The sequence below is a fragment of the Heterocephalus glaber genome, unplaced genomic scaffold, assembly GCF_053883595.1.
Source record: "Heterocephalus glaber isolate CG9 unplaced genomic scaffold, H.glaber_assembly_v1.0 deba00001504, whole genome shotgun sequence".
Taxonomy (NCBI): domain Eukaryota; kingdom Metazoa; phylum Chordata; class Mammalia; order Rodentia; family Bathyergidae; genus Heterocephalus; species Heterocephalus glaber.
The window spans coordinates 20,844,641-20,916,729 of NW_028258324.1; the positions used below are offsets into that span (position 1 = coordinate 20,844,641).

The following is a 72,089-nucleotide window of genomic DNA, read 5'->3' on the forward strand; positions in this document are numbered from 1 at the left end:
CTACAATCAAGACAATGAACATGTGCATTATACTCAAAAGTTTTGTCATCATGTTTGTAATCTTTTGCTCCCTGCTGTCACCTCTTTGGTCCTATCACCAGGCAAATCTTTATATGGTCTCATCATTTTCTATAATTTTATATAAGTAGAATCACACTATATCAATTGTTTGTCAGCTATCGCTGGATTCAGTTTACTAACATTTTGTGTTTTTTTTTTTTTGTATCAGGGATTGAACTTGGGACCCTGTGCCTGCAAGGCAGGCACCAGAACCACTGAGCTAAATCCCAGGCCCTTTACTAACATTTTGTTGAGGATATTTTAAAATATTGAAAATAAAAACAACTAACTAGCCAAAAATAGATATAGACAAATAAATATAGATATCAACAAAATCAGGCATCTGGACATATTTCTGAATACCACCACTAAGGAGATGTGAAAATTCAAAGGTGGAGAGTTTGAGAATTTTATTCATAAGATGAAATGTTTGTGGCCCTGTATTAGAGGTAATGAGCTTTTAGATACTGTACTGAAAGTATAGTGCCAAAAAAGAAAAGATAAATGCAGCTTCATCAAAATTAAGAGCAGCTGATCTTTGAGAGATATTATAAAGAGTAATAAAATATAAGCCTGATAGTAGGTTAAAATATTCGCAAATCATGAATGAGATAAAAACATGAGTGCAGATAATATAAAGAATTCTCAAAATTCAATAATATATATTATGGGGCAATTATAATGGGAATGAAAAACTATCAAATGCTACAGTTGAGTGACTCTTACAAACATGAAATATTAATGAAAAATAATTCATAACCTTTTTGCTTGTTGAATAATTTACTCACCACTGATTCCGTATGGCTGTGACACTCAGGAGTCTTATCTTATATCAAGGTACACTAGAATTGTCAAGTTTTTGCATTGGGATACTTATTAATAATTCAGGTACATACCTAGGATGTGTCTATGTGTGTTGTCAGGATGCAGTTTGTAAATTCTGTCCTCAATTTTATTTTTTAATTTATTTTTATTTGTTTTATTTTTTTTTGTACCGGGGATTGAACTTGGGTCCTTGCACTTGCAAGGCAGGCCTCAGAACCACTGAGCTAAATGCCCGGCCCTGTCCTCAATTTTAAAGGAGTTTGCTCTTCTCCAGGATCCTAAAAATCTTCCAGCAGTGACTTGGAATCTTGGAAAAGACTTCTTTTTTCTATTTGTGCAGTCAAGAAATTTTGTATTTTATCTGATAGTTCTCCTTTCCTGCTAATGTTGTGGAGTACTTTAAGTTTCACTGAGCAGTGTATATGACCTCATTATCAGAGCTGAGCATGATATCTTTTTCCACATTATGACAATCAGTTTGTGTTGTAATGTTTTTAGACAGTATACTTCCCTCTCTAAATAGTTGTCTAAAGAAATTAAATTCCTTTAAATATCTGAATGAAATATTACACATCAAGAATTTCAGCTTTTACAACGTTGCAAGTATTTTGTGTCTTAAATGTTTAGAAATCTTTTTCTTAAAGATTTGGGTGCATTTGAAGCAAATACAAAGAAGAAATAGTGTTGTTTTCATATGGTCCAATTTGAAATCTTCAAACTTTACCTTATATCTTACACATATGCATATTTATGTTTATCCTTTTAAAATAGAAGTTATACTAGAAAAATATAGGACAGGCATGAGTTGCCAATTCATGATACAAAAATATACTTCTTTTAGTATTAGTGACATTTTATGTTAATTTGGTAAAAAAAAAGTGTAGTCTGGGTACTGATCAAAGAATGTGCATATGGTGGTCTGTTTTAAAATATTAAATCACTTAATATAATAAGAAAAGATGCAACATATTGTGTAATTATTCCAGTTGAATCCACAATGTAATTGCTATCAATGTGCACTCTACATGAGAATTAAGCACATCAGGGAATTGTAGAATAATCATTATGCTCATGCCGTGCATAAAATAATGTATGTGATTGTAAGATATTAAAACATAAGATAAGTTAACCTGAAGTTTCTTTGGGAACAAGAATGGTTAAAGTAACTCATTATACTATATTAACTCAAGATAATAGGACTAATGACTTATATCCTACCTATATTTCTCTCTTCTCTTCTGGGCTCTTTCAGTATGTTATCTCCTTAGTTGTCAATCTTCCCTACAGGTTCTTATAATTCAAGGTTAATGACATGCTTTAAAATTGTATTTTGCCATCTCTTAATTCTTTATTATTTGCTTTTGCTTTTACCATTGATTATTCCCTCTAATTTGTTAATTTTTTCCTGATATTATATACATTTTTTCTTAATAAAATAATAAAATTAAAGTATTTGTTGCAATAAGATCACCTATAGGAACATTTTAATGAAGTTTATATATTTTTTGTCCATACAAAATTGGAGAACATGTTTAAAATAACAGTGTAGAATCCCAAGAATAATTCACTCACATCACTGGAAAGTTCTGAACTAGGAATCAGAAGACTTAAGTTTTAATCTTGCTTATATCTCTTTTGCTGTTGATGCTGCCCAGATCCAGTTTTATCATTTGTAAATTTGGGATCATATAACCTATTCCACTTGCCTCAACTACCTTGATGGATGGAATGAAACCATGTATATAGGAGTACTTCGAATATTGTGACCTGGCAAAAATAATTATTTGGAGAAGTAAGCACTGCATTAGTTTATGTATTCGCTATATAAAAATAAGCACATAAGTAAAAATGAATTAAACAACACTTATTGAGTGCTTATGTAATACATGGCTTGACTCCATAAGCGGTAGGCATTATTATTACCCAAATTTTGCAATTGAGGAACCTGAGGCAGAGAGATGTCTAATATTTTAACTCTGGTTACAAAGCAAAAATGAGTTTAGACCAAATTTGTTTTGAATTTTCTTAACCACCATGCTATGTTGTTATTGTTTGGATGACTCCAGATTTGCAGCAAAGTGAAAAATAATAGTTAAAAGTTCTGTGAAAGAGAATTTCATACACTGGCTAATAATTTATTGGACTGTTTGCCATTCCTTCTTCATTATCTGTGTATTCAAATATGACTGTGCTGAAATTCATTATCACTTTACCTCATATTTCTTGCTTATGCCCTGGGTCTATCAGGTTTCAGCTAGCAAGATATAATTCTGCATCGTTGAAACATGAGGGACTTCTAGGGATTAAAGAGGAAATGAAAATGTTGAGGTGCCAGAAGAAGATGGGGAGGCAGGCCTGGAATTGAGAGCAGTAGAAGTACCAGAAATCCCCATGCCAGGGTGGAAAAGAGAAATTGTTACTGAGCCCAAGATCTATGCCCTGTCAGTGGGAACTGAAATCATGGAAGGTCTGTGTGATGGAAGCTGGAGTCACTGAAACTCAGATGGTGAGGAAGAAACCACTGAACCAGAAAAACTGAGGAAAGAGATGCCCATTTTTCTCTTGGCCCCTGCCTTCCACTTTCTCTCCAAGTATTTGGCCCAAATCAGCTGCAAACCAGCTGTCATAGGAACCTGAGAAAAGGTATTAGTCACATCCTCACTCCTACTTTGAATTGTAGCACAAAAATGGGTAAGTAATAAAGTAGTCTGAGCACAAACAAAAGACTGGCACATTTCCCTTCTATTCTTTTTGTTTTCATTCTTCTTGGCAATCCATTTTTATTAGATTGCCATCATTAGAAAATGACTTATCATGACAATATTGAGCTGTTTAATGACAGTACATTGTTTTTTCTTCTAGTGACAAGATGTTAGAATTGGCCGCTATGAAATTTGAATAATATGTTCTTTTTTCTAAAATTCTTGAGGTTCCTAACATGAGGATGATTCCTGGAACATAGGAAATGTTTGATTCTTTATATTGATGCTAAAGTGACCCTTAAAAAGTTGGTAGTCTATTTATAATGAATTTGGTCAACAACCTCAATTCTCTGAATTTGTTTGATTTTTCCAGTAATTGCTGCTAACCATTGGAAGTAGAATCCTTTTTCTCCTTTGATTATCTGGCTCCATTCTTGACATTTTTCTGATTCAAAATTCTTCACTAAGTTTCCATTATTGAACAGTTACATTCCAAATTATAAATGTTAATTTATTATTCTCCTACTATCTTGAACATGTTGAAGCCAATAGAAAGCATAAAGAAGAATTCAGTGATCCTCATATATGGTAGCTCACTCTGATCAGGGCTTATTTCCCCTCATTTTATGTTACCTTCAGTTCACTGCAGTCTGAAAATATTAAATGAAAAATTCCAAAAATAAATAATTCATAAGCTTTAAATTGTACGAATAGCATAATGAAATTTTGTGCTATTCTGCTCCCTGTCCAGAACATGAATCACTCTTTTATCCAGCATATCCATACTGTCTACCTGCACACTAGTCACTTAGTAGCCATCTTGGTTATCAGAACAACAGTTATAATATTGCATTGTCTGTGTTTAAGTAGCCCTGGGTTACTTGATAATGGACCCAAAGCAAAAGAGTAGTGAGTGATGCTGGCAGTTAAGATACGCCAAAGAGAGGCTGCAAGGCACTTCCTTAAGTGAAAAAGTGAATATTCTTGACTTAATAAGGAAAGAAAAACAATTGTGTGCTAAGAGGTTGCTAAGGTCAACAGTACAACAAGGTATTTGAGAGTGAAATCATATATAGATAATTTATATTAAAATATGTTGTTATGGCTGGAGATTTAGCTCAATGGTGCCGCCACCTGCCTTGCAAGCGCAAGGCCCTGAGTTTGATCCCTGGTACCAAAATAAATGAATAAAATAAATTATATTGTTGTGTTCTTAACAAAACTGGGTAGTATGGTCACTAGTTTTGAATAGCAACTACAATATATTGGTAAGTGTTTGTATGTGTAACACATCTAAGTAGAGGAATTGTGAAGTAAAAATATAGTATAAAAGATAAAAATTATGGTACAAATGGAGCTTTCAGGATGGGAAGCTGCTCTGAGTGTGGCAGCAAGTGAATAGAGTGAATATGAAACCTAGGGCTTACTGTATGCTGCAGACCTTATGAACATTGTGCACTTGGACAAGATTAAATTCTTTAAGATATATTTTTTTTTCCTCAATGACAAACTAACTTTAGTTCACAGTAACATTTTTGCTTTATACACTTTTCAATTTTGTTAATTTATTAACTCTTGTTATAGCACTTAGGTTAAAACAAATACATTGAACAACTGCATAAAAAGATTTTTTCTTTGTATTCATATTTCACAAGAGTTTTTTGCTTTTAAAATGTTTCTTACTTTATTTTTTCTAAAAATCCAAGACACACACACATACATTAGTCGAGGCTTACATAGGATAAGGATCATTAATGCAACTTCTTACAGTTTCACAGCTTGTCTCCCTAGAATGTCTTCAGGACAAAAACATACATGGAGCTGTCATTTTTATGATAACAAGGGCTTCTAGAATCCCTTCTAAAGGACAGCCTCAGGCTGTTTTATAATGAATTTTCTATATATGTGGACGTATACATTAAAATAGTAATAAAATTATAGTATAGTAAAAAATATAAACCAGTAACTAGGGCTGATGGGGTGGAGGAGAGTCAGTCGCTTTACCCTCTTAGCCTGCAGCAGTGGCCCTGCTTTCTGGGTTCTCTGCATGTATGAATATATCCAATCAACCCCCCTTCATTTTTCCCATCTCTATTTTCCTGTTTCTTCTCGTGGGCTGACAGATATTTCAGTGTGTACCTCAGTTATAGTTTATTTAATCAATTTCCTATCTGGACATTTGGATCATTTCTAATACTTTGCTATTACAAGTAATACTGTAGTATATTAGTAGGCATGTTTAGCAATTGCAAAGGTGTCTCTTTGTGGTAGTATCACACCCTAAAGGGGACGGAGTCTGGGAGTAAATGCATAGGTAATCATTGTGGGCATTGCCAACTTTTCTATAGAATCATCTATTGCTGAATTTTCTTCTAAGCAAAATTACTCCATTTTCTATTCTCAACAACAGTGTGAGAGAGCTTGTTTCTCTGCAGCATCCCCAACAAGTGAGTTGGCTAGCTTTTACATTTTTGTAAATCTAATTGATGAGAAATCAAATTTTATTATAGCTTGTATTTTTCACATTTAAAGTCTTTTTTGATATTTTATCTTTTTTTTCCTTGTTTTTAAAGAGCTCTTTATACACTATATTAGAGAAATTAGCATTTTCTCTGATATTAGTACTGTTCACTTTAACATTTCCATCTCTCATTCAATTCTGGTGACTCTATATCCTCCCCTGCTCTTGTGGAGTGGGTGCACTGGCTCCAATTGGGGGGTATGTTTTGCTTGCTCATACCACTACCTTCTTCATTTCCTTCTCTGAAGGTAGTGTGGGAAGCAGAGAGAAGAAAACAGAAACTTTTTTGTATCTTCTCTGGAGAAGATGGCTGCCCTCCACTACTTTGCCTTCACAGATTCTCACTTTATAGTGACTGACCCTTAAGGGCCACCTTTCACTAGGGAATAATGCAGGTTCTTCCAAACTCTGCATCAAGGCCTCTCCTCAGTGGTCACCTAGAGTAGGGGATCAGAGGCTGGATCTCACTCTTTCCATCTTTTTTTCCTCTCCGTGTATGTGCTATTTACCATGCCAGCCTCTTGCTAGTGAGATCTTCACCTTTGGTGTTCATTCATCTTGGGGTAGTTACTGGTGAGGTGATTTAAATTCAACTTCTCAACACTTGATTCACCTGAAACTCAATTATTATTACCAAATGAAATGTTTGGGATACAGACTCACATTCCCCTTTCCCAGCTTCTGATCACTTCCTCTCTCAGCTTAGTATCCTTTTTCTGCTCCTTCAGGGACTCTGGTAGGCAAGAAGATGTATACATAAGAAAATTATCTTCTGAGTTGGAAAAGGGAGACAGACTAGTTTCCAATTCAGAGAATGCAGGATAGGATCCTAAGTTGGAAATCACTTCTACCTCAGCCATTAGAAATGCTGGAGAGGAGTTACTACTCCTCAAAATTCCATATGCTTTTTTCTCCAAGGTACCAGAAGAATGAATTTGGGCACAATAAGCCTATGATTCTTTTGGGAAGTTCTGGCCACATATAATTAACCACAATAGAAGGGTATTTAAACCTGGATATGATATTATTTTTCTCAGCAATCGACTTTACTAGTCAAGTCCAGAAAATGGAGAAAAATCTTAGTCTGTCACAAGATTCTATTACACAGGTATTTGCGACATTAAAGCAACTCAGCTAAAATGACAGCAAAAACTTTCATAACAAATTACACATGTAGAAACTTTCAGGATTTCATAAGGAACTAGTTTAATGAACTAAGCCAATCTACCAATAGGTTAGATATGAAACTTGATGGAAATCAATTAACCTAGTTAGTTGTTCAGATTATTTACTTAAAATTTACAATTATAATAAAATGAAGTTAAAATGGGATATAGGTGATAAACTACAATGGTCTATGAACTTAAATCATTCCAAGAATCTGGGGAAGACCTGATGTGGAGTTCATGGAATGGAAGTAAAAGTTTGCCAAATGTTTCTCTTCGCAAACCAAATTATTCATGAATAGAAGTGTTCATGAACTGATGTATTACTATACATCCCTCCTTTTTATTTTTCTTCATTAGTGTCCTACAATTCAAATAACCACAGATTACCAAATTATCATTCAAATTTATTTTCTGGATAAACTCAGTTTGATGTTATTGATTATATTCTATTCAACATTGTGTGTATACATACTACTTTTATATTACTTTTGAAGAATCTGACAGAAAGTTAATAGAAATTGTATTCAGATCACATTCAATTTTTAAAAGCTTCATCAGCATAGAACAAAAATGGAAAAGAATATAGCTGCTGTATAATCATGTCAAAAATGACTGCATATGGACACAGAAGTTAAAAATAACAAGACTTTATTTATGATTCTGTTTTCACTTCTGAAATATTAACTTTACAATAGTCAGAAGAAAGAAGGTGGCCACACAAGCCTTAAAATGCTTTCTGTAACTCACACATGATACCTCACTCATATTTGGGTTGTGAGGAAGCCAGCTCCTTGCAGCCAGTTAAAAGCAGCTTGTGTGCCAGCCCACCAGACAGCTGAGTCAGACTTCCTGTGCTTTCGTGGCTGAGGCTTATTGTACTGAAGCTGTGGCTATATTTACATGATCACCAGGAAATATTGGTTCCTTGGTTCTCTCTGATATGTCTGTGTCTTAGATGCCAGGCCACTCAAGTGTTTCCATGGAGAGTTTTCCCTTTTTCCCTTGAAATACTACCAAGGACACTTGGAAACATCACCTAGTGCTGACTGATTTTGTGGTCTGACAGCAAAAGACCTTAAATACCTGAACCACACACAGGGAGGGGCTAATACACTCTAGAGAGGCAATCTTTGCACTTTGAAGAGCAGGGATGAGCAGTGTTTGGAAACCCCCTAAGGAGGCTGAGAAATGGCTGGCACCAAGTTCAAAAGAATAAAAATATTTTCCCATTAAACATTTATTTTCCTCATCAGCCTTAGAATTATATTGGGGAACCTACTTAAATATCAAAATTGGGATTATTTGGAAGTTTAAAGATTTTTGTTTTGTCTAGCCAAATTGTCACAGGATACATATATTTGGTAGCACCATTCAGTCTACTATAACACATAAAAAAAATCAAGATTGATATAGCACAGAAAAAGAGGAAGTGTTTTTTTAAATTTATATATTTATTGGTACATTTTAGGTACACAATACATTTACATTTATCATTGGATGTTTGTACCTGAACATGATGTATCTTAGTTCTTATTTTTTTCTCCCATTACCTGTGCAACCTTCACCCCCTACACCCTTCCCTATTTACAGACTTTGATTCCATTTTTTTTTTCTTTCTCATAAATTTTCCTTTCCCTTCTTCTCTTTCACCTCCCCCTCCTGCCACCCCAAACCCTTGGACCTTTTCCAATTTCAAATTATCAATTATTCATTTTAATCATTTTCATCCTTATTTACACTTTCAGTTTCTCACTCTAGAGAAACTATTCAGTATTTACACATGCATGTCTTATTTATTTCACTTAAGAGTATGGCCTCAATATGCACCCATTTTAGCTATAAATGTCTCTATTTTCTTATTCTTTATGGCTGAGTAGGGCTCCATTTTATTAAAAAGCCACATCTTCTTTATCCAATTTCCAGTTGATGGGCACTTGGGCTATTTCCAAGCTTTAGCTATTACAAACTGTGCTGCTATAAACATAGGTGCACATATATCACTGTGGTATGATTCTTTTAATTCTTTGGGGAAGATGGGTCAAATGGGTCAAATGGGACCTGTTGTCCTAGTTCTTTGAGGTATCTCCATACTGATTTCCACAATGGTTGCACCAGTCTACATTCCCACCAAAAATGGAGAAAGGTTCCTTTCTCTCCACAACCCCACCAGAATTTATTATTGGTTGATTTCTTGATAGCAGCCACACTTTCTGGGGTGGAATCTCAGTGTTGTTTTCATCTGCATCTCTCAAATGACCAGTGATGTTGAACATTTTTTCATATATTTACTTGCTGTTTTTACTTCTTTGCCTGAAAAATGTCTGTTCATTTTGGATGTCCATTTTTGAATTGGGTTTTGGAATTTGGGGGGTCTGATTTTTTTCAATTCTTTATATATTCTCGATAGTAGACCTTTGTCTGAGGTACAGCAGCTAAAAATTTCTTCCCACATCGTAGGTTGCCTCTTAGCTCTGTTGGTAGTTTCTCTTGCAGTGCAGAAGGTTTTTAATACAATGAGATCCAAGTTGTTGATTCTTTCTGCTAGCTCCTGTGCTACTGAAGATTTGTTTATAAAGTCTGTTCCTATGCCAATGTCATCAAGAGTTCTACCTAACTTATCTTCCAACAAGTTTAGTGTTTCTGTCTTAATATTTATATCTTTAATTGACTTCAATCTTAGTTTAGTGCATGGGTCTAGTTTTAATCTTTGGCAGGTTGAAATCCAGTTTTTCCAACACCATTTATTAAATAGGCTATCTTTCCTCCAATGAGGGTGGTTGGCTCTTTTGTCAAAGATGAGGTGGCTGAGTATGTCTGGAGTTGTGTCTGCATCTTCTAATCTATTTCACTGATCTTTGGGTCTGTTTCTTTGCCAGTACCATGTTATTTTTATCACAGTAGCTTTGTAGTATAGTTTCAAGTTGGGGATTGTGATACCGCCAGCCATGTCTCTGTTGCCTAGAATTGCTTTTGCTATTCTAGGTTTCTTCTGCTTCCAAATGAATTTTTGGATTGTTTTCTCAAGGTCTGTGAAGTATGCTGCTGGGATCTTAATTGGGACTGCATTGAATCTATATAGCAGTTTTGGAAGTATGGCCATTTTCACTATATTGGTTCTTCCTACCCAGGAACAAGGAATATCTTTCCATTTTCTTATATCCTCTTCAATCTCCTTTTTCAGGGTGCTGTAGTTTTCAGTGTAAAGGTCTTTTGCTTCCTTTGTTAGGTTGATTCCTAGATATTTCATTTTTTTAGATGCTATTGTGAAAGGAATTATTTCTCAAATTTGTCTCTCAATGGGTCTGCTATTTGCATATAAGAAGGCTATTGTTTTTGTGTTGACCTTGTATCCAGCTACTCTATTGAATCTGTCAATTAGGTCTAGAAGCCTTTTGACTGAGTTTTTTGGATCTTCTATATAAAGTATCATATAATCAGCAAATAATGACAGTTTCACTTCTTCCTTTCCTATCTTTATTCCTTTTACTTATTTCTCTTTTCTAATTGCTATGGTTAATGTTTACAGAACAATATTGAACAGGAGTGGTGATAGTGGGCATCCTTGTCTTGTTCCTGATTTTAGCGTGAAAGTTTTCAGTTTTTGACCATTTAGCATGATGTTGGCTGTTGGTTTTTCATAGATAGCCTTAATCAAGTTGAGATAAAGACCTTTTATTCCAACTTTCTGTAGGGTTTTTATCATGTATGGGTGTTGGATTTTGTTGAATGCTTTTTCTGCATCTTTTGAGATGATCATGTGGTTTTTGTCCTTGACTCTGTGAATATAGTGTATTACATTTATTGATTTATGGATGTTGAATCATCCTTGCATCACTGGGATAAATCTGACTTGGTCAGGATGTATGATCTTCTTGATGAGACTCTGTATTCTGTTTGCCAGCATCTTGTTGAGGATTTTTGCATCTATGTTCACTAGGGAGATTGGTCTGCAGTTCTCTTTTTGGGTTTGGTCTTTCCCTGGTTTTGGGATCAAAGTAACACTTGCTTCTAGGAATGAATTTGGAAGCCTTGCTTCCCTTTCAATTTCCTTGATGAGTTTAAAGAGTAATGGCAATAGTTCTTCTCTAAATGTCTTGTAGAATTCAGCAGTGAAGCCATCAGGACCTGGGCTTTTCTTTGTTGGTAAATTTTTTATTACATTTTCAATTTCACTCATTGTAATTGGAGCGTTTAGAATTTCTATATCTTCTTCATTTAATTTTGGCAATTTGTATGTATCTAGGGATCTGTCCATTTCTTCTGTGTTTTCCATTTTATTAGAGTACAGGTTCCTGAAGTAAGTATTGATGATCCTCTGGATTTCTGGTGGATCTGTTGTGGCTTCACCTTTTTTTGTTCTTAATTGCATGGATCCGAGCCTTTTCTTTCCTTTTTTGATAAGGTTGGCTAAAGGTTTATTGACTTTATTTATTCTTTCAAAAAACCAACTCTTTGATTCATTGATTTTTTTTTGTATCATTCTCTTAGTCTCTATTGCATTGATTTTGCTTAGATCTTTATAATTTCCTTTCTTGTTTGAACTTTGTGTTTGTTATGCTCTTCTTTTTTCTAGGAGTTTGAGGTTCTGCATTACATTATTTAACTGAGTTTTCTCTGTTGTCCTAATATGGCATTTGCTGTTATGAATTTCCCATGTAGAACTGTTTTCATTGTGTCTCACAGATTCCTGTATGTTGTGCTGGTATTATCATTTACATGTAGAAACAGTTTAATTTCTTCTTTAATTTCCTCTGCCCCCCATTGGTTGTTCTGGAGGGTTTTGTTTAATTTCCATGTGTTTATGGGAGTTTTGTTTTTCTTACGTTACTGATCTCCAATTTTATTGCACTATGGTCTGATAATATGCACGGGATAACTTCAATTATTTTACAATCACTTAGATATGTCCTATGAGCTAGCATGTGATCTGTTTTGGAGAATGACCCAGGTGCAGCTGAAAAGAATGTGTATTCTGATTTTGTGGGGTGGAACACTCTGTAAACATCTATTAAGTGCATTTGTTCAATAGCTTGGTTCAGTTCTAGAATTTCATTGTTAATTTTTTTTTCTAGTTGATCTATTTGTGATAGAGGGGTGTTGAGGTCCCCCACTGCAATTGTGTTAGTGCTTATTTGGTTTTTCATGTCCATTAATATTTGTTTTGTATAGTTGGGGGCATTTGTATTTGGTGCATATATATTTAGGATTGTCATCTCTTCCCCTTGGATCGTTCCCTTCACAAGGATGTAGTGACCATCTTTGTCTTTCTTAATTAGCTTTGGTTTGAAATCTAATTTGCCTGCTAATAAGATTGCTATCCCTGCTTTTTTCTGGGTTCCTGTAGCATGGAGAACTGTTTTCCATCCTTTCACTTTCAGTCTATGGATTTCCTTTTGAGTTAGGTGTGTTTCTTATATACAGTATATTGCTGGGTTTTGCTTCTTAATCTATTCTGTCAATCTATTTCTTTTGATTGGTAAATTGAGGCCATTAACATTGATAGTTATAATTGAGAGATATTGACTCATCCTTGTCATGATGTTTTACTGTTATTGGGTCTTTTATTTCTCATTTCCCCCCCCTCTTGCTTTAGTGTCTTACCTTGCCTGGTGGCTTCCCTCTCTTGGGCCTCATGGAGTTGTGACCTTCATTGTCTTTTTCTAGGATATTGCTTAGAATTGTTTGGAATACTGGTTTGGTGTTCATGAAATTTCTCAGGTATTCTCTGTCGTGAAAGTATCTAATTTCCCCATCGATTTTGAAAGATAATTTTGCAGAATACAACAGTCTAGGTTGGAGGTTATTTTCTTTTAGTGCTTGAAATACTTCACTCCAGGCTCTCCTTGATTTGAGGGTTTGTGTTGAGAAATCTGACATGATACTGATGGGCTTTCCTTTGTAGGTGATTTGTTTCTTTTCTCTAACTGCCTGTAGAATTTTGTTCTTCTCTTGGGTTTCTGGGATCTTGACTATTATATGTCTAGGTGTAGATTATTTTGGTCATGGCTAGTTGGAGTTCTATATGCTTCACTTATCTGTGTGTCCAATTCTCTGCTTCTATCTGGAAAGTTTTCTACTATTACTTCTGTGAATAGTTTTTTTTATGTCAGTTGTAATTTCTCCTGTTTTTTTGTGGACTCTTATCAGTCTTATTCTTCTTTGCATCATCTAGCAGCTGTTGGATTGATTTTTCATGGTCCCTTACTATCTTTAAGAAATTTCTGTTTTCATGGTCCTTAACTGCAGTCCTGTCTTCTATATCTGATATTCTGTCTTCAGATTCTCTTAGTCTGCTCTGCATGCTTTCAGTGGAGTTTTTAATCTCTTCAATATCTGTTTGAATCTGTTTCATGGATTCCATTTCTTTCTTATTTTGGGTGATCATGTTTTCCATTTCTTTCTTATGGTGGGCATTCATGGCTTCCAGCATGTTTCTGATCTCATCTATTTTCTTATCTGTTTCTGCTCTAGAGCCTCTAATCATGTCTTTCACTCTACTCACCATCTCTGTATTTATCTGGGAGATTATTTTCATTTTGAATTTTTCTAGAGCCTCATGCATCTGCTTTGTTACTTCCTGTGCTATCAGTTCAGGGTGTCCAAGTGGTTGCTTATCAGACTTTTCCACCTCATTTCCCCCAGAATTTCCTTTTTGTGGCATGGAAGCCTGTGTTTGTGCCTTGCTTAAGTGTCTTCTCATTTTTTGTTTTTAGTACTGTCCTTGGTTTAATTCCTGGGTTGATATTTCAAAATTGCTTAATGTAGGTATCTTTGTTGTTTGTGTTTAAAACCCTTGTGGAATAATTGCTTTTCAGAGGTGTCTTCCAGATATAGCTTGTGTTTGGGTTTTGAGACTCTAATGACTCTGAGGCTATTTTATTTTCCTTATACCAGGAAGGAAAACTAATTAGATCACTCACAACATGTTAGCCCAAATGACACAATCAGCTATACCATAGCATCAAGAGCAGCTTAGAAAATGACAATTTGTGGTAGTTATTAATCTATCACATTTAACTATGTGAGTTAAATTAAAACTGAGGACCAACCCAACATAAGTTTATAGTGAATAAACTCTTCAATATAGCATCTTTCCCCTTCAGGGTGGGGAGTAAAAAGGAGTTGGCGAGGGAGGGACAGGTAGAAAGATCAGGAAAGATTAGCAGTGAGACCAGAAGACACAGGGAGATCAGACAATCTCCAAGAAGTTGTTAAAGGCAAGAAAAAGGCAGTATGAAAGAACAACGATGTGAATAGAATCACCTAACAGCAACAGGGAGGCTAGATACTGTATTTACTTTCCTTTAAACCTAATGATAATCAAGAGAAGGAAAAAGAGAAGAAAAGAAAAATAAAGGAGAAATCCAAACTCAGTGCAGAAAGGAACAAATAGGGAGATGAAGAGCAATGTGGGACAGCGAGAGAACGAGAGAGAGAGAGAGAGAAAGAGAGAGAGAAAAGATAAAAGAAAGAAAAGTAAAAATTTGAAGAGTAGAAAAAAGTAAAAGTGAAGAATTAAAAATAAAAGAAAAAAGAATTTTTTTTTCTTTTTTGCATATAGCAAAAAATAAAACTTATGGGCATCCTTCAGGGTATGTCTCTGCTGTCACAATAGGCAACGAAGGAATCAGTGTGCATATACGAGTCAATGAGTCTCAGCAAGCCAGCAGCAGACCAAGTACAGTGGTCTGATGTGCCTTTATTGTAGAGGTTCTCTTTACTTTTCCACTGAGCTTCAGTTTTCATCGAGGAGCCTTCGAAGCCCTCTCTCTGTTAGTAACTTCTGCTCTATCTTGTGGTGCTCAGGACAAGGGTCTTTATAATCCCCTGTGCCTCTGTAGTGTGGGACCAGGTAGCAGAAAAGCCAGAAGGCCAGAGGCGCGGGGGGGGGGGGCGGGGGGGGGATTGGGCCTTGGAGGTGCCCGCGTGGCTAAGCAGACCTCACAGTGGCGTAGGTGGGGCCCAGGACAGCCGCAGAGCTTCATGCTGCTTGTTTCACTTGTTTATGCTGGTTGGTGACCCAGGGGAGAGCTTTGAATGGAGGTGGGGCTCCAAGGCACACCTGGGACCTCACCTTGGCGTGCGTGCGCGGGGCCCGGGATGGCTGCGGAGCTTCACGCTGCTTGTCTCACAGGTTTATGCTAGTTCCAGGAAGTGTTAAAATGAAAGCTTCTCCTTCATTTTCTGTTCCTCCATTCTGTCCTCTTTATTCTTATTCTTTGTCTCTCTTAATCAGTGTTGGTTTGAAATCCACTTGATCTGCAAAGAGGATAGCTACTTCTGCTTTTTTTCTGGTTCCTGTCACATGGAGTATTGTTTTCCACCCTTTAACTTTCAGTCTATGAGTTTCTTATTGAATTAACTGTGCTTCTTGTATGCAGCATATTGTTGGACCTTGTTTCTTGACCCATTTGGCCAGTCTGTTTCTTTTGATTGGTGAATTGAGGCCATTAACATTGATGGTTTTAACTCATACATGTTGACTTATCATTGTCATGATTTTTTCTTTTTGTTGGATTCTCCCTCTTTGCATTTAATTTCTTGTCGAACCCGATGGGTTCATTCTGCTGTGCTTCCTGGGGTTGTGATCCTCATTGTCTTTTCCTAGGATATTGTCTAAAATTTTTTGGGGTGCTGGTTTGGTATTTGTGAAGTTCCTAAGGTATTCTTTGTCATGAAAGTATTTTATTTCTCCATCAGTTTTGAAAGATAATTTTTCATGGTACATCAATCTGGGTTGGGGGCTCTTTTCCTTTAGAGCTTGAAATACACCACTCTAAGCTCTGAAAGTTTAAAGATTTAATATTTCATTTTCTACAATATTGTTGTTAATTTCTTTCAGTCATTTTAGTGAGCTGAAAGAGGAGACATTATTTTAAGATAAATCTGGGAGTTATTCAGTGTAATTGTGGGACTTTGTATGGATATTGTCCCTTTTCTTCTGCTAATTTTGAGCCAATTTTCAATTTAGGTATCTATGTATCTATCATCTATCTGTCAATTAGAAATCTAGAAAAACATCAAGTGTTATTGGTAAAGCTAAATGGCAAAATGAACTTGAGTTTGAGGTACCCAATGGCATTCTTACTGCACTTTCCTTCTGAATTGAATGTATCCAGCCAGTAAGTTGTAGGGCAAATGGGCAACTGCAGACCTGCTCTTCAGGGAGAGTGTTCCCAGGAGACTTACTGCAAAACAGAGGAGAATTCTATTTGGACTCTAAGATCTCAAACAGCCAAGCACTGACAGGGAGCTGGATAGACCACTAACACACAGCCATCCAATCCTCACAACATGAAAAAGGGTCAGGGTATGCCAACCACCATAAAAACGTACCAACTCCTTATTGTAGTCCTTTCCTGGAAGGCAAGATCTCTGCCAAAGGGTACATGTTCCAGCCCATTCTTCGTCTCCAAGTGTGGCCAATAACTATTTATTCAATAACAGAATATCAGTCAAGAAGATGTAGGCCAGTTCTGGACCATGTTGTACCTAAATCTTTTCTTTCCTTTACTCATTGAATAATTGGGTGCAAGTTCTCCAAGAACCTAACAAATGGTAAAACCCTCCCATGTGGGAAAGATGGACCTTGTTAAATCACAGCAGTGAAGACAATTGCCTGTTAGCCAGACCTAAAGACATTGATCTGTTGTGTGAATGAAAGAGAAAGTTCAATTGTGCTAAGCTAAGCCACTGACATTTGAAGGTTGTTTATAATGGCAGTTAGAATTACCTTAACTTTCATGGTTATTACTTTCTCTTGGATAGGAGGAAGAGAAGAGGCTACAAGGGTCTCTCTCTGACTTATAGGCTGAACATTCTTATTCAATAGACTAAGGCAGAAATTGGGAAAAAGAAAAATATACCCCCTGTTAGAATAAATGCCAAAATGACTAAATTACTTTAGCAGTTAAAGTTCAGCCCATCAGAAGACAGGAAAACAGACCACATAAACATTACTGGTAGTTTTCTTTAGGGAGTAGTTTAAGAGAAATCTAGCACCTCTAAGATCCTTTTGACAGCTTTTTTAGGATAAAGCAGTAAGGTGAGTTGGAAAATGAGAAACTTTTCCGGGGATTAATTAAACTTTTTGGGTGCTAGGCTGTTAACATGTGTTTGTGAAAACAGGTGGAGCAGGTGTGTGTTATATACAAACCTATAAAAGGTAGGCTTTGAAATGGAAAAGCATTGTCAATTAAGAAGTTTTCTCCTAGATTTCCTTTAGATATTAATAATGCCTTCAAACTACCAGTATGTCTGATTTCAAGAGAAATGAAATACTTAGAACATTATTATTTTGTCCAGGAAATTACAAAAATACAAATTTTTCAGATATGTCTATCAGATCAACTTGGCTCCTGAGTAGTGTGATAGTTTTAAGACAAAATAAAATGAAATTGTGTATCATTTTTCTTCACTACATGTTCACTCATAATAATTTATTTATTTATTTATTAAGTCACACATGTGTAGTGAATATTTACCATGCTGGGTTCTCTTTTAGGCTCTGATGATCTTGAATAAAGAGGATGAAAATCTCCACTCCAAAGAGGTAAATTCTAATTGGGGAAATAGACAAAAATAAATATATGCATTTCAGACTATGCCAGAAAATTATTAGCAATATGGACACAAATGAAACAAGGCCTTCACTTTTAATAATTTATGGACTATCTTGACTTATGTCAAAGAAGCAACAATTTCATTTAAATGCAAACACTAGGAGATTGCAGAAAGTCTTGGCAGCCTGCTTTTAATGCCAGAATGTTAAGTGTCTTTCATGGCTGTCTAATATAGAGAGGAAATTAGAGCTGGTACATTTTCTTTCCTTTTTTTCCTGTTATTTTTTAAATGGACTCTGAATTTCTTGCTTGAAGAAGCACTTATCTAGCAATAGCAAATGATGCTTTATCATATAATCTTTTGAAATGTAAATGCAGAAAATAAAGGTCTCTGTGCTGAAAGGCTCAGGGATGACTCATTTCTATTCTCTTGCAATCCTTTTATACCTAAAGAATTTCCAGCATGGTCATCTGGCACCCATCACTAACAAAGATGAGTGACAATTTTCAGCCTCCATCTGCTCCTTGCTTGCTGTCTGACCTTGGGGAAGTTACCAAAACTCTCTGAAATAACTTTCTAAAAAACATAAAGAATAATGCTTAGCTCACTGAATTGTTGTAAGGATTAAATGAAATCATATAAATAAATTTCCTGCCTTAGTAGGTTCTACTCTTCCTATTATTTTTATTATTACTTATTTTACATTCTAACAACAAGGTGATTATGTCATTGACTCAAAGCTCAGTGCTGAATTATTTACAACAAATTTTTATCAAGTGACAAATCAATTAGGTGGCTTGAAATATGTCTCACTAAACCTCTACCTGTAGAAGTAAAGAACATTCTTCACTAAGTCTGATTTTGATAGGAACTTCAAATGCCAACAGTTCCCATAGAATACCAACAAACTCTGTTACAAGTCACATGATAATGTTTGTCATATTATATGTTGACTTGATATAAATTGCCTGATATTTTAAAAACTTTGAATTGGGCCAAATGACTCACAGTCTAGATATCTCTCATATAGATTCCTGTAAGAAATTATTTTATGTCTACACATAAAAAGTAAGTCATAAAGAATAATAAAACCTTAACAACTTGTGATTAAATTGCCCACACTATATGTGATCTTAGTAGATAATTCTGATTTAAAAGTAATATGACCCATTTTTTTTTTTTTTTTACTATGGAAAGGAATAAGTACAAAAAACTATAGCATTGCCTTTGTTCTACTTTTGAACTTCTTGGAATCAATGGGATTGTTTTCTTTCCTTTTTTCTTTTCTGGTGTCTTCCAGAAGATTTAAGATAGCTTGTTAGTCCCACAATCACTGCTATTGGAAGCTGGAAAAGTTTTTAGATGTCTTATATTCTAATTTTCTTTCTTTTTTTCCCTTTTGATTTCTCTTTTTCTTTCTTTATGCATTTAGTCTTTTTATATTTACTAATATGTCTTAATTGTACATATGCATGGGGTTCGATAGCTTCATTCATGCATATAACATGAACGGATCAAATCTACCCTTCCTTTTCCACTTCCTCTTATTTCCAGTCTCTAGTAAAAACTATCCTACTGTCAGGTTGATGTTCCTCAGCCATATATTAGAACATGAAGTGCTTGTCTTTCTGAGTTGGTTTATTTTACTTAACATAGTGTCTTTCAGTTCCATCCATTTTGGTGTCAGTGGTGTGATTTCATTCTTTTTTATGCCTAAATAATACTCCACTGTGTACATAGACTACATTTTTCTTTATCCATTGCTCTGTAATAGGGACTTAAGTGAATTCTTTATCTTAGATGTTATGAATAGTGCCCCATAACTTGTGTTGTATAAGACATATCTGTATGTTATGCATACTGAGACATTATGTTCTAATTTTATTATTTTAAAATAAGAAACTTGCATCTCAGCATGCTAAAAGAATGGACTCAAAGTCAGACATAAGTTCTGTGGCAAATTGTAATTATAGTAGCTTATATTGATGGATGTTTTAGATATTTTTCCAAGTGCATTATAGGCTTGGTTTCTTTCAACCTTCCAAACATGCTTATTTGTCTGGATCACATGACATTGTTCTCAACAGCTAGAAGACTCCCTAGCACAGAGTATGTGCCAAATAATTACTTGTTGAAAAAAATAAACAAAGGTAAAAGTGAGAAAAAGTCATATCTCCGTTTTACAGATGATGACACTGAGGCTTAAAAAGACCAAAATGTCTTGGCATTATACAACTTATGATTCCCACTATAGTGATACCTCATGTGATTGACTTGAATCATAGTTCTTAATCACTTTGAAAGGTTACTTTTGGGTAGTTGTCTCAAATCTGTAAAAAAATATATATTTTGGACATTTTCCTGAATTTTGTGAATGAGTAATGATATGAAATGAAATTACCGCACATCATTACAAAATTCTAAAAACAGGTGGTAAAAAGAATTGATTTGACATATTGTGTTTTGTGTGAAAATATTTGGGGAATTAGTTTTATCCTTGATGGATTTAACTTAAAAGTAGCAAAAGCAAAGATTTGCTTTCCATTCCTTTGGGTATTAAGTAATTGGACAAATGAACTTTATGTTATAAAATGCAAATTCCTGGCATTGTAGATTCCAGCCTGGCTCAGCCAATTTCACAAACATGTCTGTTTATTGTCCTATTAACATTTATCATTCATTTCTATCTGCCCCTGAGGTTTACTCCCTCACTGGACCTCTTTTCTTATTCTTTACCTCTTTTTCTTTCACTTGTTCTGCAAGGGTTAATCACTCTTTTGATCAGAAATCCTACTTTAAATGCCATCCATCCCAGGCATTTCTCTCTCATTTTCATTGCAACAATAGTACTAATCATTTCCCATTTAATCGTAATCTTAGATGGAAATGCTTGTTAGTTTCCAGTTTTGAGTCCTCTCTATGCACATGGATATGAAATCTTCTCCAGTGTGTAGTGTCTTTTTTTATACTGTATATCATCACAGTGCAGTGCCTCTGTATGATGATGGCTCAGTTGCTCCTTGCTGAAAAGAAAGTGCAGAATAAACAGATAAAAAAGATTATCTCACTGTTACCAGAAATGTGTTTTCCTTGCTTAATTTTGTTTTATGAATTATAAATCTTTAGCGTGACAAACTTTGAAAGTTAGGCTTGCATCTTATAAAAAGAGCACAGAAATGAATTTAATATATTTTTTATTTTTCATCTTTACTGGTATATAAAATATTGATGTAACTTAGTGCTTAGAACTTGGAACTGAGTTCTCTCTTTCATACTCCCTGTCGATCTAACTAATTTTTGGTTTACTCCCGATTTATGTCTTAATTTTCCACTTGTTTTCATAAATAACAGACAGTAAATCTGTCCTTGGAGGAGATCCATGAAATTTAATTTACACTTCCAGAGGCCTTGGGGACATCCGTGTGATAGTGTGTAAAATGGGAATTATCATTGTGGACTCATACCTGCACTTGAATGTATTGTTTTTAGTGTAATTTTGGAGGCTGGGAATATTTTTGTCACTTCATCTAAAAAGATTCAACTAAATTTTCTTTCTTTATGAGCAAGCTGGTATTCTTGTGTCATGCTAATCAATTTTTCATTTTCTGGTCAATTTTTTTTTAATTAACTGTAGCTAAAATGTTAATTATCAACGCTGGTAAACTGTGGGCAACTAGGAACATTGTCACTGGCACAGGCAATGAAGTGGAAAATTCCCGGCTTCTCAAACCTTTTCACAGCCCCTGTGAGAGACAATCTCTAGCATTTTGGTTAAATCCTAGCTTTCTGTAAGAAATCACAGTGGGAGCTCGCTTTTAAGAAGTCCTGAGGCTCTCAGCTGAACTAGTCTAGTGAAATCGTCCACTACCAGATTCAGGGCTGTCAATTAGTAGCTGCCATGGTTGGCAGTTGCTGCCAAGGAAAATGCTCTGAGTCCTGATTATTGCCCTCCTCTGAGCAAGAATAGAATGGTTGATAATTAGCTCAGCCAAATTGGCTCAAGACTTGTCTTCCTTTGTTATTAAAGACCAAATTGATAATGAAGAAAGCTCTAGTAATTAGCACAGAAAGAGGCAAGATGTTTCATTTTATTTCCAGTATTTCCAGACCTGATAGAGTAAGGTCAAATGAAGATTTGTTATGGAAAAGACCATAACATGGAAAGTAAGAGGCATATCCATCAGAACGCTGATACTAAAAGGTGTAATTTTCTAAATTTCTAGACAATACTCTCAAACTTTAGAACTGAAGTCTGTTTGTGTCTTTAAAGAGTGAATATAAAAGGCCAATGTTTACAGAGTGTTACTGTGTGCACGCTTTTAATCTTTAAAACTGTATGATGAAATAGGCACAGTATGATTGCCATTTTACAGTCAGGGAAATAAGCAATGAATTTCTGATACTTAGATTTTCATAAGTTTTTTTCACCTATTTTTTTTTAAACTTGAGATTTAAGAAACGGTAAAAAAGAATGGCTGTACTTCAAAAAATGTTAACCCAATTTTGGAGGAAGGTCTTCATGAGATAGAAGTTGGACTCTGTCAAGCAGGAGAAGATAAGCAAAGAATGGTTAGAACAAAAAGGGAGAAATATAAAAAGAAAAGGACATGGTTTCTCTGAGATCATCAAACATAAATACCATAAGGCACAATAAGCTATTTCCAACATGGAAGTGTCTAACATAAGAAATTTTGCAAATGCAAGAAATATACTGGGGAAAAGAGTTAACAGTTTCAAATTCACACATACACACACACACACACACAACTGTTGCATTGGAAACTATTGACAATATTTTGTCAATAAATTTTAATATCAACCAAAACAGAATATATTACTCTAAGTGGCAACAAATAAACTTATTGAAAGGGTAGGGAATATTACACTCCCCCTATGCCTAGCCCCTTGGCTATTAGTGAATAAACTGAGGACCAGAGACTTTGTAATTAATCGCACAGGTGGGTATCTTTCAGGGTTGGATGAGAATAAATCTTCTGGTTTCCAGTGTAATTTTCTGTAGTTTACTCCTGGTATCTTATGCACTTCCCAGCCACTTCAACTGTCAACATCTGTAAACTTTTTTCTTGACAATGTTAACTGTGGAATAAAATCCCAACACAAACTTCTTTTGCTGGTACCAAAATGTGCATTGTCAAAGTCAAACAAAAACTTACAGATAAATCTCCATGAAAAAGAAAGGTTTTATTTTGAGAATAACACAGAATAGGATTGCAACCCATTGCTTCTGCTATGTAAAGTGAAAAAAAGGAAAGGTTCCTTCTTGTCTGAGTTTGATACTGGTGACTTTGTTATGAGTCTAGTAACTTTCTCAACACATAAGACCTGTTCATTCTGTTTTATTATCAGATAATAAAAAATGATCACATATTGGAAAAATTATAAAACTTTAGAAAGACTCCATTCTTAATGGTAGTTTTTCACATGTTTGGTTATACATAAAATCAAGCTGCAACTCTCTAGCTTTTTCTTACCTCTTTTTCAGATTTTCTGTTCTTTATCTATTTAAATTTCTGGACATGGAGTTTGTTTCAATAGGACTGCCATGATTTTTTCTGTTGATTCTCATTTAAAGCAATTTCTATTTCATGATCCACAGCCATTTCCTACATCTCTTCAACACCTCGGTATTATTGATACGGGTGAGTGGGTCCTGTGCAGCTTCTTTCCAGATTCTTGCTGTCCCAAATAAAGAATTGGAAAAATCTAATTAAAATGAAAGGCAGTGAAGGTGTCCATTTATTGAAGTCAGCAAACAGGTAGCTCTACACAGGGAGATCAGGGTGGCGGAATGGTTCACAGTAATCCTGAGGATAAGGGGAAAGGAGTCTTTAGTATCCAAAATTCTGGGGGTGGCTCCCCCTTCATGCAAACAAGGCATTGGGACATTTGTCCCATTAAAAACTCACTCACTTGGTTTCATGCCATGTATAAACTGTCCTTTGGAAAGACTTGCTTGACTTCCTGGAAGATGTAAATGAAAGATCAAGAACAGGGTCTTCTGATTGGCTGTGGCCACAGGGAAATGCAGGATTGAAAAGAGCAGTTTTTGATTGGTCCTGAAAATAGGTTTAGATTCCAAATGAAGGAGTGAAAATGCTGCTTTCTGACTCATAACCACAGAGTCATTTGGATGCTCTACACAGGAGCATGTGTCATTTGCACACATCCCATCTTTTTAGGAAACATCTCACTCAACCTGTTGGCCCTGGCTTTATGACTTCTGACACATTCTGCCCAGATTGTTGTTTGGTTTGCCCCTAATCTTCTTCCTCAATACCTCCTTTGCTTCTGATCTTTAGATTATTGGTTTCTTTTGGTTTCTAGAACTGCGTATCTCTAATTACTGCTTAAAGTCTTATACTTTCATCTAATTAATGTTACACAATTCTGCCTTATCTCCCTAGAAATTCCCCAGTTATATATTCTATATATTAATCAGGAAATATGTGATAAAAAATAGGGCTAAATTTGAAATAGCTAAGTTTTTCTACTACTATTATCTGACTTTATATATGCCAATATTTTAGCATAAATAAACCCTAAAGTAATTTTTTTTTTTGGTACCGGGGATCGAACTCAGGCCCTTACACTTGCAAGGCAGGCGGCAGAAACACTGAGCTAAATCCCTGGCCCTCTAAAGTAACTTTTAAGAGCTTATTCTTTAATCCTCAATGCTGTAGGTAGTGATAAATAACTATGATATAAATTAGAAAACAAAAATGTATAATTGGGTATATGAATCATTTGTCTATTTACTTTGATAAGTTCATACAAATGTTTGGTTCAAATTAAATAAAGTTATGAACTTTTATCTCCAAATAAATAAAGTGAGCTCTACCTTGATCTGTGAGCTCAAGTCATACCCCATTTTGCTGAATTATATCACAAATTAATGCCAGATACAGATAGTCAATCCACTAAAGTAATGAGGTACGTGTTAACTAAAATATAAATTGACTATTGGAAGACAAATTATGTTAATGATAAGTCAATGGCCAAATCTTTCTGTAGAAATGCAACATTTGATTTATTTTATTTTTTTTGCTACCAGGGATTGAACTTGGGTCCTTGAGCTTGCGCAGCAGACACCGAAACTACTGAGCCAAATCCCCGGCCCCCAACATTTGATTTTTATAGATTGATAAAGTAACCAGTAGTCAGTTTTTTTGAGTGAATGAAATCTATGTGTTTTTCCTCTGGTCCATGCATTTGCTAAATACTACAGTGATAACACTGGGGGAGTAAGTCAAGCAGGGCAAAATCAGTCTTTTCAGAAGAAGGACAGATGAAATCTCTCTAATATTTGACTGCATCTTGTGCATTTAGAAATTTTGCTAGAAGATGGGATGTGGTGTTTTATGGACCGGATGTTTGTAATATAGAAAAATAAAGAAAGAACATTGATGTAGGATTTTCTTGAGTCCTATCCAACAGAGCTGCCTGTGAAGTGACAGAACTCTGCAGAAAGCATCAGACTGAAAGAAGTTCAGGAACAAGTGACCACCAGGAACATCAATATATTAATCCAGAGCAGTGGAGCAGCAGCAGAATCTCTTGGGAATCCTCAGAAGTGACTTAAGGAGAAAAATATTCAGTCTTAACCTTCTCCTGGTACAGAGTAAGAAGCTAGCTTACATCAGTACAGTATTGTGCAGAACTCCTCTATCCCTATCTCTCCTCCTTGGAACCTGGGCTGTTAATGCAGCAACTGACAATGTACATTAGAGAAGAAGAGGTATCACCACTTCCCTGCTTTTCATCGGTTCCTACCTTGAATTAGAAGCCATCTGACTAAGGGAGACAAACTCAGATAATTACTACGAGACTATAATTAATAAATAAAAGTGATGGAGTTTGGTGTTTGGGGTGTAGCTCAGTTGTAGAGTGTGTTATGCTCAGCGTGTGTGAAGACCTGGATTGACTCCCCAGCAACAGTCAAACAAAACCAGTATATAGCTTTCCATGCATAAGCATGTCTTACATAGAGAAGCAAAACTGTTGTGGGCTTCTGGAGTTTTAGTGTGAGACAGATCATTCCTACTGAAAAAAATTTGAATAGATTATTGAAAACAAGTAAGTTTATTTGTTGATTGGATTCACATGCCATGCTTTTATTTATTTATTAATTTTTGGTGCCAGAGATTGAACTCAGGACTTGGTTCTTGCGAGGCAGGCATGGTGCCACTGAGCTAAAGCCCCAGCTCCATGTCATGCTTTTTAACATGATGGCTATACGTATTCTTTTTTCTTTTTAAAAACTGATTATTTATATTTTAATATATACTAATATAAAAATACACATATTAATGGAGTACCTTACAATGTTTTGATACATATATACATTATGTAATGCTCAAATCAGGTCATACATATTTATCTCCTCAAACCTTAATTGTTTCTTTACAGCAAAACTCCAAAAATTCTATCTTTGGGCTCTTTTGACATGTGCAGTGCATAATTATTATTAATAATGATACTGCTCTGTAATAGCACACCAGAAATTTTTGCTCCTAACTATAACTTAGTACACATTGATCAACCTTTCCCCATCCTTACCTTTATTTCCCTTGCAACTCTACCTGGCCTCTAATAGCCACCATTCTATTCTCAACTTGTATGAGATCAAGTTTTTTCTGTATATGCATGAGATCATGTGATACTCTTTTTTCCATGCCTGGCTTATATAATTTAACATAATGATCCTGTATATGTCATCTTAATTTTATCCATAGGAGCTTCCAATTTTTAAATCTAATTATTTGTTGAATGCCTTTGATTCTGTTTTTGAAGACTTCCTTCAGGAAGCCCTCTGGATTTCTGTACTAATTTGAATCAGTTGCTTTCTTCTCCGGAAATTTTCTGGGAACTCTGAATGTACCACTTGGCTAGAGTCACAGTTTCTGATTCTACATTTCTCGTATGCTGTGTGAAGACAGCAAGTGGTTGGGAAAATTCCTTATCAATCTCACGGTTATTATTCATCTGTTCATATAACTGATAGTTATGAATTTAGACTCAAACTTACAATTTAAGATGTAAAATTAAATTTTTTTCAGAATTATCAACTATTTTATCCAGTGATACTGAAAAGGGTCACATATGTTTTATTTGTGCTTTCTTTAAAAATGAATTTTCAAAGCTCTTTGAATATTTTCCTTTGTAAAAAGTCCTTTGTAAAAAATGTGTTTGGTATGGGTATGTGGTCACTTACCTTGCATGAAACTCTGAGTGGTATTCTACCTCTTGCTCTTGTTGCCGTATCCAACCATACCAAATCTCAGGGATGTTTTGGGTTCTGTGAACAAGATTTAAGTTGTTAAAAAAACAAAAAGGACTATGTTCTGAACTGCTTCTTTCGCTTTTTAAGTATATGCAGCAACCCCTTACTTTTTATCTTTAGACATTACTTAAAATCACTTGTCTCTAATGGCCTGTCCTCTACTTGTATATATATCATAGGTTTATTTCTATATTTATTTTCTCATTTCCTTTCAGTTAGTTTAGGTAAGGTAAGTGAAAATGACATGTACTCATTCTTTCAAAAGTCGCAGGGGAACATTGATTTTTTAAAAAATATTTTCTACACTTTTACATGACTTGAACTGAATAATATCTCAGTATTCATAAGCTCTGCCCCTCTGACAATGTATTTTTAATTGCTTATTAAAGATTGTTTTATATATCAAGAAGATATGTTGTTGTGAGTTAGTGTTTCAATTCCTTTGTTTCTTGTAGCTTCATATTTTTGTGAATTATGATGGTACTGGATCCGAAAATTTTGGCCAGCTTCCAGGGTCAATCAAAGGGATGATTGATACAAACATAGCAAGTATAATTGAAAGTGGGTCAACCCAGTTATAGAGGATGTTGAACAAAAATACTTCTAATTTGCTATTATAAATGAATGGTATGTAATTGAATTTTAACTGTACTTGAAACTTAGCAGGGATTGTATTTTAGAATACGACTCCCTTTATGGAATCACATGCAGCTAATTTTTCTCAATGTATTAGAGCAGATAAACGTATGGTTTTTAAGATTGTAAATCATCCAAACAATGATATACTGTAATGAAGTTTTGATGTTTAAATTATGTGAGGCTAAGGCCCCTCATTTCTCTTGAACATTACTATTTGACATACTCATCTTTAACCCTTAAAAATGTTCTTCCTGCAATTTTCCCTATTTCAAGATCACAGCTGCATTCTTTCAGTTACTTTGCCCTCACATCTTAGAATCCTTCCTGCCAAATATTTGCCTCATATCCCAGTATCAGATTTTTAGTTAGCTCTTCTTTCAGATTACAAAGAGTCAAAGATGTTTACCTCCTTTAGTGTCGTGTCCCCTGTTCAAATCATGACTGTCTCCAACCTGGATTGTTGTACTAGCTTGTCCAATGGTAACCATACTCCTACTCTCTCCCCTTCATGAGATCCTCTACACATAGCGAGAGTGCTTTTGATAAATCATGAGTCAGGCATGGCACTTTGCCCACCATCCTCCAATGGCTCCCGTTTCACTCAGAAGAAAGGCTGAAGTTAGTAAAATGACTTACATGGCCAGCATTATCCAGTCTTCCTCACTTATTTCTCCAACTTTATTTTCTACACTATTCCTTTTGTTTATTCTGCTCTTGTCATCTGGCCTCCTCAGTCTGAATTAAGAAAGCTTGGCATGCTCATATTTGTGGCTATTTTACTTGCTGTTGTCCCTCCTTATGGAATCCTTTTTTCAAATATATCCCATTCATCCTCATTCTTCAAGTTCTTGTACAAACATTACCTGTTAAGTTAGACCTTTCTCGAACACTCATATTAAAATTTCAACTCTCACCTAGTGTATTCTGATAGGTCTGACCCCCATCGACCCCACCTTCAACTGCCTCTTCCCTGCCATCTGAGCATGGAAACAATTCCTACTCTGCTAGGACATGGCACACCTGCCCCACCTGCTAGGTCACAGTAATCATTGCTATAGCCACATACTCAGCTGTTCTCACTCCCCCAGTGTAATACCCCTCCTTTGCCTCACTCCACCTAAGCCAGTCCCACTAATACCCCCAACTCTATCAATAAAATACCCAGCTCAATAAATTGGACTGGGATGCTCCTTTGGAAATACTTCAGGAAGTCCTACCTGGAACACCCAAAATCAAGCAGGTTGTGTTATTTAATGGGTCATTATTTAGCTAACACTTTCTATTTAACTTCTTTTCTGATGCTCATTTTTAATTTATTTTATTTCTCTCTACAAAACTTTAGGTTCCTGACAAGTAAGACATTTTAAATATTTTGTTCACTTTTGAATCTTTTGTTTTAATTTTTCTTATTGCTGAGACAAAATACCTGACACCCAAAGTTGCAGGAGGAAAGGTTTATTTCAGCTCAGTTTGTAGAAGTGGCAGTCCATAATCAGCTGGCTATAAGGCAGGGTGGCATGGCAGACAGGCATTGCAGAGGAGAAACAGTTCATGGCAGGCAGAAGTCAACAAAGCAGCAAGCAGCAAATGACAAACAATGATTACAGCAGTACTCTTTTTTCCCATATATTTTATCCAGGCTATACAACCTTGGGGTGAGTAGCACTCAGGGTGGGGCACCCTTAATGCTGTGCCAGAACTATGCCTAACCAGTCAGTGGATTAATTTATTAATCACACATCCTTAATCCCAGCATCACACACTCTAGATCCAGCCACTTCTGAAAAGCCCCACCTATGACATCATAAAGCTTTAGGGTGACATCTAGACATGAACTGTAACATTCCACTCTTAGTCCCCTGAAGACTTATGCACATCCCTTTATGCACTATAAACCCAATTATGAGGAACAAATTTTCTAGGCTGCCACCATTCTGGAACATGGTGCTCTGGGGCTCTCTTTGCAAAGCAAAGTCTTCTACCTTTGCAATTTTCCAGCTAACAAAGACTGGGGTCTTTCTGGTTTTTGTGATGTCCTCAGGCCATCCTTTCTATTATCCTTTTTCTTCACAGCAACCAAGTGTTTCTCTGTTCAGCTTTGCAGTCTTTAACTTTAGTGGAATTTCCCTTCTGGAAAAAGTCATGTTTTAAATAATTCCACTAGGTTCTTGGGTCTTGAGTCTCAACACAAATCTGGCTAAATGCCCCCAATGGTATCCTTGCCACCATGTCAACATTAGAATTCCTTGAATTTCTTCTGCCAGATTAATTAGTCTGTTGCCCTTAATCTTAGTGTTAGGAAAAGTCTCTGGATAAGAGCAAAATGCAAACTTTCCACTAAGGCATAACACACATGGTCTGGAGTCAAACAGCCAATTCAGTCCTTCTTCCCAGCAGAAACCTTCTGAGCTTGGTCTTTACCAGCAGCATTTCTATCAACATTTTGGTCCTCTGAGCTCTGACAAGAATTTCCCATCAAGTACAGTTTAGGCCATTCCAGGGATGCTTTTTCAGTCAACATCTCCAAACCTTTCCAAACTCTTCCTACAAGCCAGTTTCAAAGTTTCCTGAACCACATGGTCAGGTGCAGTCACAGCGAGGACCCCACTTCTCTGGTATCAAATTCTGTCTTAATTACTTTTCTCATTGCTGAGACAAAATATTCACTATCCAAAGTTAAAGGAGGAAAAGTTTATTGTAACTCACATTTTGTAGAGGTTTCAATTCATACTTAGCTGGTTCCAAGATAGGGTGCCATGGCAGAGAGGCAACACAGAGGTGAAATAGTTTATGGCAAGCAGAGGGCAGCAAAGCAGAAGGCAGCAAGCAGCAAAGTAGTGAAGCAGCAAACAACCACAGCAGCTTTCTTTCTGTCTCTTATATCTTACCCAGGCTAGCCACCCTTAGGATAGTTAGCACTGACACCCAGGGTAGGGCAGCTCTAATCCTAGCATCACACCATGAATCAATCCCAGCATCGTATCCTTGATCCTAGCATCACACATCCTAGACCCAGCCTCCTGGAAAAACCCACTTATAACCAAATGAAGTTTTGGTGGACATTTAGATACAAGCCATAACATCTCAAGAAGCTCTAGTTAGAACACAGCTGTGCTCAATAAACATTTAAAGAAGAAAGGACATAAAAGAAGAGGAGAGGGAGAAAGAATAAGAACACTTCCATAGTGTGGAGGTTGAATGTCACTCAAAGTCATGATTTAAATTTCATCCTCAGGTTAAACTATTGAAAGGTGGTGGTATCTTTAGAAGATGAGGCTTAGTGGAGGCTTTTAGATTCTTAGTACATTGGGGACATGCCCTCAATGGGGATCATGGAAACTGTTTCCTTCCACTTCCTCTTTTACTTCCTAGCTGTGAGCTGAGCAATTTGCTCTGCCATAACTTTCCCACTATTGCCATGCAGCTCTTCCACCAAAGATGTAAAAGCGATGTCTCCACCCAATCATGGGCTGAAACCTCTAAAACTTTGAGACAAAATAAACCTATTCTCTTTGTAAGTTAATAATCTCAAATATTTTGTTATAGTGATAGAAGCTGAAACTCTATACTGGATTTCATCCTAAATTAGTTATGGAGGGGAGGGACAATTTAATTCATTCATTAAAAACCAGTTTATTTCCAGAAAAGAATGTCTTTTATGGGAAAAAGTCACATATTTTCTCAACACTGCCTTTGTTTTAGGTTGTGTACAGTAAGGATAGCACATTCTGCAACTGCTGCATGTGGGTAAAAGTCTAGAAGTCATGTGTACTTGCTTATATGTGAGTTGAATACTGGTAAATCTATAAAAGGAACTTAACATATGCTAGGATACTCAGCATCAGTTGTGAAAAGAACTTATATTTTTGAGAGAAAGAATAAAATGTTTTTGTAAAGAATTCTTGTAGAATTTTTCAGAACCATAAGGAGAGGATTATCTTTTGATTTAAATGGCATGTTTTGGTATACATATTCCTTCAAAATCCTTGGAAAATTTTTGAGTTCTCTGAGTCAACTATGCTTTCTACAGCTGTAACTTTTTCTAATTACTTCAAACACATGGTTTGTTTCAGATAATAGGCCTGAATACTTCTGTTGAGGATAAGGAAATTATAGATGCTAGTCTTATTTATACTGCCATTTATATGTCTTATAGAATGGAATAAATGCCCAGGCTTGATGTTCTCCATGCATTCTGAGAGGCTTTGCCAACTAGATTTGCTAGGTCTCTTGTTGCTTAAAATAAAAGGCTGTTGTTTGGATCCTGGGCATTTCCTCCCTGGTTATTACCTTCAAGCAAAGTCACACCATCAGAAGTCACATGATTATTTTGGTTTTAAATATCAGATTTTGCTATCTGAATCTTTGTTATAATGAAAATAATGAGAGTTAAAATAATAAAAATGGCTACAATATCTACTGTACTTCCATTCTAACAAGAACAACTCTTTCTCATTTTTTAATCTGACAGGTGCTATATATCAATGTATCTTTAAATTTTTGTTATATATTTTGTCTTCCTAAGTATCAAAAATAAAAAGATCCTACTTCTTACTAGGTTTCCATTTGAACCAAAGTCATGCTTACCGTCCCATCACTTGTCTTAAGTGTGTCATATCTTCTTGCCTCGGCATTTGATTGCATGTGTGTCACACTGGCATTTACACCCAGACTTCTGGGAGAAAAGGCTGACAAGTGAAAGCAGAAAATTGGACTATGAGTGCTTTCTTTTAACCTTGGCAGTGCTCCTTCTCATGAAGGATTGAAAACTCCTGGCTAAACCTCCCTTTTTAAATTCATTTTGATTAAGCCAGCACATTTTTATAGTGAAATGGTTATATATCACTTAGAAATAGAAAAACTGGTCTTTCAATTGTAAATTCAAATAGAAAAGGATAGTACCAAGAATGTTCATTTGCAATTTTAGGAGATAAAGCAAGTATTTGAGAGTGTGGTTTTCTTGCTTTCAGTCACTTCAAAAATACAGGAATTAAAATTTCTACTAAAATGATACCAAGCCCTCAGGTGAGGCTTTTGCCCTGTCATAGAAAGCTGGCAGTGAAGCAAGTGTTCTTGGCTCTCAGAAATTTGGAAACCAGAACTGCTAGTGGATTTAATTAGGACAGCTCTACTAATTTGAGCCAGAGTTATGACAAGTACTTTTTAATTTCAGTTACTCAGCAGGAACAGTATATCATACTGAAATTGTCAAGGTCTTATGTTTCAGGCATGAAAATTGGCTAAGATCTTTAAATTTCCAAATAACTGAGCCTCAAAAGAACCATTTTCTTTGAGAGATAGTAATGTGGAGATGTTGAGGTGTCAAAAAAGAATGAGAAGTAACTTAAAGAAGAAATCTGGTTTGGAGTATATATCATTTAACTCTCATTTTTGGTCTAGTTATTCAATAATTTGATTGGCATTCCTAAAGTGTACAAATGGCTTCAATAATCAGATTTTAGAATTAACTGCTGATTGTGTTTACAGCCTTTTAACAGTGTCACTGTGTGACAGAGGTGAGTTCTGAAAGAATGAGCCAAGTTTTGAAGCCCAGGGGATTCAGAACTTGTATTATTACCCTTTGGCTTTGCTATTTATTTTGCTGCACACAAATCTTCTGTTGACCTTGAATGAGACACACCTGAAATATATTGGGGAGAAAGAGATGAGAACTGGTGAGCTGAATACTAATTTGGTCTCTGCCACTTATCGCCTCTGGCTTTTTGGGTATTACCTCTAGCACTTGATTGCCTTGCTCTCTTTCTTGAATCAGTGCTGTCCATGTAGAGACTCAAAGTATGAATTCCCTAATTTTTCACCATCAGTGCCACAAAGATGCAGAGAGCCAGATAATTCAGATAATTATTTAAAGCTTTTACAGTTTGATGCACTACATAGCGTGTCTATTAGCTAGAGATCGCAATCAGAAAAGTAAATGATACCCACACTTACATTCATATTTATCATTACCTATGAATATAGGCTTGGGCTGCAAAAGCAGTTTAATAATGCAGAGCCATTTATCAAATTTGATTTGTGAATTTTCATGGCTATTAGTTTAAAAACATTTAAAAATATTTTTAAAAGATGAAAATGATTTATAATCACATTAATAAGATCAAGTAAATTGAAGGCATTCAGGTGAAGAGTAAGGAAGTGTTTGAGCCATAATCTAAGAGTTTAGGGTGCATTTGAAGTTAAGATTTCTGTGTATGTTTTTTTGTCAGGATGTGCTTCTTAAGGTTAATTTTTTTACTTTGTAAGAAATACTGCTATATTAATATTTTGGGGTTCTTTACTAATTATTTTGGCAATAAAGTAAATATAAAATTATTAATGCCAGTTAATGTGAGAAAGTCATATCAGATAATAAGGAGACACTGGTTTCATAATTTCACTGCTTTTAAATTCTGATGTAGATAATTTCATGATTATTATGTGTAATTAACTAAAATACCAACCACTAGCATAGCACTTATCATTTAAATCACCATACTATTAATATGGCCACATTCCCTTAATTAACTATAACACTGTCATACTGATGGTCTCAAAGGATGTCATATGATCCACCGAGCACATGACTATATGAATCTTGTGTAAAATGTCAGCATATGTGCATGTGTGTTTTTGTAGGAATCTGATAATTCACTTTAGTAATTCCATAATATAAAGGTGAAAGAATTAATTTTTTTTGGTTCTAGGGATTGAAGCCTGGGTCTTCATACTGAGTTACACCCTCTATGTTTTATATTGAGATGGGGTCTCAGTCATTACATTGCTCAGGCTGGGCTCCAACTTGTGATTCTCCTGTCTCACCCTCCCCATAGTGCTGGAATTACAGTCATGAACAATCATGCTTCACAAAATTCAAAACATTTTATCTCCAAGATAAAAATAATAATGACTCATTTTTTTTTTTAATTTTTTTTTTTTTTTTGGTACCAGGGATCGAACTCGGGACCTTGTGCTTGTAAGGCAGGCACCGGAACCACTGAGCTAAATCCCCAGCAACTCGTTTATTGCTAGTGGGGTCTAACAGTGAGTGACTAAAAATACTAGCCACATAAACTGGATTGAGTAGAATTTATTTTTTCTATGTTTGAGAAATATTTTTTCTGATGAATATTTGGAATATATAGCTAGCTTTTCTTCATATTGAAAAATCTTTGCTTTTTAACTAAAAAATTTAAATATAATTAATTTTTAGATGGTGTCTCATATATTGGAATATATATTAAAATACATATTATAATTTATTTCTCCTATTGTGTGTGGAATTTTTAAAACCACAATTTCACTGATATCATTTTTTCCTTTGTATTGTTTTTTGTTGAATAAATTCAATGTACTTCACTATCTTTCAGATCCTTTTCTACTAAGTTGGAACTTATATATTTTTATTGGTGTATTTAATCAAAGATTTTGATTAAAAGTTAAAATGTATAATTCAGTTGTAAAGGAAGGTACTAGTCTAATGTGCAGATTTTAAAGAAATTATCTGAAATCTTGCTTTAAAACTTTAAAAAAAAGCTACACTAACAATGTCAAAGAGAAAGAAAATCTGTGAGGTTTTTTTCTTTAGAAAGAAAGAGTTGTTAGGGTGCTGCAGCTCTTGAGCCCAATCTAGATCTTACTTATACCCAGAGAAAGGCACTTCACTGGGTCATCACAGTTTGTTCTCTTTCAGGAATTAAGAGGAGACAGAGGGAAGTGCTCTTCCAAGTGTTTGGGAAAAGTAGATGAGAGAAGTGAGGCAGCTAGAGATGTGTTGAAGCAGGGAAGTTGAATTCTGATGGCAGTGAGTTGAGCTTGTATTAGGAAATCAGACGTGTTCATTCCCTTTGAGCCAGATACAAGTCATGCATGCTAGGGAGCTGTTGTGGGTATGGTCTTAGATGCTATTATATCTACCTGATTTGAAGTATTTGATCTTCTAAAATGTGTTTAAAATTAACACTGTGTTCTTAGGTGCTGCCACATTAAAAGACATAGAGATCTGGAATACTCAAGGGATAGGTTCTCTAAAAAAGTCATAGAAATGCTTATATGACATTTTGTTTTAAATACAGTATTATTTAAATAAAAGAATTTATCAATCAATCATCTGACTAAATTCCCACTTGGCAGTGGTGGTGGAGTCTAATGCGTTGACTACCATGTTGGGGTGGAGGTCAGTAGGAACAAAAATGCCAACTGTTCTCACTCTGTAGTCTGGCAGCCCCAAGCACAGGGCTCCAGATGGAGGTAGAAAGGAAAAGAATTAACTCTGAAAAGAATTAGAGGACATCATTCTTGTGCTGAATTAGACAATTTATGTGTAATTTGAGTCTGTGGGATATAAGCAAGGGAACATTTGGTTCTCTGAGTTAAAAAAATGCCACAGAACAAATTACTTACAGTATAAATCTGATAATGTTCCATGAATTCTGTTTGGCTGGTGTGCTATTCTATTATTTAGTGGTTAACCTTATATTTTTTAGCACGCATACTAAATATACCTCTATCTTCCTCCCAAAGAATACTGGACTATTATATTAGAAGTTTCTCACACTTTTTCTTAACTTACTTAGGTGATATTTTACTATAATTCTATGTTGTTTACATTTATAACTTCTGATTCCCCTTTGTTGTTTCAGATCCCTTTCCTCATACAAATGTTGTATGAATAAATTCTACTAGTGTTTATTTTAACAATCTCATACTTCAGTTGTTAACATCTACTTATTGACTCATCTGGAACAAATTTTCAACATATAATATATGGTATTAGTTAATTATATGTTTCTTTCAAATATATCACTAGTAGTTACAATCTCATGTATTTAGAAACTATTATTTGCCTAAATATGTGTATTATCATATATTTCTTTTTTATATTATTAATTTTATTGGTACATTTTAGGTATACAATATAATGACATTCATCATTGGGAATTTGCACCTTTATATACTCTATCTTGGTTCTTATTTTTTTTCCCCATTCCCCCCTCCTTTCAATCTCTCCACCCCTCCCTATTTACAAAGACTCTTTCTTCTACTGCTGCCTTTATACCATGATATTTTTCTATTTGTTTGGCTATCCATACTCTATGATCTTTCTTTTTCCTTTTTTTTTCTCTTCTCCTTTTATTTTTTTTATACTGAAGACTGAACTGAGCACCTCTGAGCTACATCCTAAGCCCTTTGAGACAAGTTTTGCTATGTTGCTAAATTGCCCAAGGTGGATTTGAACTGGTGATTCTCCTACCTCAATTTCCAGTGTCTTGGGATCATAGGCATGTGTGAGTCCTGGGAGATTCCTTCTTCCATGTAAAATTCAAAATAATATCATGTTCCAGAAAGATCTCATTGAAATTCTAATTGAAGTTGTGTTATATTATACTTTTAATATATTTTCTATTTAGTGTTATGGCACATTGTCTTTTCATTCATATAGATCTTATTTTATGTCCTCCCTAGATTTTGTTTTGTGTGAATGCCTTACTTTTGTTATTGGTTGTTATTTAATTCAACCCTACACTCTGTATAGCTCTTTTTCTTGCCATCAGATTTTGCTGCTCAGTAATTTGGTGATACATACATTGTGGAGACAATTTTTCATGAAGTCTCTAGGGAGATTTAGGTCTAAACATTTTGGCGCCATAGCCAATAACAGATATGAGCCTTTTTTGAACACATGAATATATCACTATCAATGATTATAGCATGATATGGCACATACAAGTCATTAAGAGACCAAAGCCAACATGTCTTTTATTCCCTCCACAAATATTTACTAAATGCTTATTATCATGTACCAGGGATTCCCTAAGGCTTGGGATACTGCAGTAAGCATAATGGATGGCAACAAGTTGTAGAAAAATATTTTGGATTTACTTAGCTTATATTTCACTAAAAGAAACAGTATAAATAAATAAATCGTATACTGTATTATATAGTTTTAAAAACTAACAAGAAAAGTGAAGCAGTGATTGGGAATAAGTTGTGCAGTTGGGCAGAAGTTCCTGGTAGGCTGCTCCACCTCATGAGGAGAGCATTATGAGAAGAAGTGAGAGAGGAAATAGAGAAGGGTCATATGGTAAGTTGTGGATCTCGGTAATAATTTTTGACTTTTGTCCAAATGGTATGGAAAGCTGTAGAGAGGTTTTTATAACAGGTATGGAAATAAGAGTTAGGTTTAACTACATTACTTGGACTTTGGGTTGAAAACAGACTAAAAAGTAGTGGCACCAATCTAGGTCAAAGGTGGTGGTGAACATGATAGAAAGTGATATATATTCTGAAATTATTTTGTAGGTTAAGTGTGAAAGATTTGCTGATTGGATGAGTATGAAATAGGAAAAAATTAGAAAGATCAAGAATAACACTAATGCTTATTGTCTTTAGACATCTAGAAAGAATAGAATTAACTTAAGTGTTTGATACAGTTGAAGAATTTTGGTCAGGGATTCAGGTTGGAGCATGCTACATAAAGAGTATCTACTAGAAATTAGGAAGAAATGTTGGGTTAGTAGTTGTTAAATGTGGATATTAAGGACAGGGAAGTTACTATATACATTGGATTATAGGTGGTATTCAAAACTATGAAATTAGTGATGATACCCAACAATGGAATGTAGATAGAATAAAGAAGAGAACGAAGGATGGAGCTGTGAAGCAGTAGTATTTTAAGGGTTAGAAGGAAGAGGATAACTTGGCAGGAAAATGAGATTCAATAATAAGAAAGTTGGAAAACAGTAACATGTGTTGTGCTTTAATTAAGTGAGATAACTGTATCACAGAGGAGAGGGAGGGGAGTTGAAGTACCTGGGGGAATATATACAGGCAAACAGAACAGTAGGTAATAATCTGAGACAGCACTGCCAATTGAGTACCCAAGAGATAGTAAGACAGACCCAAAGAAGGGGAGGCGCTCACTTTGATGGTGCAGATATAGACATTCCAGAAAGAGAAGCAAGATGAAAGTCAGACTATGTCCAAATAGGTCATTGGAAGAATTGATGTGAGCAGCAGAATTGATAAAATAGAGGAAAGCACTGAGGACCTCATAACACAGACTAGAGTAGAAGTGGAAAGTGAACACAAAATAACTTTCCAGCAAAGAAATTGAAAGTTGCTTACACTTTACACTGAAATTTAGAACACAGTTTTTCCAAGCCAAGAGAAGACTGAATGGCTTTGTTTTATTTGCAGCAAGCTACTATATGTAGACAAAATTTATATTATAAAATGTGCACTCTTACCACTTACTGAATAGTTTGTGGTGTGACTCCCCATTTCTTAATATGATATCTTCACATTTTGGACCTTGGTCAGTTGTGCTATTAATTATTAAACACTGAAAGTTTGATGGTTGTTTCCTGTCTGTTTCCCCCAAAAGGAGAGAGTGGTTAATTGTGGCAAAGGCTGCTGCTAAATCAATTAATGTTAAGAATGAAAATTGACCTTTGTCTTTAGCAACATGGACTTCATTGTGACTTTCCTGGAAGAAATTTAATAGGTCTACTAAGTTCCTTAGAAATCAGAGCCCTGGGAAAATTTAGGTGCTATTGTACTATTCATGGGAATGAGAGTAGAAAGGAGAGAGAAAGAAAGAAGAAAAACAAGTGTAAAATGACTTATTTCTGATACATCTATACCTTTACAAGAAAACACAACTGGCTTCACATTCAGGGGAAAATTTGTAACATGTTGGGTGGGAACATTTTCTCTGCTGTCTTCTTCCTATTGACTGTTTTTCATTGGTCTAACTTCTCACCAGGAGAGGTTCATTCCTCTCTATTTCTAGGCTACCTCCATGCAGGCTCAGTGTGTCAGGCTAAGTCAGGCAGGGGTAGTAGAGCTCCTGGGCACCTGCTTTGCTATGCACAGTGGAGACTATTCCAGAGTGTGGCCTGTATCCTCAAAGGAGGCTAAGAAAGGCCATGGTGGGAGAAGAGAAGACTGTGACAGTGACAAGACCTCTGCAAGTACACAGACTTTGTGACTTATGGCTGGGACAGCTCTGGCCAGGAGCCAGGGCACAGAGCTATGGGCATTTATTCTTACTTTGCAGTTATCATCTAGCAAGAGCATGGATTAATCATATGTGTCTCTATTTGTTCATTTCTTTCAAGAGAAATATTTGTAAAAAGTAGTGTTCAATGTCATTCTTGTTGCTGTGACTTGGGAGGCTCAGGCACTTTCTAAATAAAATTTTCTGGGTTGTGTATTTATATTATAATGTATTGATAATAAATACTTTGAAACATATCCTTAAGATAGATATGATGTTATATTCTAGATTCTAAATATGGGAGATTCTTACTACAGTGGCATTGTGTTGGGCAAATATCAAAAGGTATAAATATTTAAAATGCTACAGAGGCCAGAGTTCTGTGTTGATTAAATTGACTTCAACTTCATCATGAAACAGGCTTTCTCTCTTTGCTAACCTATTATGAAAACTGTAAACAAATTGTTAAGCCAACTGGTTTTAATATGGCTGAGAGGGACAGGGGAAAGGGACATTTCTGTCTCTATAAAAAATGACTTGTGCCAAATAGGTGGTGAAGAGACTAAAAGGAGTGGCTGGGGCCACCTAGGACCGGTTAAAAGAAAGAGGAATGGAGCTTGAACAGGGCCTTGAAGAACAGACGTGTCAGATAAGGTGGCAGGATGAGAACAATGTGACAGGACTATTAAAATCGTTTCAGTAGGGGGAAGGAGAAATCAATTAATGTGGCCCATGTGATTTGGATGTTCAAGGCTGATATTCTGTCAGTATTGCTATGGGCTCCCTTGGAATATCTTCTGTCTCTTTTTGTGCTGTTGTTGACCCTTCTGCCTGTAATACCCAAAGGCTTGGAAGAAAACTGACTAGAAAACAGTGGAAAGCTAACCCAGAGATTTGCAGGCCAGCACAGATCAAGGTTCTGTTACTGTTGTTAATGGATGGAGCTGTAGTGTAGATAATGAGTAGTTATTGTTTTAGGTAGAGCTACATTTAGCAGCAATGGATACAAAACCCAAAATGAAAACACCTAAGCACATAGAAGTTTATTTGTCTTTCACATAAAATTGAGAGGTGGGCCCTGGGGCTGATATGACTACTATGGACAATGAGGTTGGTGAGATAGTGCCTTCAGTTCTGCTGCTTTTCCAGGTATGGTCTCTACATCCAAGAACTTCAGGAAAACATGTCCCTGCTGTAATTTAGCCTTAAAATTATGCCAGATTACAGGAAAGAGCATGGTATAAATGGGTCACAACCCTGAACTTTATAAACATTTCCAAGAAGATGTGTACTATATATACTCACCTACCATTTTTCAGGCCTTCTTTGTCTGTACTGAGCTGAGTTCCAGGAAGAAAGTATAATTTTTGCTTGCTGTTGCCATATGCCCAGATGAATTTTGAGAATTCTTTTAGTGAAGGATAAAGTACCACAAATTTGGGAGGTTCAGCAGCAGCCTATATCACAATCATCTGAGCCATTGGTACATGGTTTTCCAAGTCAATTTTATAATTGTGGATAATATATTTGCATTGTAATTATAAAAAAAGATTAATATTATCTTTATTCTTGTTTCTTTCATACATTCTTCACTAAATAGCTGATAATTAAGATTACAATTTCACAGAGATTATATGCATTCAGTTTCTTCTGTGACTCTAAAAGTCATAGATTTCCAATGTTTCATGGAGTAATTTTTCATTTTGATTATGTTCAAATTAGGTTTTCAGAAGAGGATGTGAAAAGAAATTTATTTTCCAATGTGAATACTGAATCTATTTCTGAATTACCATCTTTTTCCTGAAGCATTTTTTCCTCACTCAGTGAGCATGTGTACTAGGGAAAGTATGTAAGAACATACTCCCTGCCTCAATAATACTATTTAATTCAACAAGCATGAAATGCTCATAATGTGCCAGGCATTGTTCTAGGCACTGTGTTCAATGACAAGTAGAACAAGATCCCTGTTTTCAAGATCTCCAATGATCAGAGAGACACATACAAATGAATCCATAAAAGAAAGCAACATGGTAACCCTAGATGCAGCTGGATATATTTGCACAGGTAGATGAGAGACACATGTAGGTATCAATCTGTTATAGAGATAAATAGAACCAATTAAAAGCTTCAATAAAGTTTTCTGCTAAATGAGGGAATATGTAATATTTCAAAAGCATGAACACTCTTTTTAAGAAAAGTAAAATTAGTTTTTAATTCTTACTTGGTTATTTCATAATTTAGAATTTTAGTCTCTTTCTCACTCTCTTTCTTCCTCCACCTCTTCCTCCTTTTCCTCCTTGCCATGCCTTTATCTCTACTTCCACAAGGCTTCATTATATTGTACAGAACTGTCCTCCCATGTTTATACCACAGGAAAAGGGGACCTTGATTACTCTTCCCAGTTCTCAGGTGGACATGAGACACAGACTTGTGCCAGTGAACCTCATCCTCCTGAATACTGAGACCGATGTGGGGATGGGTGCATCAAGGAAGCCACAATAAAGGGAACTAAGGAATTTTCATTCCATAATGTGGGAGGAGCCATTTTCCTGCTAAACTAAGAGACTCAGAAGAAGTACATCTGAATTGCTGGGTAGTCACCCTCTCTAAAGAGAAGTTGCTGGTAAAAGTCTGAACCAAAACAACAGGGTCAGAAATGCAGGTCAGACTGAAATGCAGCAGGATTGAGTCCTTGCATCTGGCCATACTCAAAACTAGTTCTCCTTCTGTATTTTCACTTTTGTTTGTCAGGAAGTTATTTTAGGAAGCTTAAACTAGTGTAGATTGTGTTTGTATTTGCATACAAGAGTTCTGACAAATCCCTGGAGATGATAAGAATATAGTGAGTGAAGTGGCAAACACCTGATAAAGTGTTTAAGCTTCTGTAACTATTCTTGCTTTCATCTTCTACACAGGATTTCCCTAGCAGTTCTCCTTATAAATAAGATTTTTGATAAACTCAATGATTCTGTGGTATAGAGAGTCTGGAAGAGCATTGTTAATTATGTCAATCACTTGGGGCTATATTTGTTAAATCTCTGGGAAATGTTGCAGCAAGTAACCTGGTTTTGGTGTCTGAAACAAGTGCCTTCCAATTTTACTTACCCACGAACACCATTTTTTTCATCAACTTTTATTTTAAAGAATATAGTTTTATAAATTCTCCTCTATAGTTTCACCTGGAGGAGGATTGTAGGTGACAGGTCAGTGATAACATTTAAGTGCTTTGTGGTCTTGCAATTTGGTTCTTAGACTGAGCAAAATGAAAAAGATATCTTTAATAATCACCTAGATGACCCTTTTCTTCATAAAGTCTAAGCCTTGTTAATATATTTTGCTGAACTTTGGGAATGAATGTCATAGCTGTTCAGATTTGTGACATATTAAAGATGACTATTATTCTGGATAATGAACAGGGTGCTACATAAAGTCAGCTGGAAAGGTGAAGTTCACCACAGAGTTGTCTGGAAGATACTTGTCAGACTTTAGCTTAACCCTGATATCAAAGTACCAAGCCACATTCTGAAGAAGTATCAGTATTTTAAAACAATTTAATTTTATTTTCAATTTATTTCACAATGAGCCTAATACAGAGCAGGTAGGAAGTTATTTTGAAATCAGAGCATGCATCCTCACTTTAATTCTTTCCAGTTATTTCCTCAATATATATTTATAATGCTAAAAAGGCAAGAAAACTATAGTAATTATAATGCACCATATTTGAAACTATACCATGTTAGTTCTGATTTGATATTCACTTATATAAGAGGTTTAAATATGGTATGATACGATATTTGCAAGAAAAGTAATGGCAATACAGTATTATAAGTGATAGAGTATCATTTTATAGTTCAACCATTAACAAATTCCTCATCAGAGTCCTTTTGAATGGAAGATACTTTAAATTATTAACTATCAAATTTCTTTGAGAGTCATAGGAACTTGATGATCAGATTTCAGTTTGTGAGTGTGGTATTTAACCAGCCCTGAGCACTTTAAATAAAAATTTAATCTTTCTTACACACTACCCATTCAATCCTCATGCAGAATTCTACTTGTATTGTGACAGCTTCTGCCATTGTATGGTGGGCTAGTTTTACTACATATTTTATTTTATTATTATTTTCTTCTAGAATAGAACCACTAGAGGGGCTAAAAGATTTGTTTCATTTACTCATGGATCCCAACTACCTGGAATAGTGCCTGACTCATGTAAGTGTTAAGAAATAGTTCTTTCATGTGTGAATGAGTGAACAGAGAACATTATACATTTTTCCTCCTCAATATTTCTTGTCCTCACAATGTGTAGATTCATTTTGCCCAATTATTGCCTTGTGCTTAAATCAAATTTATTGGAGATTAATTTGAGAGGCCAATGAAAACTCTACCTAGAATTTTTTTTCAGCAATGCCTTAAATCAACAATTTTTCCTCCTCTTTCTTTTCTATTTCCTTTCTTTTGTTTTTAACCAAACAGTCATTTTGGGGGAAAGTGGAGCACTATCTTGTAAAATTTAAATACATTTCAGAAGGGTAACACATTCTATGTCTAACATCTGAAAGGGAGCACTATCTATCCATTCTGATGTAATCCCTACTCCAGGGATTAGTGGAACAACATTCTAAATGAGGTCCTGGATTCTTGGCTACTACTTTTTATCCATCCATAGTCTTGTAGCACAAGACCAGAAGAAAAATTGTAAAATTATAATGCATTGTGAACTTCCTGTGCTCAAATTCCAAAGGCTCCTCATTTCATTTATTTTTAAATTCTGAGCCTGTGCTATGGTCTACCACAGCCCTACGTGACATGGCCACATGTTATCCCTGGCTTTATCTCCTGCTATATTTCCTCCTGCCCATCCTGGGGTCTGTGTTTTCATTCAAATGTACCTCAGGATGTTGTCATCATCTATTCTTTCTGGGCTTCCTATCCAGATAGCTTCATTTTAAACTTCCCGGCTCTTTTATATCTTATTTACATGCTGCTTTCTCTCTGATACCTACATGTACTACACTTTTTAAACCTTCATCTGCCACTCTCAAAAGTATGCTTACCTTGATCTACTTTTTAAATTTCTTGTGTAGTACTTGTCAACTTATATATAATTTACTTATTTATTTATTATGTTTATAACATGTATTGTCAGTTTCCCCATACTAGGATGGGAATTACACGAGGGTGGAGATCTTTGTTAATTGGGGTACTAATGTTATCCAAATACCAAGAACAGCACCTAGGACATAGTATGTACTTAAATCATATTTTTAAAATGAAGGGGTATATAAAGTTTTGGCTCAGAGCAAGAGAAATATATAAAGCAAAGCATGAAAGTTTCAGATATCTCATACAGATGGACAAAGACTGAGAAAAGACTATTAAGGGTGAGGGACCTGTGTTGCACCTGTCCTGTCAGCACACTAAGAGGCTCATCTTACTAGAAGTTAATTTAGATCCTGAGCTTATGATATGATCGAGTGATCATCTTCCAACTGCATTTTACAAACTCTTTCTTCATCTAGAAAAATAGACTGTGGTAGGTTTAGTCTTATGTAACCTGTCATACAAAGGCATGTTCAGCGTCTTGGAGATGTTCAAATGTCCTTCAATAACTGCTGTGTGCAGATGACCTCTACCTAAAGTGCACCCAGAAGATGACCATGGAGAGATTAGCAGAAGCTTTGCTAAATCAGCACAATGCTTTTGACTGCTGATAATACTGGCAATAATTTGGTTCATAGACAGATCACCAAGGACTTAGAGAGAAATGTCAAAGACCTAATTAACATAACTGAGCCCTACAATGTCACAGAAAACACTATAGTAGGCAAGATTTTGCCCAAGGATGGACTCATTATGAGATAAGAAGAAAAGTAAGTGGAAAAGCTTATATTTTTTAGAGAAACGTTTTGGTGCTACTGGTGGCAACCGTATTTGAGCCTCTTTAAAATACTCTACTGAGACCATTTAAGAATTTACTTTGAAAATTATTACAGAAGTCCATCTTCAAAGAAGCTACTAGCTGAGGTTATTTCTAGAAATAGGGAGATTTATACTGTTTGAAAATTTGTGAAGCAATTGAATTACTGTCTGAAAAGTTGTCAATGCAATTTATGGTGAACTCAGGAGCTGTATGTGCATCTTGAATTCCATGGAAAAAGTTAATCACTACTTTTGTAAAGAACAAAAACAAAAGCTCATGAAACCCCAAGCTTTTGCATTGTGCTATCTCATGGTATGGATCCTAGTGGACTTGCCTGAGTTATAGCCTATATTATGTTTAGAGAGACAATTCTCATCTTGGAAATGAATTTTCCTCTAAGTTAATTTACACTGAAATGGTTTGGAAAGAGAAATGAATTTTTACTGAGGAATTAATTTTGGTCAGTTGGTCTAATTCTATTACAATTCTCTATGTAACTGAAGAACAAAAATTCACATATACATGAAGAAAAACACTAATAAATCTAAAGATTAAGCACATGTTAGTCATATTTTCATAGAAGCAAAGCATTTCAGAGTTCTGGTATGGAATACTAGGGCTATCCCTGCCTCTCTACATTTCCATAAACAGGAAAAAGGCACAACTCTTTCTTCTAGCTCTCACTGGTGGTAGTGGGAAGACCTCCAATAACTCCAGCTTCCCTGAATGACACTTCCTCGAACATGGCAGAGATCTCAGGAGTGAAAGTAGAGCATATGATATGGTTTGAGAGAATGAGAGGCAGGACTGAGTCCTGAAATTTGAAAAAAATAAGAGTCAGGGAGGTTGGGCCTGGGACATGCAGCAGGGAACAGTGTTTTATTAAACTTCTTTGACACTTAAATTCCTTGATTTTTGCTATTGCTCAGCAAATCTTGTGTGTGGCAAGAGCACTTCTAGGAGTGGGTAGAGTGGGAAAAGCAGTCATCATGGTAGCTCTCTGAGAGCAGAACATGTTCTGCTTGTTCTTCCCACCCTCCTTCTCTTCCTAAAATAAAATTTTAAAAAAGGTGTTATAAATATGGTAAGTGAGAATTGGGAGCATATAGGAGAAAATAGCTGAACAAATTTTTCTTTTCTCTTTTCTCATTTACTTCTGTGAGTTTCACCTCTCAGATTGAAATTTGTAAAGTGCTTAGTCCAAGGCTATAAAGTGAGAGGCAGAACAAAGTGAGAATGGGCTGTAGAAAGAAGGAAGGGAGGGACTCAGCTCTCACTGATGTGAATGTGCAGTAGGAAATTATCCTTCTCATTCATCTGCCATCTTCCCCTCTACAAGACCATAATACTTCAGTCTTTTATATTTGAAAGATACAGAGATAAAGGAGTATAGAAGAATGCTAATAATTTTTGTAATTATATTAATTATTACTTAATGAGCATGGTGACTTAGTAAGCATTTATAAAAGCTAAACTTGTTAACTTGGGATGTGTAAAGCACATTTTTGGGTATCTTGGGGGCGCGGGTCAGGGAAGTATGACTTTGGGAACTATATATGGCCCTTTATCCTTTGGAACTGTTTCCCTGTTCCACTTTCTAGCCATCATGACCTAAGCAACTTTGCTCTGCCATGCCTTTCCTCCATGGAGTCATCCAGTCATGGACTGAATCCTCTGAAACTGTGACCCAAATAAACTTCTTCTTTAAATTGTGGATGTCAGTTAATTTGCAATGAGAAAGCTGACAGCATTTTTCTATAATCTTTGATTTTGTATGAATTGATTTAAACCAGAATAATCGTGCAGGATAAATATTTTCATTATCTTCATTTAATGGATGAGGAAACTGAGAGAAAAAAGTGGCATAAATTGTAAAGGGTTATGCAGATGGTCATGAGAAGGCACCCTTGCCCCTTGATATTTGATATACACAAGAGGGTCAGACGGAAATCAAGAACTACTTATATTATGTATCTATGGGTATGAGTAGCTCTGTCAGAGGCCTAAGAAAGGAACTAAGCAGTTCTATTGTAGAAATGCTACTTTACATGCAAATAATATTGCAGCAGAACAGAAATAAAATTCTAAGTTGAGATGGTATTGCTTTTCATACAATTTTTTTGGATTAAAACATCATAAAAACATGAGTTGTCTAAGAAATTCTGAATGAATAAATGAGTCTGGGGAAATAGAGCCTTTCTCAAATGTTCCAACAGGCTTTTATATCTAGTGTAGAGCAATATTCTTGTAGGAATTGATAAAAGACCATGGGTTGAATAATGTACAACTGGTAGGGATGATCAAGGTGAGATGATGGGTTTTCTCTATTTTATAATCTTTGAGCTTTGGTCAAAACATTTCCTATTTGTAAGAGTTGGGTTGTATTGATTCATATTTTACTTTTTTTCTTAAAATCCTGTACTGTTAAGTTATTTAAATATTATCAAATATTGCTTTCATATTTTATAACATAGATCCCCTTGGGTTAAAAATTTAAGTCATTTTTAATAGTCAGCATTAAAAATTAGATAAGTAATTTTAATACTGAGATCTCTGGAGTTTATAATTTTAGATCCAGTTTGAAATATATTAGAATAATAGACAATTATAATAGATTTATTAAGTTTATGTAAATAATATTTGATTACAAAATATCACATAAAAAATAAAATGCTGCTGTCTTTTGCCTCATGGAACAAGTAAGTTATGGTTATTAACTATTTACTAAGCAAACCATTGTACAGGAATTGCATGCTACCTTACTATCGTACAACTTAGTGGACCACCTTTTTGTTGGGAAAGTGTTAATACCAATAATGATGATTTTAATGACATAATTTATTAAGTATAAACTCCTCATAGCAAAAATTTAAGTTATTGCTATTTATTACCATCTTTTTGCTTTGTCTCACAGCTTAGAGTTGTAAACAAAAACCATATACTAATTTACCTGCTAGATACCTAAATAACTGTTATTTGACATTTAATATTATTATTTAATGTTATGGAACCAATTAATATTTACTGTTATATATGCTTTTGTTCAAGGAAAATTATATTTTAAATTTTCAAAAACAGAGATTAAATTGGAATTTACTGTTGATTGCTGACTATAATAGGAACTTGAACATGGAGATTATTGTTTCGTTTGTTGGTTTTTGTTTTGGAGATGATAGTTAGAACATGTAAATTACTTTTTAGCAGAAAAGCTTTCATATCAAAACCCACAGGAGCACATGGTTCAATCCTATAACATCCCTAAAGTTTTTGTCCTCATTTTGTAGAGGGAAAAGGAAAATAATTCTCAGAGGCATAAAGAGGACATTAAGGAAAAATAAAAATAAATTTATATCCTGCGCAAGCCCTGCTGAGGTCCCGAGTCATGCGGAGAATGCAAAATCAGCCTGCTGTGGATGGTCAGCCACCTGGTTCCACACTACAAAGACGCAGAGGATGCCAGACCACCAGACCACGGTACTGAGTCCCGCTGGTCCTGGCCCAGAGGTAGGTGTTTCCTGGCCAGTATCACTCCCGCTGCTCCCAGCCCAGAGGAAAGGGCTTTTGGGCTACCTTCTGTCCCTCCACTCCTGGCCCAGGGGAAGGGGCTTCCGGGTGACCATCCCTCCCACCACTCCTGGCCCAGAGGTAGGGGCTTCTGAGCTGCCATCCCACTGCTCCTGGACCAGAGGAAGGGGCTCCCTGGCCTTCATCCCTCCTGCTGCTCCCAGCCCACAGGGAAGGGCTTTTGGGCCACCATCCATACCACTGCTCCCGGCCCTTGTCCCATCTCTCCCAGCTCAGAGAAGGTAATCCGTGCTGGCACCAACAGACCCCCCCCACCAAGTCAAAATGAGAAATCACATAAATAAGTCTTGAAACCAGACTTCCAGATCACTTACAACAACCCCAAAGAGAAATGAGATGGAACACTCTGATACTCTATCACTTGGACCCACTGAACTGGCAACAAAAGGGGATCTAGAAAAAATGAAATCAAAAATAATTTCTCAGATAACAGGAGAAATTGTGCCCCTAGTGCAAGACATGATTAATAAATCTAGAGAGGAGCTCAGGAACATGATGGAATCCCAACATAAGAAACAAATGGAATCCATAAAACAGATGCAAATAGATTTCCAGGACATGAAAAACTCCACTGAAAGTATGCACAGCAGAATGAGCCAATGTGAGGACAGAATTTCAGATATAGAAGATAAGATTGCAATTAGTGACCAGGAAAAGAAAAATTGCTTCAAAATTATAAGGGAACATATGAAATCAATCCAGCAGCTGCTAGATGATGCAAAGAAGAATAACATAAGACTGATTGGGCTCAATGAAGAAACAGGAGAGAGTGGAGATGACATAAAAAATCTCTTCACAGAAATAATGGCAGAAAACTTCCCAAACAGTGGAAAAGAGCTTGACATACAGATAAGTGAGGCATATAGGACTCCAAATAGCCTTGATCAAAAAAAATCTACACATAGGCATATAATTGTTAAGATTCCAGAAACTCAACAGAAGAACAAAGTTCTACAAGTAGAGAAAAGAAACAAATCACATACAAAAGAAAGCCCATCAGAATCACAGCAGACTTCTCAACACAAACCATCAAGGCAAGAAGAGCTTGGAGTGACACATTCCAAGCCCTAAAAGAAAACAGCCTCCAACCCAGAGTGATGTACCCTGCAAAACTATCTTTCAAAATGGATGGAGAAATGAGATACTTTCATGACAAAGAGCACCTTAGGAACTTCGTGAATACCAAATCAGCCCTCCAAAAATTTTACACAATATCCTAGGAACAGACATTGAGGATCACAACCCCAGGAAGCAAAGCAGAATGAACCCATCTGGCATGACAAGAAATTAAATGTAAAAGGGGAGAACCCAACAAAAAGAAAAAGTCATGGCAATGACAAGTCAATATGTTTCAGTTATAACCATCAATGTTAATGGTCTCAACTCATCAATCAAAAGAAATAGGCTGGCAGAATGGGTCAAGAAGCAAAATCCAACAATATGCTGCATACAAGAAACACACTTAATTCAAAAGAAAATTCATAGACTGAAAATTAAAAGTTGGAAAACAATACTCCATGCGATGGAAACCCCCAAAAAGCAGGAGTAGCTATCCTCTTTGCAGATCAAGTAGATTTCAAATGAACATTGATTAAGAGAGATGAATAAGGATACTACATCCTTGTAAAGGGAAGAATCCAAGAGGAAGAGATGACAATCATAAATATCTATGCACCAAACATTAGTGCATCCAACTATATAAAACAAATATTAACAGACATGAAAAGTCATATATGCACTAACACAATTGTAGTGGGGGACCTCAACACCCCACTGTCACAAATAGATAGATCAACTAGACTAAAAATAAGTAATGAAATACTAGAACTCAATCGAACTCTTGAACAAATGAACTTAACAGATGTTTACAGAGTGTTCCATCCCACAAAACCAGAATACACATTCTTCTCAGCTGCACATGGGTCATTCTCCAAAATAGACCACATATTCACACATAGAACATGTTTAAGTAAGTGCAAAGGAATTGAAGTTATCCCCTGTATATTATCAGACCATAGTGCAATGAAATTGAAGATCCATAGCCAAAGAAACTCAAAAAATTTCATAAATATGTGGAAATTGAACAACACACTTCTGAATAACCAGTGGGTCATAGAGGAAATTAAAGAAGAAATCAGACAGTTCCTTCAATTGAATGACAATGACAATACAACATATCGGAATCTATGGGACACAATGAAAGCAGTCTTATGAGGGAAATTCATAGCAGTAAATACACATATTAGGAAAACATAATGAGCCCAATTAAACAACCTGATGTTGCACCTCAAGCTTCTAGAAAAAGAAGAACAGGACAACCCCAGAGCTCATACAAGGGAGGAAATTATAAAGATCAGAGGAGAAATCAATGCAATGGAGACTAAGAGAAAAATACAAAAAAATCAATGAAGCCAAGAGTTGGTTCTTTGAAAGAATCAAGAAAATTAGCAAACTCTTAGGAAACCTTGTCAGAAAAAGGAAAGAAAAGGCCCAAATCCATGCAATTAGGAATGTAAAGGTTGAAATTACAACAGACCCAGCAGAAATCCGGAGGATCATCCATTCTTACTTCCAGAACCTATACACCAATAAGATGGACAACACAGAAGAAATGGACAGATTTCTAGATACATATGAATTAACAAAGTTGAATGAAGAAGACCAAAAAATTCTGAACAACCCAATATCAACCAATCAAATTGAAAATGTAATTAAAAACTTAACACCTAAGAAAACCCTGGGGAATGATGGCTTCACTGCTGAATTCTACAAGCCATTCAGAGAGGAACTGCTGCCACTACTGTTTAAACTCTTCAATGAAATTGAAAGGGAAGCAATACTCCCAAATTCATTCCTGGAAGCCAGCATCACCTTGATCCCCAAAGCAGAGAAAGACTCAACTGAAAAAGAGTACTATAGGCCAATCTCACTAATGAACATAGATGCAAAAATCCTTAATAAGATGATGGCAAACAGAGTGCAGAAGATCATCAGGAAGATCATATACCCTGATCAAGTGGGATTCATCCCAGGGATGCAGGGATGGTTCAATATACGAAAATCAATCAATGTAATACACTATATCAATAGAGCCAAGGACAAAAACCATATGATTAACTCCATAGATGCAGAAAAAACATTTGACAAAATCCAACATGCATTTATGATAAAAACCCTACAAAAAATTGGAATAGATGGTCTCTACCTCAAACTGATAGAAGCCATCTATGAAAAACCAACAGCCAATATCATACTAAATGGTCAAAAACTGAAATCCTTCACACTAAAATCAGGAAAAAGACAAGGATGTCCACTATCACCAATCTTGTTCAATATATTTCTGGAAACATTAGCTCCAGCAATTAGACAAGAGAAAGAAATAAAATGAATAAAGGTAGGAAATGAAGAAGTCAAATTGTCATTCTTTGCAGATGACATGATACTGTATATAGAAGACCCCAAGAACTCCACCAAAAGTCTTCTAGACTTAATAACCAAATTCAGTCAAGTAGCTGGTTACAAGGTCAACACACAAAAATCAATAGGTTTCCTCTACACAAATGACAGAATCACTGAGAGAGAAATAGGGCAAATAATTCCTTTCACAATAGCATCCAAAAAACTGAAATACCTAGGAATCAACCTAATGAAAGAAATCAAAGACCTCTTCTCTGAAAACTATAGTACTGTAGTAAAAGAAAGATTGAAGATGATATCAGAAAATGAACAGACATTCCCTGCTCCTGGGTGGGAAGGATTAATATAGTGAAAATGGCCATCCTTCCAAAATTGCTCTATAGATTCAATGCAATTCCAATTGAGATCCCAGCAGCATACTTCATGGACCTTGAGAAAACAATCCAAAAATTTATTTGGAACAAGAAGAGATGCAGAATAGCAAAAGTAATTCTAGGGAACAGAGACTTGGCAGGGGGTATCACAATCCCCAACCTGCAACTCTACTACAAAGCTACTGTGATAAAAACAGCATGGTACTGGCAAAGAAACAGACCTCAGGACCAGTGGGACAGATGAGAAGATGCAGAAACAATGCCAGACACACTCAGCCATCTCATCTTTGATAAAGGAGCCAAACACCCTCACTGGAGGAAAGATGGCCTCTTTAATAAATGGTGCTGGCAAAACTGGGTTTCAACTTGCCAAAGATTAAAACTAGACCTGTATCTCTTGCCATGCACGAAACTAAACTCAAAATGGATTAAAGATCTAAATGTTAAAATAAAATGCTGAACCAGTTGGAACAGAAGTTAGGTAGAAGTCTTGAAGACATTGGTGTAGGAAAAGAGTTTTTGAACAAAACCTCAGTGGCCCATGAACTAGCACAAACAATCAACAAGTGGGATCTCTTATTAAAAAGCTTTTGCACAGCAAGAGAAACCACCAGCAGTGTGAAGAGACAACCCACAATGTGGGAAAAAATCTTCACCTGCTTGTCCTCAGACAAATGTCTACTATCTAGAATCTATAAAGAACTTTAAAAGGTCAGACCTCCCAAATTTAAAGACCCAATCTGAAAATGGGCATCTGAAATGAACAGACATTTCTCACACAAAGAAGTAGAAATAGCAAATAAATACATGAAAAAATGTTCAACATCACTGGTCATTTGAGAGACGCAAATGAAAACAACACTGAGATTCCACCTCACTCCAGAAAGAATGGCTGCTATCATGAAATCAACCAATAACAAATGCTGGTGGGGCTGTGGGGAAAGAGGAACCCTGCTCTACTGCTGGTGGGAGTGTAGACTGGTGCAAGCACTGTGGAAATCAGTATGGAGATACCTCAAAGAAGTAGGACTGGAAGTCTCATTTGACCCCGCTATGCCACTGCTGGGGATCTTCCCCAAAGAATTTAAAGAATCATACCGCGGTGATATATGTGTGCCCATGTTCATATCAGCGCAGTTTGCAATAGCTAAAACTTGGAAACAGCCCAAATGCCCATCAACTGGAGACTGGATCAAGAAAATGTGTTTTTTTTATAAAATGGAGTACTACTCAGCCATAAAAAATGAGAAATTAGAGACATTTATAGCTAAGTGGATGCACATTGAGGCCATACTCTTAAGTGAAATAAATAGGACACACATGTATAAATACTGAGTAGTTTCTCTGATGTGAGAAACTGAAAGTGTAAATAAGGACTAAAATGTATAATAGGTAATGTGAAATAGGAAGAAAAGGGGCAAAGGGGAAGGAAGTAGGAGGGCTAAGGTAAAGGATAGAAGGGAATGGGATTGATATGAGAAAATGGAAAAATAGGAACAAAAATCTTTATAAATAGGAATGGAGAGTTTGAAGGGAGGGCTGAAAATAAGGTGAAAAATAAGAACCAAGAGAAACTATGTAAAGGTGCAAATTTCCAATGATGAATGTCATTATATTGTATACCTAAAATGTACCAATGATCAGAATGAATAATCAATAATGCAAAATAGGAAGAAAAGGTCCAAAGGGGTAGGGGTAATGGGGGAGGCAGGGAAAAGGAAAGAAGGGAAAAGTAAAACGATGAGAAATGGAAAAAATGGAAATAAAGTCTTTGTAAATAGGGAAGGGTGGAGGGCGTGAAGGGAGGGCTAGGAATGGTGAAAGAATAAGAACCAAGATGCACTATGTAAAGGTACAATTCCCAGTGAGAAATGTAACTGTGTTGTATACCTATAATGTACCAATAAAATAATTTATTAAAAATAAATAAATAAATTTATATCAATAATATTTTAATTTAATGCTGCATTAGCTCTTACATGAGAAAAGGTCTTAACCACCTTTCTGGCCCAAAAGAGTGTTTGAGTGGGAATAATTCCAGCAATAATTGCCCAAAATCACAGAATAGGATCTGAGAGCATGAAGCCTCAAGATATACCAGGACTATGGAGGCTAAAAACTAGTCAACAAAAAGTCTCAGTTGTGGCTGTCCAAATGAGGTGACTTCAGAAGGAGTGAGAAGGTTACTAGACCCACAAAACTACTTGCTACACACTGATACCTGAAGCTCCCAGCAGGGGACGAAGCCTTCCCTTCATCTACTGTATATGTATTGATCATCTGTTACGTGACATTTTCATTCACTTAATCTTAGTGGTCTTCATATAAATAACCAATGCTAAAATAGTCTCTTTATTACTTCACAGGAAGTAGAACCTAAGCAGATAAGTCTATAAGAAATTATCAGAGTATTCTGAAATTCAACACCTAATGAAAGAAAAAAAAAGAAACAAGATTTTTGTTTTGTTTTGTTTTGTTTTTGGTACTGGGGATCGAACTCAGGTCCTTGCGCTTGTGCAGCAGGGGACAAAACCACTGAGCTAAAAAACCCAGCCCTAGAAACAGGATTTTACACATGAAATAATTAAGTATAATGTAATCTCAACAAAGCCTCTCAGAGCCCTCCCAAGTTGTAATGAGCTCAGAGATTTGTCCCCAGTAGAGACCAATGGGTAGTACCTTTATAGTGATTGAATCATAAAAGGATCCAGACTACCCTGGGATGGGGGAGATCTTGGACAAGTTGACTGTCTGCAGCCTAGGCAATTTCTTAAAAGAAAGCTTGAGAGCTAAAGCAGCAAGTGTCTTGCATAAATTGCCAAAGTTTTGGGAAAATTTACCAATGTGCACAAATTTATCTTGGAATAAAAACAACTGATATCAGATACAATTAACAAGCATATGTGGAGAAGTAGGAAAGAACAAAATAACCTTACCAGTAGGGGGGAGAACACTGGGCAATCAATACATATGAGGAAAAAGGAGAGAAGGAAGGGAGAAAAAAAGGAAGGAGGGAAGGAGGAAGGAAGGAAAGGGGGAGGGAGTGAGCAAGGGAGGGAAGGGAGGAAAGAGAAAGAAAGAAGGAAAAGGAAGAGAAGGAAGGAAATTGCTTTAAAAAGCTCTTTGTTATTTGCTCCAAGAACAATCTTCCCTATTTAAGATAAAAACACTTTGCCCTGATTTATGCAAATTCAAGGTGATTTCATACCACCTTGGGTATGGAAAACATCAAATATGGGGTACCCTTGAGTTACCTCCACTTTCCCTGATAAGTTACAGGACACCCTGGGTTTCTGATTTCAACACTTGGGGACATGGATTGGTGTATACATTAAGGCCCCAGTGGATTTGTTTTCCCTAGCATTCTGACCTTCCAAAAGGTAAAGAGGAATTTAGAACAGACCTTTTGTAAAGGCTTTTAAAGTAAGAGACATTTCTTAAAATTAGAGTTAGAAGTGAGAAATGCATAACCCACAGATAAGTGTGATGGCATCACACTTCTCTATATTTGTGACTGGCAAAACCTTCTGGAGACTGGCAGCGTTTAACACTCTATTTTTATTAATGCTTAGAATTTCAGACAAGTCTTTATTGCAAATGCTCTCCAAGTGATATGGAAAATTCATGTTTATGGCATGTTTAAGGATTATAAAAATTGGGGAGTATTTTAATCTCTAACATCAAGAGATCCTTATATAATCTTAAATGAAGACATACCACTTTCATATGTAAACTGTGACATTACTTTCCTTAATTGAAATAATCATTCACAGGACCATTTTTCAGGCTGAAAAAAGAATTGCAAATTTGTAAAATCAATCTTCCTGCCTGTAGAGTTACACTGAAAATAATGATATGGTGATAACTTTCTCACCATTTGGTAAGTTTAACTGGCGTCAGAAGCAGAATGTTTATACCTTAAGAATTTACAAAGAAGCTGTAAGTGCAAACTCATGTTCACACGACCCACTACTTAAGAAATTCTTATGTGATAAACCCAGTTGAGGCAAAAAAAGAAAAAGTGTGGAGAGAACACAAAATATCTTTAACACTTAGCAAATTTAACTGTCCTCTCCAGATTAGCACCAGATTTTCCCTCTGAGACACCAAAAAAGGTATTCTGTCCTACATTTTAGCACATCGAATGGGGAGAAAAAATGACAAATACTTTGAAAGGCTGAAAAAATTATATTTTATTTGGGGTATTTATCTTGCTTTGGAAAATGAAAGGAATTTTAAGAAAACTTCTTCTAATTCCACTTTAAATTTATTTTTTTCATGGAGGAAAAAATTACAGGCTTATTCCAATGATTAAAAAAGCAACATCAGTTTATTTTTTGTACAGGAGACTGAATAGTTCACAATGGACATCTTTCACATTGATGATTGCTCTCTCTTCATTCTTTAGAATAATGCACACACTCTGGATTCATTGTTAATTCAAACAATCTGTTGACATCCATTGTATGTATAGAATAGTTTAGAATAATTTAAATTTATTAAAACTGAATTTTTTTTTTTTGGTACCAGGGATCGAACTCGGGTCCTTGTGCTTGTGCAGCAGGAGACAAAACCACTGAGCTAAATCCCCGGCCCAAAACTGAAAATTTTTAAGGATATGGCTAAAATTTCATTTTAATGCCATTTGATCTGGAGGCCCTCCTCATCCAAAGGTAAGGCAATGACCTTTTGGGTGTGAGTTGGTTCCACCTGGAGCACACAGGCTGGGTCACCTTCTAATGGGCAATATGCTTTCCTGGATTATAACTTATTGTTCTGGCTGCTCCTTTTCAGTTTCCTTGCAGGTACCAACAATGTGACTTATTTCTTAAGTATTAGACTCTCTTATTTGATTTTTCTCTTAATGAGCTCAATGACTCCCACACCTTCAATGATGAAATAGATTTTGACATCTCCCAGATCTGCAGGACTGAGAACTCTCTCTGAACTCCAATCCTCTGTATTCATCTATTTATTGAACATTTCTAATAATATATATTATACTGATGCTTTCAAATCAACTTATCAAATACTGAACTCACCATCTAGTGAAAAATCTGCTTCTCCTGGAGAAGAGAATTGTGGGGTTATCTTTCACCTAGATGTCCATGCCAATAACTGGAAATCACACAAGACTTTTTGCACTCCCTACCCTTCCTTGGAAGAAATCAATCACAACATGTATTCATTCTACTTCCTAAATATCTTTCAAGCCTCTCCACTCCCTCATTGAATATGAACTTCTCATGTGAAAGCTTAACTATGGCTCTTCCTGCCTTCAGTTTTTCACATCACAGTAAGATTAATATCTCTTGTTTAAAATATCTTGGTTAAAACTTTGTCTTCATATTGCAATTCTGAGAGTGTTCAAGTGCCTGTCCATGGTTCACAAACATTGTTCTGGCCACGTCTCATCATTTTCCTTAGCCCTGTTTCTCATTCTCCAACAGACTGAATTATTTCCTTTATCTAAAAGGATAAATCTACTTTCTGTAGGTTACAGTTTTTTTCTTGTTCTCACTATTTTTCTTTATTTCTTTTCTGGCTTTTTCACCTAGGTAATGTCTATTTGATGACTCAACTTAAATATAATTTTTCTCTAGGAAAATTTCCCTGACCCTGCTTTATCTCCTCCCTTTATATTTTTGTTTTTCACTTCAGGCTTTTTAAAATTTCAATTCTCTTCCCTCCCCTGCCTCTCACAACCTTAATTTTATTTTTTCCAGCATTAGATTCATTGATTTATAAGACCTTATAAAGTTATATATATATATATATATATATATATATATATATATAAAAACCAGATTAATAGGCCAAATAAAAAATAAAACATAGAAGACAATTGTATTAAGTCAAGGTACACTTTCAGATACATTGTCCACCCTGGATTACAATATCTTTATTTTTTCTTTTTCTTTTTTCATATTATCTGTCTTTTATTTCAAGATATTCAAAAATGCCTCACAGTGCTCTCTAACTTTTCAAGGAAAGTTCAGGAATGGAGAATGGACATTAAGATAGAGAGTCTGAAATCATCTTACCTATGGCTCTGAAGCCACATCAGGAAGGATGAGTTTAAGCCAGGAGAGTGCTCTCAAGTGGCTTTAGATTGGCAACATAGCAACTTGAAAAATGAATAATTAAAACCAATATGTTTGTTTTAGAAAAATATTAGGTGCAGCCTCAGTTCCCCTTTATGTCTCAATTTAATTCTTGGAATTTTTTTCCCAGACCTCACTCAAAGCCAAAAGAGCCATATAGTAAACACTTGAGGGGAACAAATGAAAGGTTATACATGAGATTTTTAATACATATTCCAAGGTGAGAGTTACTGTGCCATTTGAAATGTCTAGTATTCCTTCTGGTGGTGGTAGGTACTATGTTACAAAATGTAGAGGTGCAAAAGAACTTTGATTTTATACAGATGTTTGACAATTACATTAATTCTTGAAGCAGTGATATATTACAAACTATAGATAGCATTAAATGGATTAAATACACACACTGAAGTTGCTAAAGGTAAAATATGCTCATATCAAGAAGCATTTCTTTGAGACCAGGTCTCACTATGTAGTTCAGGCTGACCTTGAACTCACTATATAGCCTAGCCTGGTCTTGAACTCATGGGAATCATCCTGCCTCAGCCTCCCAAGGGCTGGGATTACAGGTGTGAACCACCATGCCAAGCTCATTTCAAGAAGCATTTGACAATAATATGGTCATGTTTTTTCTTTCTCCTGGTTGACTGTAGCAAACTTCTTTAAAATTGATTCATCATTATTAATTCAGAGAGGTGGTATTAGTTTTTTGAAATCAAGGTCTTAGGTTTCTTGAAATAAATTTAAAGGATGTAATACAAGAATATAAATCTGTAGAATTTACTCAAAGGACAAAAGTTAACCTGTTTTTATAGACACATATGAAAGTAAACATAATGAAAACTCTGATAAATATTCAGTAAATCTTGCATAAACTATTAAGATATTTAGCAAAAATAACAAATTTCCATAAATTAAATTATGACTTAGATAACCCTTTAGTTTTACAAAATTTAAGAATTTCTTCAAAGACTCCAAAGTCTTTTTTTCCTAAACCATTTATGATATGACAGAAAATTTCATCATTTAACAAAAACATAAATTCAATAATTTGTTGACTATTTTTTTCATATTTCTCTTAAAATCATCTGAATTCCATCAGTAGTAAAATGTCATGTGGCTTAATGAAATGAGATATTGTATAATAGTTAATTAATTAAAGATTAGGAAAAGAACTCCAGGAACTAAATGAATAAATGGATTAACAAGATATATTAGGCTGTAAGGTATTTATGTATGTAGATGCAAATAACTTTCTAAAAAATAATTTACTAGAATAGTTTTCCTGCTATTTTAAAATTTCCACATTAGGAGAAAGTTGTAACATACTTAGCTTTTAGTAAGAGTCTTAAAATGTACAAAATGGTCAAATATATCTTCCTGATCTATGGAGGAAAGGAAGAAATGTGGAATATAGTACTTGACATATTCGTGGGTTTCTCTATTGCTGGGACATCTAAACAGCTAACTGTTTGAAGAGATGAAGAACAAGTCCTGATATTGAATGTGAATGCTCACTAAAATGAACTGCAAAGTGATGACAATAAAATTAGGCCCCTAAAGAGATAATCACATAATGCTCAGATGTAGAAAACCTTTAACACTATTTATAACAGAAGCATCTGGCAATCCTCAGATGTTCTACAACTTCCTTCGAGAAAAAGAACCAGCCATAAGTCAGTGGACCATTATAAGAAAACACATATCGAGTGCATTTTTCCCCTTGAGTGACTATTGATTGGAATAATGCCATAGTATATTCTACAGAGTTTAATTCAACTCAAAAATCTATTGTATGCAAAATATGTGCAAATTTTTGCATAATCTATTGGGGAAATGTAGAAATTAAGGACATTACCTTCATTTTTTTTTTTTTTTTGCTGTTGAATTTGTAAAGTCCAAGTAGTACAGAAAGAAAAAGGCATAACTATTTTCTGCTGAGGTTTAAATAAAATCATATGTCCTTCTTGATGCTGTATATCATAAACATCTGCTGATTTAGCTTATATTCTTAATATAAAATGAAATACATGTTAACATCAGACACTTTGTGAATATCTAATATTTCATTTAATTTTAAGGGGAAATTGCCATATTAATAGTTTTTTCCTTTAAAAGTACTATCCCCACATACATACTACCACAAACCTTGTAATATTAATAAGATAACTGCTTAAGGTAGTGGAATAAAAAAGGAGGTATAACTAAAAATGTTATATGTGAGGTGTGGCTGAAAGACTGTCCCACGGAGGATTATTATAAAACTGTAAACTAATTGTCAAGCAGGAAGCCCAGCACATCAAAAAGTCTGAAGTCATCTCATGGGTAAATGAGACAAATATAAACTCTACCTGGGATAGAGAGCTTGCTAGTAAAACATTTGACCAAGCCACTGAAAGATGAAACAAATCCATAAACTGGAAGTCTGAGACAAACCTGTTCATGTGCTGAGCCACCTACCCATGAGTCCACTTTTCCAGACTGCTCACCACCTCTGAAATGTTCCTCTTTCATAAACACTAAGCAATTCAAATATCACTTGAGCCATTGATCAAGTTCCTTTTGGAACAATAAACACCTCATGAAGGATGATAAATTCTCTCCTAGTTCCTGCACCTGAAACACCCTGAAAAACAGCAAGTGAAGGAACCTATCATTGAGTTTCGAAAGTGAGATCCTAGACAATGGTTAAAGCTAGAAAAGCATGTGGATTCTTCTCTCTTGGTGGAGCCATTCAGAAAGGTTCTGGTCTTTCCTTTCTTCTGTGAGCTCCTAACCACCAGGGGTTGGAAAGGAGAGGAGACAAAGCCAAGGAGCTTTAGGACTTCCCATTGTAACTTGGAGCTGAGGCCTGGAGGTGGAAGCTCCAAACGTTTATACTAAATAAAAAGTGATTCACAGTCTAAGTTTATATTCTCAAATTGACAACAGCATGCATATATAAAAAAGGGCTATATAAATAGATATGCAGAACTAAATATCGTTTTTACTCATGGATATCTTTATGCAGGCACATTTTCCCCAGGCACTTCAGTATACACACCAACTCCCTGAGTTTTCTTAGTCTAATTTCTGATTGATATTTATAATGCATACAGAATGGAGGCATACACTTAACACTTACTACATCTTTTGCTTCCAGAAACTTAAAGGCAGCCCTATCCAGACAACTGCTGTCACTTATGAGCTCAATCTATAGAAACATTTTTTTTCTTTTAAGAGCTAAAAAGCATCTGACGTAACTCAAACTGAGAAAAACATTTACAAGTTGAATTGCTTTTTCTATATAAACACCTTAAATTTGCTTTTGTGAATTAGATCCATTACTTCAAAAACTCTGCAATGAGAGGCATTATTTCTTTTGTAAATGATTAACTACCTGGCTCCTTGTAGTTTCAAGGATAATCTAATTCTCGTTTGAGATATTAAAGGTATGACTCCAATAAAACAAAATGTAACAAAGAAAAGACTTCACAAAATCTCAATGTGCTGTGCACAGGGATAAATCTGCTATGTTAATGTAATTTGTATTTAAAGCCTCACATATTCAACAATTGTTTGTAGACTTATTCTACAAATTCACAAAAGTACATTAAAAAGTACTACAAAAAGCTACTTATAAAAAGAAGCCACTGTGATTATTCTTTCGAATGGCAAGCAGTAAAGGCCTTTCCCAGACACTGGGTCAGATCATCAGTATGGACTCATTGTGGACTGGAGACAAGCAGTGTGGCTAGGGTGAGGTATTGAAGGGACATCTATGAAACGACAAAAATTTGGTGCCTGGGCAGCGCAGAGTAAGCTCATGTTTTGCTCAACAACCAGTCTCTCTGAAAATAAGAGAAGTTTTGTTATACTTGTCTTAGCATAACCTAAATTCACACTTTTCTTTAAGTGGTATGTGATTTATATATTAACCTAAGTGATTTTACTCTTTTCTCCCTATTGCAAAATGATTCCATTAAGCAGAGTTCATGGACTAATGCTCCTTCCTATGGCTTTGTTTACTAACTTCAAGTACAATGTGTAGCCATGTGGGTTCTTTAAAGGCCAGTACTCAGGCAGGTGAGGAGAGTTTAGATTCCAAATACATTTTCAGTACCTGAAACATCTGTTCTTCCCTTTTATTCCTGAAAATCAAACTAGACCCCAGGCCTTGTTTCTATGGATGCAGCAGCTGTTGTCAGAGTTATTTCGACTACAAACAGACTTTTCAATTCTCATTCTTTTGTGCAAGTTTCATAGTCTTAAGCCTTATCTTGGGCTTTTCTACCTCTTTTCTTTGATCTTATGCCAGGGAAATCTTAAAAGACAAAACGAATTTGTGGTGTTTGCTCATTTTTAACTTTGGAGTTCTAAACAGAAATGTCTGAAGCATCAAAAATCTTTACCCTGGTGCAAGTGACAGTCACCAGCTACACAAACACACACCACATGGTCTGATTTTCATGGGGATACATATACATACACACACACACGTTGACATGTTTTTCTGATGTCACATCTACACAACTGATAACTTTAAAACTGAAAGACAATACAAAGGTGAGATGAGAAATATACAAGTTAGAAACTACTTTTAAAAAGCAAGAGTTGAGAATTTTAGCTTTTGCTAATTTTTGAAGAAGCCAAATGTTGATGATGCCTTTTTGGTCAAACTAAAGTTTCTGTGGAAGCTGACAAAATATATTTTATATGAAGAACTTTTATATAAGGAAAATCCTTATGCAAGTTCTTTTTGAATGTATTTTAAAATTATCACTGATAGAGTCAGTAATTTAAAAAAGGAGAGTATCAGTTGGATGTATCATGCTGAATATAACATGAGAGATTGTAGCTGGGATTAAATTGGAAACAGCTTTGGTTTTCTGGTTTTATTTTTTGTGATTTTCATTTTTTGGGGGTACATGTTATTTTGAATTTTTTCTGTCTTTCAGAGAAGATACAGGATAGTAGATTTTTAGAGTCAGTAGATGTATTCATAAGAAAATTTTGTAAATCAAGACTTAAATAAACATAGTGCCTTCAGTCTTTTTGAGTAATAGTATTGAAGATAGCTGTTAGTTAGAAATCATTAAATGGCAGACAAAGCTGGGTCCTCAGCATAGAAAAACAATTGAGGCACATTCACTGGTTAGCATCATAAAAAGAAAAGAAGTATCATTTCCCCTAGAGATAAATAGCAATGATTAATATTCTAAATAAGTATCAGTCTCCCTAGCCCATTTCCTTTCCCAAAAGTCCCTGTACATGACTTGTTTTCCCATTTGATCCCATTTAATCAGTATTACCTGGGCGACTGTAGTTGTAATGTTATAGGGCCAGGTGAGGTGGAATTATAGAGATGTGCCACATTCTGAATTAAATGCAATCCTTTATTATAATAGCTGGCATTCCAGAGAGGGCTCAGGCCACCAAAAACTGGACAAAGGAAAGGCAGTTTGCAAGGTCCTTTTAAGGGGTCTTCTATTTGGGGAGGTCTCAGGGAGAGGGGGAGCACAGTTGGAGTTTCATAGGGGCAGAACTTTGCTAAACTAGTGGGGGTGGGGGATGCTTCACCCAGTTGAGTTAAAACAAAGTATCACATAGGTGCCCAAATCATCTTTTTACAAGGTAGTAAAGATAGCATAGTTGCAGATTCACACAGGATGCAGTGGTCTGTTTATGTATTAACTGAGGGGACTCCCAAGGGGAAAGGGGAAGGCAACCACCTGGAGTCACTGGATTTTACACAAATGGAGTCAGGTTGGCTATCACATTAATCTTGTTTGGTCATGTTATTGCCCCACTTCGTGCCCACCTTGTAATTTTCCATTGGGTCTTACAGTTTTGTCTCACCTTGAACCTGCTTCCTCCACATGGCTTTGCTCAATAAAATGCCTTTGAAAATCGGGGTGGGTGGAAAACCCTTTAACCCATTTTCTTGTCCCTCTTCTGTCTCTCTTAGACAGAACCTATCTTTTTCTCAATAATTTTTTCCCACTCTTAACCTCTGCTGTTCCTGGAATTCATTCTCTGACTTTAGAGAACATGAACTAACATTTTGTATATCTAGCAGGTTTGGGAATTGCATCTGTTCCCCCTATATCAATAGGACACGGTCTGAACTGTGAGTTGAGCAAAGATAAAAAGTGCATTATCTGATCTCACACTCCTGGTCTGTGATGTGCAGACCAGCGGCAGTGTGGCAGCCAGCTGCAGCCCTGGCAATCCACAGAACTGTGGCCTTATCTCCTTGATCTCATCTCACCAAGTCCTCAATGGGGCATGAGTCCATTTCTGGCATTTACATATTTGGAGATCATATTCAGAGAAAAGAAAAATGAAACAAAACAGAAACCATTGAAAGATCATAAAATGTAATCTTTTAAGGAAAAAGAAAAATAAGATGTCTTAGTTTCACTAAAAGTAACTTTAATAGAGAACTGGCTGAATTATTTCTACAGAGATTGATGAGTAGATATTCTTAGATAGAGGACAACAGGAATTGGTTTTATACTGTAGCAGGGGAGCTACGAATGAGAAAGCTCTAACAGTGAGAATAAACACAACCTAAAACAAAGCTTTGGAATAACTGCCCTTGAGTCAGAAATAATGTGATTATTTATTTGAAAAGGTCTGATGCTGACTGTTTAAGTTATTTGAACTTGTCTCTGTATTACAGTATGGAGTTAATCATTGGATGTTTTTTTTTTTGTTGATGTTCTTTTTTAGAGGTAAGATCTGCTAACTGCTTGCATTATGCTATAAATCATGATCTGAAAAACTAAAAAGGCTATATTAGCCATACTTCAGTGATGGAAAGACAAAAATGTTTATTTTTTCTTCCCTTCTTATGTGTGCTAAATGTTGTATGTAACTGTGAAAACTGCTTTCTGTAATGAATTTTATTTCAGGATTTTTAAGGCTCTCAGAGGCTATGTCCGAGGCCAAATTTGCTGACATTTAGGCAAACCTAGGGGCAGGCATGGGTGATGGCAGTTAGTCTATATGATCAAATGTGGTTATAGAAATTCTCAAGTGTGCCTCCACATTGTCATACAAAAGAAGTCAGGAGCTCAAGATATTGAACTTAATGTATGATTGTCACAGAAATATTTAGGACAGAAGTGTGGTAAATGTCCTCCCTCCTGAAATTCAGAGTCTTTTCCTTTACATTGCTCCATACTTCCCCTCAAAGGAAATGACACAATAATCAGAGATACATAGTCTTTTATAGTGAATAACATCAACAGGTACTTCCAAAGATTCAAGGTATGTGGGCCGTCCTTAATAACTGATATTCATGGGAAAGAAATCAAATTTTTAGATTGGAGAGGAAAAAAAATCTGTCTTTAAAAGAATAGTTTTCTGATAAATTTGCTTCTTGAGGAACTCAGAGGAGTGTCAGAGATTGGCATGTTTACAAAACCCATCAAATTCTTGGAATGTCATTGCACTGGGACAGCCTTAAGACATCTGTTGATCTTTGTTCATCTTCTTCACAGGTGTAATACACATTTATTCTATTACTTGAGAGTATCTAATTCGGCTACAGAAAACAAGAAAACTTGTACCTAATGAAACTCATGAGATATTTTAAGTACTAGTAAGTAGTAAGTATATATCAAACAGAAAGGGTAGGACCAGGAGATAATTAATATCCATTAGTAATGGTTTATAAATAAGGTACTTGAGTGGTAAATATTGATGTTAAACAAAATACACAAGAAATCCTATATATTCAAGCTACACTAAATATGCATGTCACTCAATATGCATAATGTCTTAATTCAGTCAACCAATGGGTAATATCATTAAAATCTCATGTTCCCTCCCCCCAGAAAATACAAATGACATCCACTGATTGTTCGTGAGACTTACTGGTGATCTACAGTTATTAACAGCATACTTGTCCTCATGTCTTGATAGTGTGTATATTTGGTCCAATACATGCTTTCTTAAAATCTCAACTCTAATACTTTGAGGTAGTTGGGTGGCTGATCTATTAGAGGGAGACACAAACTATATCAAGATTATGTACCCAGAATTCAAGGCATATGCTTGTGCCTATGTCTTAGTTACTTTTTCATTGCCAGGACAAAATACTTGACAGCCACAAGTTAAAGGAGGAAAGGTTTATTTTATTTTATTTTATTTATTTTTATTTTTTGGTACCAGGAATGGAACTCAGGTCCTTGCTCTTGCACACCAGGTGGTGAAACCCCTGAGCTAAATCCCCAGCCCAGAAAGGTTTATTTTAGATCACAATTCATAAAAGTTTCATTCAGTCCATTGTTGGCTGGTTTCAAGTCAGGGTGGCATGACAGTATAGAAACAGTCCAAGGCAGAGTAGGCAGGAGGCAGCAAGGCAGCAGTGTCCATTTCCCTTTACCTCATCCAGGCTACAAGTCTATTTGCTGGTGCCACCCACACCCAGGGTGAGACCTTCCCATTATCCACTTTCAGAAATATGCTAGCTAAATCAATCAGTATATTTGTTTAGTTATCACACACCCTTAATTCATCTTCACACACCCTCCAACCACCTCTGAAAAGCTCCACCTGTGAGCATATGAAACCTTGAAGGAACATCTACATACAAACCACACCATTCTATCTCTGGCCCCCAGAAGACTCATGTGCATGCCTTTAGGAAGGAGACATTTAGTCCATCTCTAAGAGTGTCAGATTTCTAACTGTTTCAACATTGCTGAAAAGTCGAACTCCAAAGTCTCCCCTAAGATTTAAGGCAAACTCTTAGGTAGGACTCCCTGTATAAATGAAAGGAAAGTTAAACAGGCTCAGCATACAATGGCATAGGATGAACATTCCCACTCCAAAAGACACAAATAAGGAAATAGAAAGGAATAGGACCAAAGCAAGACCAAAATCCAATAGAGTCAATATTGTGTCCTGTACTTCCATGTCCAGCACCTTGGATAATCTGTGGCAAGATGTGGTTCCACCTCTATGGCACTGCTGGTAGTAGTAGCTTTCATGGCTTCTCTCTTGGACCAGCTTTGCTCACTCTTTCAGCTTTCCTCAGATGATCCATGTTCTTAGTTTTTTCAAATTTCTGAGGTCTTCACTGTACTTTAACAGCTTCACATACTGCCCTGACAGGGGCACACTGCCTGGCCTTCCAGGCCTTCTTCTGAAATCTGGATGGAAGCCTTCCTGACCCCACAACTTTTGGGTTCTGTATGTGCCTAAAACCAGCACCATATGAATGACAACAAGGTCTGTTGCAAGCTGGAATGGTAGAAAGCTCCCTTCTCTCTTGGTTGAGGGGTCAAGAACTTGGATTGTTGAGGACTATCAACCAAATCTGGAGGAGCAAATTCCATAGATCACCACCATTTTGGAACATAGTGCCCCAGGTCACTCTTCTCCAAACAAAATCTTTCACCTTTGGAATTTTGAGGCTGCAAAGGGTAGAGTTCTGCTGGTTCTTCTGATACCCTCAGGCCATCTTTTCTATTCTCCTGTTCCTTTTCAACAACCACATTCTCCTCTGTTCCAACTTTGCAGGTGGTAACTTTACCAGAGCTTTTAAAATTTTTGTTTCCAAACTCAAACCTTTAAATTATTCTGCTGGGCCCTTTGCTCTTGATTCTCAAGATAGAGCTTGCTAAAAGCCCCCAACATTAGCCATGCTGCAGCCTCAATATTAGACTTCCTTGAAATTTCTACTGCAAGATTAAATAGTTCTTTTCCCTTAATGTTAGCCTCCTGCAATGCCTCTGGGCACATCAAAATGCAGACAAATTTTCTGCCAAAGCATAACACACATATTCGGGAGTCCAACAGCCAATGTAATCCTTGTTCCTACTTGAGACCTCCTAAACCTGGTCTTTATGTGCTACATTTCTATCAGTGTTCTTCACTTCTGAGCTCTGACTAGAATCCCCCATCAGATTCAAATTACAGCATTCCAGGGCTGCTTCTTCAGCTGTCATCTCCAAAGCTTTCCAAACATTTTCTGAACTACATGGTCAGGTACAGTCATAGTAATGACCCCACTTCTCTGATAACAAAATCTGTCTTAGTTGCTTTTTCATTGCTGGGACAAAATATCCAACACCACAGGTTAAAGGAGGAGAGTTTTATTTTGCTCACATTTGTAGAGGTTTCAGCCGATAGTTGACTAGGCCTTTGACAAATGGCACAGCAGAGAGGCATGGCAGAGTTAGAAACAGTCCATGGCAGCGTAGGAAGGAGGGATCAAAGAAGCAGCCTCTCTTTCCCTCTTATTTATCCTATCCAGACTACAAGTCTATGGGTTGGTACCACCCACACCCAGGATGGTTCCCATAATCCACACCCAGAGCTATACTAAATCAATCAGTGTACTAATGTAGTTATTACCACCTTTAATCTATCTTCATACACCCTTGATCCAGCCACCTCTTAAAAGCCCCATCTATGAGCATATGAGGCTTTGAGGGGACATCTAGATACAAACCATAACATTTCACCGCTGGACCCCAAAAGACCAATGAACATCCCTTTAGACTTTAGGGGGACATCTAGATATAAGCTGTAACAACTTATCTTAACTGCATTAATTTCTTTCATTTCTTTCCACATGCTTCTAACTATATGTGTTAAGTTCCTTTATTAAACCATGTAATTTAAACCTTTTAATTTGATTATTTTGTTCTTTTATCTCTGAAATAGTATATTAACTTTCTATAGCTAGTCTAATAAATTATCACAAACAGTGGTTTAAAATCACACAAATTAACTATCTTTAGACAAGATAGATTTCTCTGAGCTAAAGTCAATGTGGCAGCAAGGCTGCTCTCTTTTCTGGATTCTTTAGGGAAACATCTTTATCTTTGTCTTTTCCAGCTTCTAGAGCAGTGATGGCAAACTTTTTATAACTTCAATGATACAAATAGCTCATTGAGGCATGCATGCCATAGGTTTGCCATTACTATTCCTACCTTCATTTCTTGGTACATTAGTCACTTTTACATCACTAGGACAAAATACACTTACAATTAAAAGACAAAGACATTTATTTTAGTTCACAATTTTAGAGGTTCCAGTCCATGGTCAGCTAACTCCAAGGCAGAAACATGCTAGAAGGGCATGGAGGAACAATGCTGCTCACTTCATGGCTGTCAGGAAGCAGAGCACCAGAGAGGAAGGGGCTGGATGTAGTCCCAAGGTCATTCCTTCACAACCCATCCATTCACATCAAGAGGTGTGCTTTACAAATCTCTCCAGCCAGTCAAATTGGCAATCAAGATTAACCATCGTGCTTGAAAAGTAACCCACTTCTATGCTCAAAATCTTCATTAGCAGAGTGAGTCTTTCTTACAGTGTCATCCCTCTGGTTTGGCCTTTGCCTTTACTTCATTTAAGGACCCTTTTGACTGCAATGAATCCACCTAAATAATTAAGTGTAATCTCTTTAAGTCATGTGATTAGCAGCCTAATTCCATCTGCAGGTTTGATACACTCTTGTCATGCGGTATAATATATGGACATGGATTTAGATATAAACACTTTGGGGAGGATACTATCTGTCACAGATAGATTCCCTGACATTGTACCTGGAAGTTACCATTGATTGCATCAATGTAATTGTTTTATATGATTGCACATCACCTTCTTTTATTGGTCAGTCTTTCATTTATTTAAAATTGAATTACTCTCATGTGGATCACTTGGCTAAGGAATTCTATCCTGAAAACCATTTGTCCTTAGCTTCTGTAGTACAGAAGCAGAAGCTTATACATTTATCCTGCCCTCTTTTCTGATACTGCAGGAGATCCAGAGCTAAACGTAAAACCTTGATTCACCATTTCAATTGAAGTTATTAACTCAAAACAAGTCATGAACTATCTTGATTTGCCTGTTACTGAGCTTTCCTAGAATTCACATCTTCTGTGCTAAATCCAAGACTGTTGTAAGTAATCTAGAGCATCAAACTTCTCTTTAACCTTCCTGCCTATTTTCTTAGTAGCTCCTATTGCTACTGGAATTAGAGAAAATAGTGCTGTGGTGGTCAGATTCTTAGACAAGAAATTAGAAAGATATGACTCTGTGCTTAAGCATCTATGAGCCTGTGAGCTTATCTCCTAACCTTCTGTTCCTAAATTTGCTCAAAAGTAGAGGAAAAAGTATTTGGGAAGACATGCAAAGTTTTCTTATAATTCTAACAGCTATAATATTTTAGATGAAATTACTGCTAACAATAAAGTGGATTAAAGAAAATTTCATTGCTAGGACTATTGTTCTTCTGTTACTAGAATCTTGACTAACCAGGCAGAGTAGCAGTTTACTTGGCTTTCATTGGTTTTTTACTATTTACATAGAAAGTACTTTGGCTCTTTATAGGGACTTCCAAGATCTAAGCAAATATTTGAAGTTTGGGGCATTTAAAACTTTTAAATAGAGTGAGCAAACATATAATTAGGCTTGAGTTTCTCTCATGGCTGAAGGCAAGGCTTATTCTAAGATGTTCCAAAGGTCTGTAAGTGATTATAACATGTTTTTATGTGCATCTGTGGTAATATAGTTGTTTCTTAAATATGTTTCTTTTTACAGTACCACAAATGGAAGTATGAATTGCTACTTCCATAAAATACTCTATAAACCAGATATTTTAAGATATAAAAAGATAATAAAATGGAAATTTTTACCAGTTCATGGATAAGTATGGGATTTTTACAAATTAATTGATTTTTAATATTTAAACATATTAATATTATAATATGGAAGATTTGAAATGGAAGAAAAAAGGAGAATATTTAAATATTCTTAAAGGGAGTACTATTATGTTATTTATGAATCTATATCCTAAAAGAAGAGAATTAGAGAAGTGAAATATAACTGTATGACTACTTGTGATTCTTAGGAAGAATAGTCATTTTTTGTATTTCCTATTTTTTAACTCCTGTCCACCATACACATTA

The 72,089-nt window shown here is 35.8% G+C and overlaps 2 long non-coding RNA genes across 2 annotated transcripts; one reads left to right on the forward strand and one right to left on the reverse strand.

Annotated features, from left to right (window-relative positions):
• Positions 1–16,212: 16,212 nt before the first annotated feature.
• Positions 16,213–20,859, reverse strand: LOC110349229 (uncharacterized). The gene is made up of 3 exons (XR_002395063.2): positions 20,577–20,859; positions 17,762–17,836; positions 16,213–16,706 (listed from the first exon to the last, which is right to left on the reverse strand). It is a non-coding gene; the product is annotated as an uncharacterized LOC110349229 (long non-coding RNA).
• On the forward strand, positions 17,780–58,795 carry LOC147825269 (uncharacterized). Its single transcript, XR_015440851.1, has 4 exons — positions 17,780–17,829; positions 43,912–43,990; positions 48,986–49,205; positions 57,608–58,795. It is a non-coding gene; the product is annotated as an uncharacterized LOC147825269 (long non-coding RNA).
• The last annotated feature ends 13,294 nt before the right edge of the window (positions 58,796–72,089 follow it).